Source organism: Clupea harengus, chromosome 7 (assembly GCF_900700415.2).
Source record: "Clupea harengus chromosome 7, Ch_v2.0.2, whole genome shotgun sequence".
Lineage (NCBI taxonomy): Eukaryota > Metazoa > Chordata > Actinopteri > Clupeiformes > Clupeidae > Clupea > Clupea harengus.
Genome location: NC_045158.1, coordinates 8093951 through 8165592, shown reverse-complemented (window position 1 = coordinate 8165592; position 71642 = coordinate 8093951). Strand labels below are relative to the sequence as shown.

The window sequence follows — 71642 nt, the reverse complement described above, 5'->3', positions numbered from 1 at the left end:
CAATCTTATTTCTGACGTCCTTGGTCAACTCTTTGGTCTTGCCCACGGTGGTGAGGTTGAAGGTGTGAAGTATGATTCTTTGGACAGGTTTCTTTTATACACGTCACCAGTTGAGATCAGGTGTACCTTGTTAGGCCTAATGAGGACTAATCTGTGTGCTTCTTGGGCACATAACTGGTCATTGGGAGCCAGAATTCTTGCTGTTTGCTTGGGGGTTCAAATACTTATTTTCTTCATCAAATACAAATAAAGTCATAAATGTTATAAAATGCAGTTTTCTGGATTTGTTTGTTGATATTCTATTTCTCACTGTTAAAATACACCTACCATTACAATTATAGATCACACATTTCTTTGCAAGTGGCAAAAATTGCGAAATCGGCAGAGGTTCAAATACTTATTTTCCCCACTGTAGATGCGTGCCTCTATCAGAAAATGTTAATGTTAACTAATAAGTGGTAAGCAAATGCTTAGGTTCTGAGATGGTGATTTCGTTACTACTCTGTTTTACTCGTAGTGCTGTGAATGGCAGGAAATGCATTGAGATTTTTTTAATTGTCATTGTCAGTTTAAGAAAACCCAAAATGGCCACAGACCCATCTTGAGGTCTGTTCTACTCATTGGTAACCTCCACACAACCACTGCTATCAGAAGTTCCTTTCTGTCCTGTTAGAAGTCATCTTACCGTCACTATAGCAGCAATTTATCTGACAGATATAGGCTTATCAAAGAGCTTAGAGCACTAAAGCTTCGCCTAAGAAGTCAAATGGAGATTTGGCCAGGAAATAGAAGCGTCTGAGAAGGTGCCTGCATGTCGATTAAGTCCTCTCTGAACCTCAGTATCTCTTATTTTCTTTCACACAATGTGGCTCCTTTCTCAGGAAACTGGCTGTAGGTAATGACTTCTGGCTGTTCGTTGGAGCATAATTTAAATCAAACACAGAATGCTAACATGAAGTACAATGTTTCTGATTCTTGACTTCATTGGCTTTGACTTTGCAGTAATGTCAAGAAATTATCTAGTCTAAACCAGCTGCCCACACTGAGGACAAAGATATATATATATAGAGAGAGAAAGATATTTTTTTCTCTTTCTTTCACTAATACTCCTTTATTTATTTCTTCCTCTGCCTGACAGTCCTTCGTCCTGCATGGAGTGTGCCAATGCAGCGTTTTACATTCTAATGTGGAGCAAGGAGTCAGGAGCCTGTCATCATGTAGTCTGTTCAACCCTGTCTGTCCCACAATCTCATTACCTTCATTTCTCCATCGCTGTCTGTTTTTCTATGGCTCTGGCGACCTTCGTGGAGGAAACCAAGTGATTGCTGATTTATGAGAGTCTGCCTTTTTGTTCAGGTTTATAGTACCTGCTAGATGCTGGCACATCAGCTGGAAATGGAAATGTCTTTCGGCGTAATTCCCTGTGATGTAAATAATGAATGGATGTAAATTCATTCAATAAGCAGCTGAAAAATCCCTTGGTATGATGCAATTGCAGGTGCCTGGGAGCTGTGTATGACAACGACATTGATTATATTATTCTTACTGCATTAAACCTTGGGAGTGAATATAATGGGAACTATGTTTTAAAACAGGTTAAAAAAAGGGTTTGTATGGTACAGTGTTTGTATGTCTGCAACCAAATAAGTAAGGGATAATGTATAGAACGCCGGTCATTATCGGGAAAATAAGCCCCGACAGGGCGAACAGCACCCCGACGCGAAGCGGAGGGGTTTTGCTTCGCCCTGAAGGGGCTTATGACCGGCGTTCTATACATTATCCCGCTTATTACACGGCTACTTGCCAAAACGAAAAAATAACTTAACACAGTGTGTCTTTTTATAATATTATTTTAATTACAATTTATTTGTTACCATTCGTGGTGTTAAAAAGCAGAGAAATAGTTCGCCAAAGACGTTGAACATTCTTTAGATCACAGCTGCTCAACTGTCATTTGAAACTCAAGATCAGATCAGCTGACGTCGCTAAGCAACGGAATACACTGAGGTTGATAAATTACCGGACTACTTGCGGAGTGCTACGAAAGACGTGAATCCGAGGCAAAAAGGCCACTTCCCTTGACAGCGGTCAATTATGCATAGCAACGGTCAAATATGGAAAAATAGATGACCACAGAACGTTGGGAAGCCCCATTCAAGTGAATGGAGCATTCTACAGCATTAAGAAGAGCCGTGTAATAAAAAGAAAAAAAGTTAACAACCTTCTGAGTGGATGAATGGAGGACGGTTGGAGCCATTTATGCAGCCTAAACGTCTGAAAATGTCACATTCTCTGCATGAAGACTCTAATGTTAATTCACCTTAGTGGTTTAAGTGAGACTGACAAGTGCTGGGGGGGGGCAGCACAAATGTCCCTATTTGTTTATTCCAGCTTCTATTCCTATATTTCAAAACGTAATGATAACCAAGATGAAGAAATCGGTGCCTTTGACTCAGGGCCGGCTCTAGCCCTTTGGTTGCCCTAGGCGAGATTGAGCTTTGCGCCCCCCCCACACAATACTTAACATCACTGCAGAGACATATATTAACTCAACTGTTTTACTTTGCATAGCAGTTTTTTCACCCACTTATAATTCTACTATTCTACATTGCAGTTCAACAATAAATGTTGCATGGACAACAAACACCAGAATAGTTTCAGAACATTTTCTTTTTTATTATTTTAAATAATGTATTACACACTCAAAGTTAGGATTAAATTAACTCCATAAACTGTGCAAACCCATAAACTGTGCAAAACACTCTTAAGCACCTGTAAGGAAATTTAAGCAAATTATGACCCTCTACACCCTAACTATACCCTCTACAAACAAAAGTGCTTTTATGCCCTGAGTGCTTGATGTGGTCCTGGATGTCCCTTCACCTTCACCTGTATTCAAGCATATTGTATAGCCGAACAAGCGGTGTTTAACATAATAAGTGAAATGATCATGAATGTGGTTGAACTTCTTTAAGAAAACAAGCTATTGTATTTAATACATGCTAACATGTTTCTATTGTACTTTAGTACTACTGGATGTCCCTTCTCCTGCAGCTGTATTTAAACACAGAGTTAATCCATGCTGTTCGTTACACAATTGCATTTGGTCATTTCTATCATCCTACCACATAGCTGCATTGTACAAATACATTTTATCTGACCATGTAACTTGTAGTAGATAAATTACAATTACTGCCACCACTGCTACAAGGCTAAATAATATTAGGCTACTGATTACAATTAGTAGTATTAATGTGATGTGATTATGAAAGTAATAATTGCTAATAATAATAACAATACCAAAAACAGCAACAATAGTACTAGCTGTGTAGGCTACTTACAAAGTTCAGAGGGAGGCGAATCAGGCGTCCTTTCTCCAGCAGGTGCCGGCCTCTGCAAAAAGTGCCTGAGTGCATCTGGCCAATTTAAAACAAAAATAAAAACAAAACAAAACAAAAAACACATATACATTTTAGTATATTCCTGGGGAGGAACTGTACAGAAGGGTGAACACCACCACTATCCCCAAAATGGTTACTGTGTGTGTATGCACCTGCTAGTTGTGAATTCACTAAACAGAACTTATGCCATTTATAATGAATGTAGACAGCAACTGTACTTTTCATAACTAGCATACGTTATCCAGATACGGGTCTTTTGACATTTACATCCATGTAGGTTATCAGTGAAGTTACGTTTGCTAGTAATAGCCTACGTAGCAAATTAGCAAAGTAACAGTCGCTAGCTAGCTATAGCTAGCCTAAGTGACAGCAATGAAACGTCCAATATTAGATGATGCAAAATACTACATTTATTTCGTTTGACACCTTAATGGCTGAGATGAGAAGACTTACCTCTATACTTGGCTTTCTTTTCCTCTTCTTCCTTTCTTCGTTTTCATCCCTGTGCTCCAGATGGTTTAGACCGCTTCTTTTTTGCGAATGTCACGTAGCTGACACGCTCACCCCACCTTGGCAGTGTGCAGGAGCCCTCACGTAACTAACGTAACGTAACTAACGTAACGTAACTTAACGCAACCGCCCCCCCCTTTGGAAATTATCGACAATAACCATCAATTCAATCTAAAAATTAGGTTGACAAGTAAACGTGTAGCTGAAGGGGCGCCCTAGGATGATCATGATTAATAAACATGTTTTAATTTGCTTGTTATTCTAACTATGACTAATGGGAAGTAGGTCTAAGGGCGACACTAGAGAGCGCCCCCAACCCATTTGTCGCCCTAGGCAGTCGCCTAGTTCGCCTATAGCAATCGCCGGCCCTGCTTTGACTGTGGTGCCGGTGCAGGAACCCAGTGAAGGTCATTCTGTGGGCACGATGTTATAAGACCCGGAGCCAAAGGGGAGAGCTGTAACTTCTTTTCTCTCTGATGTCTCCTGTGGCAGTAATTAGCAGCGGTGTCTCAGAATTCCGGTGGCCAGAGAATGGTGCTGATTCACTGCACAGAATCCCATGCTGCGAGACGTGTGTGGGCTGGAGGACTGGGAGAACTTTGTGCCTTCGGTAAGCATCAAGCCATAACTGCCCTTGGTAACACTACTTTCTGCACATAAACAGACTGCATTATGCATCAACAGACAGTGAGTGATTTTGAATAAGAAGGTAACGCCTGTATAAACAATTTGCATAAACATGGTGTATGCTGGCCAGTCATAGCTCCGTCGAGAATATAGAACACAACCTTTTGCTGCTTACTTAATATGTTCCTTTTGGTTGGAGGTGATAGTATTAATTTTATACCATATATCTGAAGACTCAGTCTTAGATATGATCAGTCCAGGAAACAGTTTTAACAATGGTGGCCACCAAGGGACAGACACAGACATTTCACTCCTACAGAGCTCAACCTAAGAATCTTCTTAGCCATTGGAACATTTCAATTATATGTACTCTGAGTATAGGGGTGTCACCCTATTCACGAGGCCCAGGTCCATCAAGGCACTTTGATTTGACCAAGAGGAAGGGAGTGAGACCACTTATCACACCTCACTCCTCACTCAGGTCAAACCATCATAAGTATATTCACCCAGAAATGCTTACATTCTAACCTAAGTCCAAATAAAAGCACAATTACAACTAGATATAAGATGCATTGGATTATTGACTAAGGTATATCATTATTAACTCATTATTAACTCTGAACCTTAAATTCTGATTTAGGAAAGGTAATTGACTTCACGTATGATTTTGCTAATGCAGAAGTGAATGGTGTATAGAAAATGTGTAGGCACGCTTTTAAACGGTGATAATTTATTAACAATGCAACCAATGTTCAATGCCCTCTAAGCACAGGCTCACAAAATGTTAGAATTCAGAAAAGGAACTGCATAGAGCCAAGATGTTCCATTTTTTTCACAGCCAATATTGCAGAAGGAATACAGCAATGTCAACACATGTTAGTCAGACTTATAACTGAGAGTTAATAAACACACAATCCACCTGAACGTTATGGTGACAGGTGAAGGTCTTTTGTTCTGTTACGGGGAGGCACAAGTATTCATGAAACTGTATGCCATTACTGTCCACCAAATTGCTTCAAATGAAAGTGTGTTTTAAAAGATTATGTGTAATTCTCTCTTACATAGATCTTCTCCTGCGCACACGTCCGATGTCCCTGCCCTGCTCTTTGACATCATCCTTGACTAACTCCATTCACTGGATGCACTGACCTCAAAAGGCACTGGTTTTGTATGCATTTAATGATTGCTTTTAATATCTCTGAGCTATTTGGCATTAGTGGGACCTGATATGTATAAAATCTAAGCATTGTCTTTGAACAGGAAGTCGTTTTTGAAAAATGGGGTTATTTTATGGCATAACAAAATTTAAAACCTTAGTTCAATGCACAATGTGTGTCTGTGCACGTGTATATGTGCGTGTGTGTGTGCGTGCATGTGTGTACTGTTTGTGTAATTAACAGTGTCCTAGCTTGTTACTATTGCTAAAACTTGTCAAATTTGTCAAACTACAAACGTTATTAAGTACTAATAATACTAAAATGAAAAAATAAAATAGTTTTTCAACCATAACATTTGATGGAAATTGATATTACCATTAATTTATATACTTACCATCGCATTGCAAGTATGTTCTCCTGTGTGTGTGTGTGTGTGTGTGTGTGTGTGTGTGTGTGTGTGTGTGTGTGTGTGTGTGTGTGTGTGTGTGTGCCATGTGTATTGACAGTCTGGGCACACACCTGGGAAGCCACAACCATGGCCTATGCTAAGTAGGCCTCATGAATGTATGCTCGACACCCCAGGAGACATCCTGCCTGCCTTAGACATCATCTGTCCACCATCTTGCCTTTGTGTGCGTGTTCCGGAACCTTCCGTAGGAAGGTCACCTCCCCTTCCCAACCTTGACCTGTAGAAACATTCCCAATGTTGACCTATCACCCCCAATGTAACCTCCCATGATTGACTGGTATTTAACCTGTAACACTGTGGTGCCTCTTTAGTCTTTTGCCTGCCTCTACCTGATGTTGGAATTGACTCCCTGCAGGAGTACCTTGAAATACACCTCCAGAAATCTTTTATTCGCCTCGTGGTCTTTTGTACAAAAGAGTGTCGGCCTGGTAATTCCCATCACATTTGTTGAGGTTTTGTACCTTTTCCATTTTTGTCTTGGACTCGGCTGTAGAACGTGGTGATTGAAATCAACGCCATCTTGTTTTTAAACTGATTAGTGTTGTTCGTATGCTATCACTAGATGGCTACAAATGAGGACAACAGATCTGAGTTCAACAGAATAAAGTATAAAGTGCAGCAAATCCCAAATGTAATCTCCCCATTTGGGGATGCAGTGGGAACTCACCGGAACCAAGCTGGACCTGCACCTTTCTGTAAATGTGACACTAGAAATGAAACCTGCAGTGAATTGAACAAGTAAGGATAGTACATAAATAACTTTCTAAATTTAGGGGTTCATCCTGATGTGTTCATTCGGAATCTGCCCACAAGAGAGTGACATCCTCCTGAGGAGCCATGGCAGGGGTGCCTAATCCTCCTTCAGGACATCTAACTTCCTACAGAGTTAGGAACAGACTTATTACAATATACCTGAGTCAGCTCATTCACTTTTGGGGGGGGGGGGTTATGAATATCATGGCCGGATGTTTAGAGTAGGTTTTCAACTAAGTAATGAAAGGTTACGAAAAGAGTGTTGGGGCAGTTTTTTCTGACTCTAATTTAGTGCGCAACAAAAGTGGTTGAACAATGTAGATTGAAGGCATAGATAAGTAGATCAGTTTTATAAACCCCAGCATGATGTTACACAGATGTGCTTATATTAAAAATGAATTGAAGACTTAAGAAAGACACACAGACAATGATATGAAAGAATAATGCTTGTATTTCGTGCTGTACTGAAAATGTCAAAACACCTTAGGTATCAGTGGAAATGGTTACACTTTATTTAGGATAGTCCGCCTACATGATGGTTTGTTGAAATTCAAGTTCAGTCTTTCTAATTGTTCACTGAACATCACCTTAACCAAACCCAACCACTAACCTTAACCATGAATTGTAGTTAACAGGCTTTCCACAGATAGTTTGTTTATAATCTGAGCATCTAGATAGTCTATAGGGGAGCATCGAAACAAAGTGTGGGAAATATATCTACAGTGGGGAAAATAAGTATTTGAACCCCTGCCGATTTCGCAAGTTTGACCACTTGCAAAGAAATGTGTGATCTATAATTGTAATAGTAGGTGTATTTTAGTGAGAAACAGAATATCAACAAAAAAAATCCAGAAAACTGCATTTTATAACATTTATGACCTAATTTGCATTTGATGCAGAAAATAAGTATTTGAACCCCTAGCAAAACATGACTTAGTACTTGGTGGAATAACCCTTGTTGGCAAGCACAGACGTCAGACTTTTCTTGTAGTTGGTCACCAGGTTTACACACATCTCAGGAGGGATTTTGGTCCACTCCTCTTTGCAGATCATCTCCAAATCCTTAAGGTTGCGTTTTCAATGGGAGGGAATGAGGGAATGAGGTTCAAGCCCAATATTCCACGTTACATGGCCCCATCCATAGTCCCCTCGATGCAGTGGAGTCGTCCTGTACCCTTGGCAGAGAAACAGCCCCAAAGCATAATGTTTCCACCTCCATGCTTGACGGTGGGGATGGTGTCATATTCAGCATTCTTCCCCCTCCAAACATGGCAAGTCGAGTTGATGCCAAAGAGCTTGATTTTGGTCTCATCTGACCACATCCTGTCTCCCAATCCTCCTTAGAATCATTTAAGTGTTCATTGGCAAACTTCAGACGGCCCTGTACATGTGCTTCCTTGAGCAGGGGGACCTTGCGAGTGCTGCAGTACTTCAAACCATTACGGCGTAGTGTGTTGCCAATGGTTTTCTTGGTGACTGTGGTCCCAGCTGCCTTGAGATCATTCACAAGCTCCCCCTGTGTAGTTCTGGGGTTATTCTGCACCTTTCGGATGATCACCGATACCGCACGAGGGGATATCTTGCATGGAGCCCCAGACCTAGAGCGATTGACAGTTGTTTGGTGTTGCTTCCATTAACGAATAATCGCACCAATAGTTGTCTGCTTCTCACCAAGCTGCTTGCCGATGGTTTTGTAACCCATTCCAGCCTTGTGCAGGTCTACAATCTTATCTCTGACGTCCTTGGTCAACTCTTTGGTCTTGCCCACGGTGGTGAGGTTGAAGGTGTGAAGTATGATTCTTTGGACAGGTTTCTTTTATACACGTCACCAGTTGAGATCAGGTGTACCTTGTTAGGCCTAATGAGGACTAATCTGTGTGCTTCTTGGGCACATAACTGGTCATTTGGAGCCAGAATTCTTGCTGTTTGCTTGGGGGTTCAAATACTTATTTTCTTCATCAAATACAAATAAAGTCATAAATGTTATAAAATGCAGTTTTCTGGATTTGTTTGTTGATATTCTATTTCTCACTGTTAAAATACACCTACCATTACAATTATAGATCACACATTTCTTTGCAAGTGGCCAAACTTGCGAAATCGGCAGGGGTTCAAATACTTATTTTCCCCACTGTATATACTGTAATTCTCTCTCTCTCTCTCTCTCTGTCTCTCTCGCTCTCTGTCTCTCTCTTTCTCTCTCTCTCTCTTTCTGTCTCTCTCTCTCTCTCTCTCACACTCACTCTGTGTGTCTATAGTCTGTATATTATCAAGGTCACCCAAAGTTAAACATGGAGGCAAAGCTGAAAGCAGGCTACAACTCAGACTTTAGTTTGACCTTGACCTTGAATTAGCCCCGGCATGATAGGCATCCAAATACACCTTTATGCTTTTGCCACTCCTCTAATGCAATATGCAGGATAAAATTGTTCAACTATTGAGCATTAGATATTAGGACCACACAAAGTGAAGTGACCTCAGCACTTTTACCAAAATTACTTTAATCTAAATGGCCATGGTACATCAATCAGTTTAGAAGACTCTCATTGGCATTACTTTAAAGTGCATGCAGCTTTTCATCAAATAAGATAATGCCATAGAGTCTCTGTTGTTGCTTTTCAGTGATTCTGATAGATGGCGTACATCCACCTAGGTTTTTTCTGATAGCACACTGAAAAATAGAGAGCAATTTCATGCGTCTATTTCTAAATATGTTACATTAAAGGTTATTTATCGCCAGACACGGAAAAGAAGTTGCTCTTGAAGTATACTCAATGACAAACTGAGTTTTTCCTCAAATATTGAATGTACTTGATGTAATTCTTTGCAATATACAGTATGTGTGCAATGCTAACGTGGCCTGGAAAATCTTAATACTGTATTTGGTGTCAACACTGGTCCCACAAAACAGTCACTGAAGAGGTGGTCCACCAGTTAAACATTCAACATTTACATGCACTGAGCACCACTGTCATCAGTTTGGTTCTCAAATTGTATCCATGAATATAGGATTAGAGCTCTAATCCTTTTACATACTCTTTGATTCGCAATGCTAGTGTGAAGATAGGTTTGTTTAATATGTTCTACTCTTCCTGTCAAGGTCACTAGTGTTTTATTTATTAGACCACTAATCTCCCTTTGCCTTCCTCTGTATAACTTCTGCATTTGGGTGAGTACAAGAACATTTGAAATGCCCCGTATATTACAGATACATATTACATACTGTACATAGAGAAGAGTCTGAAACAGAGCAATCATTGTAGTAGTTGTCACATAACACTCTCTGTGTTTTTAACCGATGTGTCAGTGGTCTTTGTCCAAATCACTGATTTGTAACAAACACAAAAAGAACAATTCTGCCAATTCATTCTTCATTGTTGCAACCTCACACCAAATGATAGATATTTTACACTTTGCTTGTGGGGGTGAGCACAAGCTGATGGCAGCAACTATGTTTTCAGCAACTATATGCCAGGCTGAGGCTAGCCGGGCATATAATGGAGCCCATCCTTATGTAAGAGAGCAGGAAGGACAGAGCATTCACAACCACACTCATCAGAAGTGTGAAAAGTAACACCTGCCTTCCTTCTAGCTGATCAACGATTGTGGCTGTCCAGTATATATATATTTATATATAAATATATATATATATATATATATATATATATATATATATATATATATTTCAGTGGTGGTGGTGAGAAGTGCAACTGGACAAACACAATTTCAAATTGTAAAGACAATTTCCACTACCAACCAAGTAACAAGAAAGGAGAGAATATGGAAATGCAATATTAACCATTTTCCCTTTAAATACTTTACACTTGCCATGTCTAAGTGTCACCATATTTGCGCTGACTGTAATGTAATGAGATGAGCATTACATGTTCTTTAGGGAAGCTCGATACATTATTCACTTTGATGCCATGCACAGCCATGCACTGAGTGTGTGGAGGAATTTGATCACCATGAGAGTGCTGTTGAATTACACCACACTACTGAATTCTTGTTCCATGCTCCCCCCCCCCCCCCCCCATGAACACAGGGTTAAACTTCAAAGTAATAACCACTCTTCAATGGAGAACACTCTGTGCTTAACAATCAGACGTCTCATGGCACTTTATTGCACTTTGTTATTAGAGGGCCGTACAGCAAACCCCTCTTTGATGCAGGCAAAAGAATGAACTGCCATTATTTTATACCGAGAGGCGAGTTCTCAGACATGATGGGCAGATTTTATGATGGAAAACCAAAGGGGGAGATGGAGTCTTAATGCATAGCATGTGTGAATGTGTGAATATTTACCCACCCGATTTACAGTATGTGACAGCCTCTCCCACTAATGTGCCAACATCCTCAGTTGTGTAAATCCGTCATGACAAGGAATTCAAACATTGTCCTTCCAGGATGTTTTTTTTATGTGCACTACATGACCTTTAATTATAACAGCAGTGTTCTTTGGGTAGCACATCATATCATGTTTGGCATCGCGGATAATAATGCTGTCCATCAAACAGAGGTGTCCTGAGGAAACAGTGACCTCTGTGCATTTGTGAAAAGCTCATGTTCTTCCTTTCACTGCTCCCCGTATCCCTGTGCACTCTACTCAGTATCGGCTATGCTCTTCTTGTCAGTCACTTTGGTCTCTATGAGCTTCTATTCCACTAGATCAGGGGTGGGCAATTATTTTCCCCAAGGGGCCACATGAGATAGTGGGACTGTTGTGGAGGGCCGGACCAATAGGCTGAACTCAATTCTGCTCAATATAAGTTGTATCTCTTTATAAAAAAAACATTAAATTGTATGGTTTTGATTAACTGCTACTGGTAAGAGTAGATGTTGCATTTAGGCTATCAAAAAATTTTGGTGCAGGCATAGTAAAAACATTATTTAATCAACATGTAATCAACATTCACCAAAACGATTTTGAAAATGAGCATGTTTTTGCAGTATTAAAGGTGTTCCCAGACGACCAATACACATGGCACACACACACACACACACACACACACACACGAGAGCAAGCTTGCAATGCAATAGTATAAGTATACAAATGAATAGTAACATAAATATTTATCAGCGCAAATGGTCGCAGGCACGCACGAATGTAGGCCTACGGAAATACAAAAAATATCCCGCTTATTATACGGTTACTTGCCAAAATAATAGAAGACATTTCTCCAAAATACCTCTTTTTAATGATTTTGTTGCCGTTTAGTTCTTCACGCAAATGCGAAGCAACCCACCTTCTGACTTCAAGTTTTAATGACTTTCAGTTACGTGAAATGACCGGACTACTTGCGTTGCGGAATGATATGATAGATGTGAATTAAAAGCACAAAACCCGTTGCCAATGACACCAGGCATACATTTTTCGCAGCAGTGAATATAAAGAAATTACAGACCTGCGAACGTTGGGATGGCCCATTCAAATCAACGGAACTTTTTGGAACATTCTGAAGAGCCGTATAATAAGTACAGGTATTTACGTTTGATTCCTAATTTACAATTGACCTCCACGGGCCGCACAGGGACAGCCAACGGGCCGCAAATTGCCCTTGGGCCGCACTTTGCCCAGGTCTGCACTAGATGGAAGTCCCTTGCAACACCTCTTTGCTGAGCTAGAACAGATCAAATATTTATTCTGCTAGCGTTGTCATTCTGGGGAAGATTATGGCTTCAAATCCAGGGGTTAAGTATCTTCGAGATACATTTTGTTTTGCGGGGACAAACTGCTTGACCTGGTGAGGGAAGTGGCAGCTCTGACTCCTGTCATGAATGAGTGACTGTGATAATGAGATCACAGATGAGATCTCCGGCACTAAATCTGATGTCTTTTCCCCGTGGACATGAGCATGACTGAAGAGAAGTCTTTTCGCATCAATTTTAAGGCTGGGAAATGTACAGCCATGGTCGGATTGCACTCTCCCATGTACAGCACGTGTACTCTCATGTCTTAAAATAACCTTGACCAAAATAAGCTTAACCCTGAACTGAACTGGGTTCAAACCGGATTTATTGCTTTAAATGGACTTCAGCGGTCCCTGTGACTTTTTCTTCCCATGCCCATTTCAACAAATTGAAACCATAAATACATGGACAATGCTCCACTAATTTGTGTGTGTGTGTGTGTGTGTGTGTGTGTGTGTGTGTGAGTGTGTGTGTGTGAGAGTGTGTCAATGTGTCAGTGTGTGTGTGTGTGTGTGTGTGTGTGTGTGTGTGTGTTTCTCAATTGTTACCCGCAAGTTGCATCCCACCAGGGTCATAGTATAAACAAATGCATACGAACGTTTCATTTCCCCAATGACGCACAGTTCATTTTCTCACCAGATGACGCAGGTACTGTTTTGATATTTGTCCGATGAGCCTGAGCTGTCCAAGAACCCAATCTGCTCTTTTGTTTTCAAATGAGAGTGTCACTGTGATTCACTGTTCGAAATGCTTATTTAGTTAGTTGGACAAAGCCAAATTTGTGAAACACAGGTGGTCAGCATCATGAGACTGTTGAAGGGATGGCAACTGGTTAAGCACCAGTACCTTGCCAAACCTCTATAGCACACACTTCTTATGGGAGCCTATATCTTAGAATATGTTGTTGTCAAACTGATAGTCTTTCCTGTAGCAGAAGGAAATCTCTCATTGTAATTTAGATTTGCTATCATACAATGCACATTGACTGGATCGCTTGGGTCAGTCATACTGGGAACATGAAGGATTTGGGTCCTTTTTACAAAATTATTTAAGAATGCCACAGCTTCATGTTTGTTTGCTTGTTTCGCTCTGTCTTAGCCTTTAGAGACCGATGAGCACGATCAGCCATTAAGGTAGTTAACATTTTATTGTATTTCTGATCTATTTTAAAGGGAAAGCTCATTTTCCTCAGAGGAACATTGCCAATGATATTTCCTGTCAATTAAAGGGAAAGCAATTTACACAAAGATGCACCAGGGTTGTTGCCCATGCATTTCAACTGACCTGAGGGCAGTGTGCTGTCTGAATGAAAGTTTCATTCAGATTCATTCCCTAAGGTCAGCCTTGACATAGAAGGAGGTGTAAAAAAGAAAAGCAATGGAAGACATTTTCAAAAATATTTGACTGATAATGAAACAAAATGAAAAGGTGACCAAGGTGTCAGGGTGAGTAATCAGAAAGTTGTTCAAAGGACGTCAGTCAGAGTTCAGTATCAAACGCAACCAGGGCATTTGTTTTAGATCCACTGGACACATGCAAGCAATGAAACATGTCTGAAATTAGAAGTGTACTTGAGACTGTAAACTAAGCCCCTTTAAGGCCTGTCAGCCCCTCAGGCGCTAAAATTGTCTTTTCTGGGAGATAAGCTGTATTTGAGCTTCTCAGAAAGATTGCTTAGCAATCAGTAAAGTGAATTACAATTGAAGATGAGGAAATTGTCCTTGAAAAGTACATAGAAGTCTTCATAGTTACCTCATACATGTATCTGTCTTCATAGATATAGGTGACTCTAAACGCTGACACTCACATAAGACACACTGTCAAGCCCTGGACTCTGAAAACGCTCCCAAAACACTCGGAAGGAAGTTTCCATTTCCTCTCCTGGTCAGCCTCCTCTGTAACATCTTGCCAGGGAGGAAATCAAATGGCGTGGAAGAACAGTGCCCTGACAACAGTGTGGATCAGAACCAAATGAGGCCTGACAACACAGAGGTCCAGAGTGACTGCCATAGTGACCAGGTGTGACAGCTGGTGCGCTCCCCTGGAATAATGCACCGGCTCCGGTCTCCACAGTGTCAATTAGTTGCCTTGCTGCTTTTAAACCACCTAACCGGCCGGGGAACATTTTTCCTGACGCACAGGTCAGATCGGTGTTGTGAAGTGAATGGTAGGTGATTAAGTTGCAGTGGGTCAGAATCTGGGATGATTACTCTTGATGAATGATTAGTTAAATATGTCAGCTAACAAGACCACTGATAATGCTGTCCTACTATTTTGACTGACTTCTCTTTATGGAGTTTTTTTCTGTCAACCTCAACCCTGAATCGATCAACCTGAATTGAAAAATGTTGTACAGACTGTTCTCTCACTTGCGTTCTGATTGATCATGATATATCACAGAGTGCAGTATAAAGGCTGATGTGGATCTGTGGAAGCAAGCACTTCTGGTATTACAGAGGAAGGCTGGAATCAATTGCCTTTGGGATCAATTTGCTTGCTTTGGGCTTGGCCCACTGTTTCATTGGCAACGGGCTACACAGAGCTGTGTTCATATACAGCTGCTAGACAAACCCAGATGCTCTGCTCAGTTTGCTCATCGGTTTGCTTACTAGTGAACACACATACTGATAATATGCATACTTTACTTGGTGTACATAAAAGCATCTGCCAAAGGGAATGTAGAAGGTGGTGAGGGAGAAAAATATGTTGCCTATCTCAGAAAAACACTGATGACAATGAATATGTTTGCATCGTACTTTCATCCATGAAATGATGAACGATGAGAAATAAATATGAATAAGCAATGAGGTGGGATGTTGTAATATGTTGTAACTTACCTTGACAATAAAATAAGGAAATCGACAAGTGGCCAGCAAATAGCAGCATATTGAGCAGGTTTGCAACTTAACTTTTTTTGTTTTTCTTGCCACCATAATTGTCACATAAGGTTGAGATATGGTGCAATATGTTTTGGAAATGTCATAATGACATATTCCAAGTAATGTCATCTCTACTTGTAACCTGCAACCTAATGATCTAACATACCACCTGTGCCATGTCTATATTTTAAATTAGCAATGTTCCTTAGTGAAGCCTGCCTACTGCTCCCAGCTCAGTTTTTTCGCTTTAGTCTGGAATAGCTTTTCGCAATGTGGGTGGCTAAGAGGGGGGAGTGGAACCGTTGAAATTAAGCATTTATTAGTTACAACTATAGTGGCAGTGCTAAAACTAGACGTTAAGCTAAGTGTCACAAACAGGAGCAAAGCTGATGTTGCCTTGCCTTAGTATAGCAATCCCATTGTGGTCAATGCCGTTAAAGGCTGGTCGAATGGTTTCAAAATGAACCCAAACTCTTGGAAACAATCCCCAATGGGACAAGGCCAAACCCTATTGACGAAGTGGATATATGTGACAGCTACTTTTTAAGTTGAGTAATTCTTTTCTGAGTGTGAGACACATGCTTTTATGTCCCGTCTTATGTTAGCATGAAAAAAAAAAATCTATTGACTTCAATGGATCGCAGGCCAAAAAAATACACCTGTAGTTGTCAACTCTGTCTTACTATCTGCGACGGGGTAACCAGTGATACAAACTAAATGGGTTCTGGGTTTCATTCTAACATGCTTGCCTAAGTTCGATTTCTTTTTTAAATTGTTCTTGCTGTTGTTGTTGTTTTGTGTCATTACATTTTTGTGAATATTCCTAAGACCCAACAGCTCTGCAATTTACACCTCAATGCTTTCACAGCTAAGGTGACACGGTTTCACATTTGGTCATCTTTATTCATTGCTACTGACTTTACTGAAATGGGAAATGAGAATCAGTTCCTACCAGTCCCTTTAATCAGTGTTATATGTGCATGTAATGCATGTTTTTCTATGCGTGTATATTATGTTATATGTTTATGTATGTATGTATGTATGTATGTATGTATGTATGTACAGTATGTATGTATGTATGTATGTATGATTGTGTAAGATTTGTTTTATTAACCTCAGCTTCTGACAACTGAGTAGGATCATTCATATTTTACTCCTTTGAGGAGGCTTTACTACGCGCTGTTTAATATTTCATCTTAATGGCACTCAGACAGCAGCCGCGATTCGAACAAGCCCTTACCAGCAGTGGCTTTACTGCTAAATATACTCACACACATGATGGAGCAATACTCATTTCATATTGATATAGTTAGAAATGGCTTCCCAGTGCAATTAAAGGCATTTTATTTTGATTCTGTATTCCATTGTGATTTTAGATGAAGACTTTCCAAGGAATCACTGGTGGTGAGACTGTTATCCAGGGAACTATAGGGTAAATACCCTCTGCACAATATAGGAAGAACTGCTTTTTTTCCTGTCAGTGTCTTTACACATACCAACAGTATATTTTGTTGAGACTGGGAAAAAATGCATTTTCCTCCGTTGTCTTATCGCTGTTTTCTCTTGAGGCGCAGGATAAGCGCTTATATACCATACCATTCATGGAAACCTGTTATCTCCTGTTTGACTAAAACATGGCATGTCTTTACACAGGGAACTGTTGCATCATATTTCTCCTTAACACAGTCACGGTACAAAAGTGATGTTGACGTTCAAGCTGATGCCAAATAGCCTTGTGGGTGTGGGTGTGTGGATGTGTGTGGGGGGGGGGTGGATAGCTGAGAGCCTCCTAGACATCTCAGTGGAAGCACGACACTCACCATCTGGATGGTGAAAGAGGGAATTAAGATAACGCTTAATGACCAGCTGTCAGAAGCGCTGTTGCAACTGATAAAGGCAGCGCCGCTGACGCAGAGGTTAAAAATGTCTAGCTGTTAACCCTTTTTGACGGAAACACAATTCCTAGAAATACTGCAAATACAGCATTTCCATTTCACCCCGTTATGTGAGATGGAGGGGAAAAAACATACACTACTTAAGGTTTTCATTCTTTGTCTGTTTTGTCGAAGGAGACTTCATGGTGATAGACCCTTTGTTGTTTTCATGAAAAGCATGCTGTTTCCTGTACCAATTACCCACATTTAGTATATATGTTATTTTCAGTGTTGGATCAAGTTGAACAAATTGTTGTCTCGGTGCCATTGGCTAAAGGCTGTAACCGTGGGTGGACCTTCCTGTTCTGGATCTCACTAGATAAATTGGATTACTTGATGACTGACAGCAAAAGGGACATTTATAGCACCTTCTGGCAGGATAGGAGAATGAGGGTCAAAATCAGAATATATCCTCATTGGCAAAACAGTATATTATGTTAATTATTCCGCAATATGTTAGTGCTGTGGCAGCAGAGTGCTTTCTGTTTATACAGGGGCTTGAGAGAGGTGGGTCGGCCAAAGAGAACACATCCAGCACCCCAGAGCACCTTTAAAAGTCTATCATCCTCTTTGTCCTTTGCTGACCTCTGACGCACCCCTCTGAAATGCCTCTCCATTCCCATTGTAATAAAACAACACTCTCACTGGTTTCCCCTCCAACCCGGGTCCCAATTCAAATCACGCATTTGCAAAGGTTGTTTCTTTGAATGTTTCAGCAGCACTGTTTGTACTGTAAACTGCGTCGGAATTGAGAGGCGGTTTTAAATAGGGCATTTACTCCCTTGGTCGTGCGCTTCGAGGGCAAGCAGCGATGGCAGCCACTCCCCGGGGCAGCATGTGTGGCAGACTCATCTGTTTCTGTCACATTCCCTTTGATGAGCAGCCATCACATGTTCACATCAGCTCCCCTCCTCCAAACCCCCAAACCTTTACCCTCAGTCCCCCCAATGGTGACACACACATTTAGGCGAAAGCCCCGGAAACTGTGCGCTGACATGCAGGCGGGGTTGTGCGTAGGGCAGGGTTGGGGTTTGGGGGTTGGGGGCGGGGGGTGATGGGGCGCCTCCATCCCAACACTCATACCTCGAGCGTAACACCCAGTGACAGAGAGGATACTGGGAGAGGACAGGCAGCTCCTCTGGGGCAGCGCTTGTCTCGGGAATGAATAGGAGATGTCAGCATATTCGTGTTGTGATTATTTTTTCATTTGGGGGTGGGCGTGGGGGAGGGATTTGGGGGGAGCTTGTCCCCCTTTCAGCATTCTTCGCTGCACTCATGCTCTGTAATATACAGCCAACCTCTTCATTTTCTCCTGATGCACAATCCCCACCTCTCCCCCCACCCTTGAGGTTGGCAGAAGAAGGACTAGACAACTGCCATACAACGTCTGAATAAAATATTTTTTGCTGCAAGCAGGTCTAGCATAAAAGGGACTTTTTGGGTCATGGTCTCTTTTAAAAGATGCTGAGGCAGCAGGGCGCTCTGTGGCTTCAGACGGGCCTAATATCCCCTCTGCTCATTGTCATGAGGAAATCTTTAAATGACTACACTAAGATTGGAGATTTCACTGGGGATTTTGTTTTGCTTTTGTTTTTGTATACTATTTCCCTGAGCTTCTCAGTTTCTGTATTATGTATGATGCACAAGGCTCAGTGCTTTATATGGCATTTTATTATGCTGTGCTTAGATTACACTATGCACTAAGAATATATCAGTGTGAGTGAACATAAGACTTATAAGAAATAATTGTCTATCTTGTTTTCAAAACCATCCAGTCTTGCTTCTGCTTACACTATTATAACTAATATTAGTACTAACACTTAAGACGAGAATAAAGAAACAAGTACAAATGAAGAAACTAAGAAAGATACAATAAAAACTTGAATCACTGTGTTTGCTATAATGTATTGATAAAAATGGAGGTAGAAACAGAACAGCATTTTAGACGCAGTTGTTACACCACAAACACAATGCATGTTTTCAGAATGATGAACTTACAGCTCAAGATTAAAACAAATATCATGTATGGCCACTTCCTGCCATAACTCCATAATAGTAGATAGCAATACCTGTTTCACCCATAAAAATGGACAGTTTTACAGCCATACTCTTACCATGTGCTGTAAACATCACTGCACTAATAAAAGTGTTACCACATATTACATAAAGGGCAATGAAACATCAGCTATAAAACACCATGACTCTGCTGCACGGAGAGACCTGGCACATAGCTCCCCCCACCACCCACCTACCACCTCTTCCAGCATGGCAACATTACGTGGTAATGTGTCGAGCCATTTCAAATTTTGTGTGCCAAGCGTGTCTATTTTGATTTTCTCATCTTGTGAGGTAATTGAAAGTATGGCAGGGGGAAAGTGTGAGATTCACTTGGCTTAAACTTCGATTAGCACAGGGAGAACAGATATTCACTTGAATCTGTCCAAATGTAAATCATCCGACTGAGTTTGACGAAATGTATATCTTTGAGTTGCTGTCTCGCGAACAACATCTGAATATATAAGTGACAGGCAGGATGCTGCAGGATAATCCTGCAATTTGTAGACCCAACATTCTAGAATGATTTGATGGGATTTAGAAAGTTAATTTTGTTCCAGTCCTTAAATGATAATGACATACAGGGATACAATGATAGAGGATATAGGCTACTGTAATGGAGTGAATCCTGTTTCATTCATTTTATCTATACAAACAGTTTGAAGCTGATGTCATAATATCAATGTTGTTAAATGTGTGTTGTTTCAAACATTATACTGAAAGGCTACATACATCTGATTCAGTGGCACAAGTTTTGTATACAGCATATAGTGTAATTATATTTACAAACATACACATTTATTTGAAAAAATATATGTACACGCTATGCAAAAACAATATATTGAACTGCCACTTCTCTGTAAATACATTTTGGTTGATGTGCCCACAGCAACTTCATTAAACATTAAAGGTTTGGTGTTAATTAACACCTTCAATAGTTTGGCAAATGACCTGCACCTGAACTCCTTTGTATTTACAGTTTATGGTAAAGAGTCAGAGGCATTCTGTGCATGTGTGTGTGTGTGTGTGTGTGTGTGTGTGTACGTGCCAGTGCATGTTTTTGTGTGGAGCATACGCCACAAAGCCCTGTCATCTCCAATAGACCATCAAAGACAACTTCTGGTTGGCGGCCTCCAAAAATAGACTGTGTGACTCACAGGGACACTGAGGTGATCATTCCGTCTGCGTCGCTCTCCCCACAGAGCCCACGCGGCCTCCCGTTCTTCCGATATCAATCAGCGCCGGTTTACCTTTTCATCCCCAGTTACACAATCCCCCGAGTCTGCCATATTGACTGCTCTTCCCTCTGACTCTTCGACTGGAAAAACAAAACAACAACAAGGACCCGGTCCCCAAAAACCTTGGAGCGAGCTTCCGTTCCCGCCAGGCCAGTGCCTACGCTCTCAGTGCCTCGTGCACGCCCACCGCCGACAGCCGTCTGTTGATGTTGCGGTAGCGACAGCGCAGCAGGTCGCGGTAGGTGGAGCGCAGGTCTCGGTTGAAAAAGGCGTAGATGAAGGGGTTCATGAGCGAGTTGGCGTAGCCCAGCCACAGGAGTGTGCGCTCCAGCCAGATGGGCACGCAGCTGCACTGCACGCCGCAGATGAAGGGCCGTATGGTAGTCAGCATGAAGAAGGGCAACCAGCAGATGCTGAACACGCCCACGATCACGCCCAGCGTGGTGGCCGCCTTCTGCTCGCGCTTGAAGATGGAGATGTTGTGCCGCTGGTGGGTCAGCAGCCGCGACAGCACAGCGCACTCCTCGACCATGCCGGATGCCGGCCCCTTCAGGCCCTGCATCTTGAGTGCCTCGCTGCCCACCGCCACCGTGGGCAGCTCCTCGCGGTGCGAGAAATTTATGGAGCGGTGCTTGGCGCCGCTCTTGCGCGCCGCCTTGAAGATCTTGTAGTACATGACGAGCATCACTAGCATGGGGATGTAGAAGGCCAGGGCCGTGGAATAGATGGTGTAGCCCACGTCCTGGCTGATCAGGCAGACGCCGGCTGTGTGGATGTTCTTGGCCCAGCCACAGAACGGCGGCAGGGTGATGGATGCCGACGCCAACCACACGCCCAGGATCATCTTGGCCATCAGCTGGCCGTTCTGACGGGCCGGGTAGGTCAAGGGTCGGGTGATGCCCAGATATCTGTGACAAGAGAAAACCACATGACTCAGTAAAGGCCTCATTAACGTTTTGTGATATCGGAGGAGGTGAAAAGTTCAAGTTCAGGAAATCTGCATACATAAACTGTGCCAGCTGCTATCATTGTGTAGTCAACCATTCCTGGCTCCACAGGTGTATAATTGACTCCAGATGGTTGAGAAAACACCAAAACAAACATGGGAAGATGGCTTTACTACTTCTGAGACTGAACCAACGAGAGAAACACGCCTCCCTTTTTGTGATAGCACTTAAAAACCCATCTGAGAACTGTCTGAAGTTTGAGTTCTAATGGCTGCTTTGCTTTTTTTCTGCTGACCTCAAAATGTGCAGAGCATCCAGCCATATTACTCAAGTATCTCCTGTTGTTCACATCAAAGGTTTGTGCAACAGAGAGTTAGCTGAAGGGGCAGCCTTGTCAGCCAGCTGTCAGGTTAAGTGCAACCTCCTGTGATTCTATAAGGAGATGTGACTTCTTTCACTGTGGGAGATGATATGGTGGTTGAAGAGACAGCCCTACTAAAAACAACTCATGGCTTTACTGTAAATGAGAATATATTTGGACCTCGAGTCTAGCAGTCACATGTACTTTTTTTTAAGGTAAATGTTTTTTTTTTCCTCTTTAAGAATAAGTGAGGTTGGTTGTCAACCATGTTCTGAAGAGAAACAAGAACAGCGAAACCTGTGGTGAAATGCTAAAGGCAATGGTAGGTATAGTAACCAGACTAAGGAAGTATTATTCTCAGCAAGATTTGTCTGTGTAGCGTTTACCTAGAGTTTAGATGTAAATGTTTTTACTGGGAAGATATACTGTATGAGTCACCTTCATGAAACACATGCCCAACCAAATACATGGTGTACGTGTGACATAATTATAGACATATTCACACAAGACACTCAGCACCTGTAAATATTTCTCCAAATATGATCCAAATCCTTCACCTGTTATCTTTTTCTACAGTTCTGTTTTCATCCAATAAACATCTTCTCTAATGCCTCTAAGCATTTAAATGCCCTAAATGCAGATGCTTGTTACATAGCGACCCAAATGCTTCATACGATCTTCTGAAAATACAGAGAGTGGGTTCAACTCACTTCTACCATAGGTGTCAGCCTCTAACACTCTCCACCATCCTGTCCCTGTAGGCCATGATATGGTCTCTATCTCACAGCGTCCTCCCAGGCCTAATGGAGAAGCCATTTTGACATCAACTAGACACCAGCAGCAAAGTGAACTTTTTCTAACCCAAGCACCACTCAGTTTCTGTCACAGGGCATTTGTGGACCTTATTCACCCGGAGACGCCTTGCTATGGAAACCCGGTGAAATGTTTAAGTGTCTGATGCACTGGAACAGACGGAGAGTGAGTCTATGAAAGCAGAGCAGAGCCATAAACGGGTGAACACACAAGTTTGGCTGCGGCTGTGTAGTCTAATGGACAGGTATATTTTCTCTCTCCCTCTCCCTCTCTCTCTCTCTCTCTCACTCTCTCTTTCCCTCCCTCCCTCTCTCTCTCCCATCTCCCTCAGAACATTTTCATGTTTCTTCTTCTGGCCTCCTCTCACTTCAAATCTATGGCGTCGCCTTGTGCTGCCTTTGTTTGTGCACCTCCCCTCGGTACAGGCTGAGGTTAAGAGCGGCGAGCAGCGGGGGATAGTATTGACTCAGATCTCCACCGTCTCCACACATACATCTCCTTCACATAAACTCAGCGTGTGAGTCATCCTTAAGTGGCTCGGCTTGGTCGGAGTGATTTTGACTGCGTGCCCCCATCCCCCACCCCACCCCTTCCAACAACACCTATTTGTGCACCTCTGCTCCATCATAGACATCTCTGGTGCGACATAGACAACCTGCACACACACACACACACGCCATTTTCCCCTCCCCCCAATGTGTGTGGATCATTCACGCCCAGTGACACCAGTAAGTTTTATTTAGGGGTCTGATGGAAATTCCTCGATAGCGAATTCCCCTGACGTCTGATGGATATGGACTCGGCTACATGCTCACGGGACTGTGAATGACCCCTTGCATATAACATATGTGATAAAGTGGCCAGCCTGGGCTTATTTTTGGCACAGACGTCTGTGTAGACAGCTAGGTTTGTGCACTCACAGGCTGTGCTGAAAAGTGCTATCTTGTGGTTCAAGATAAAACCTTTAACCTACTCTCGAGAGAACTGAAAATGATCCATAAAGGGAATTAAAAATAGAATAAGGAGCCGAGGCCAAAAGTGCACCCTGAAGTTTATGGTTTCTGTGTGTATATGTGAGCAAGAGAGTGTGTTTGTGTGTGTGTGTGTGTGTGTGTGTGTGTGTGTGTGTGTGTGTGTGTGTGCGTGTGGTTTACAATTTTAGCAAAGAGCACCATGTTCCCATCTCATATTGTAGCTCTGAACCGCTGCATTAAGTGCAGTCAGACTTGCCTTATAGCAGCAAGGGTGAGAATAAGGCTTCCTCATCAGCCTCAGCATACCAGAACTGCACAAATCGCACTGCAACAGGTCCATATTATTTACCCTCACAATATAGGTTAGTCAAGTCAACCCTTAATGGTGCAATGCATGTCTATCAGATATCCTTCCATCTGTCCTTAAGAGAGATATATAAATATAGGTTATCCCCTGATCCCTTAACTAATACACTGAAAGCATTTACAGTATAACTGAGCATAACGCAATACCAAAATACATTTTACAAATTAGTGCACCAATGGACAGTATTACACTAACACAAAATCACAATGGTTATAAAAGATTTCCTTAATAGATGTTTTGAAGTACGCAGAACAAACTATTCCATGTGTTGGACTACCAAACACATGTTTATTAGCTATAGAAGACAGGTATGATAATAACTGATACATTTGACATAATTAAACAGCTAGCTATGTGTATTGTGGGACTGTAATCCTTAATCCAATCATAAGTTTGACCATTATTATATATTATTGTTAAAATATCATCTTGTTCTAATCCAGGCAAGCATTTAGCATCTTAAATATACAACTCTTAATCAAAAGTAGCCAGGCACCTTTTCTTAACAGCTTACTTTGGTTTACTGAAAGGAAGTTGTGGTCAAATAGAAGGTCAAGTGAAGTGTTACTTTTCCAAAGGTGTTTCATTTTGTACAAACCTGACAGATTAGATTAGGTTGCCAGATGTCTACTGTCTGCCATTTGATAGCTTTATTCAGTAAGACATTACTCTCGTCCCTCTCCTAGTGTTTGCCCTACAGGTGGGCTACTCAAGCAGCCATTCTACCACAGTAGATGGAGTGATAACTGCTGTTCGTGTCAAATCATGTTGAGGCTTGCATGTGTCAACACATAAAGGGGAAGCTAAGTAAAAGCCAATTTGCTCAAAGTTCAATCATGTAAATAAATATGCACAGATAAGAGAAAGACAAAATTAAATCAATGGTCACAAACTTTTTTTTTTTAAGTTAAAGGATGCACGTTTCTAATGGTTACTACTATATCATCAGCAGACCTGACAGCTCGCTAGTCTAACCCTGATCCTGAATGCTGGATGTCTATGTAATGTAGTCGCACATGCATGCTGCAACATCCTCAAGCTTAATACACACACACCAAAGTCCTGTAAAGCACTGCCAAGAAATGTATGTCTGCCGTGTCTCTGTGTAATTGACTATGAAAATAAACTCCCTGAGGTAATTGCATTCTAAATTCAATTCAAATCCAAGCAGATTTGTTTATCAAGGGATATTCAGGCAATATTCTGGTACCTGTTTATCTACGCTACCAGTTTGCGCCATTATTTGGATATGCCTGCAATAACGTTGTACAGAGAGACATATGATGGAAAGAGCATATGTATAATACAAATATTCTTAATCTCTTCATATTTCTAACTTGATTTTCTTGATCTGATTATCTAATTATTTGAACATGGGTTGCTCGGAAGGATAACAGTGCCTGTGAAAGAATCCCAAAGGGAATCATCAAGGGTTCACATGGACATTGTTTCCTGTTTTGAACACTGCCAGTCCATGTGTGTAGCTAGGGGTTCCAGCCTTTCAGACTTGAGGTATTATGTCTGAAATGGAAGTGGCAGGAATACAAAAACATAGGTTGTGTCAAAGGTTTGACCCCTGACCACTCAGCATCTTTTGTGGCCTGAGGCATTCCATTCTGCAAAGTCGACTTTCAAGTAACCTTTTCTCTGGTGCCCAGATTATGGAAACTGTTCACCTGATGCACAGTTTTATGTCTGTCTGTTTTTTGTCTGTCATGCCAACACTGCAAATGGTGTGAATTTTTACTAATAAAGTATCACAGCTTCACCACCAAAGTGTCTGGTAGGATTTCCACCCAGTATATATATATATATTCTTAGACACTTTGATGCAAACATAAGTAACAAACAAGCCTCTATGAAGAGCTTGATAATTCGCTGCAGGAGGGTCTAACAGCAATCATACTGTGCTGAACTGCATTTACTAAAATGACTGTCCATGGTACAACTAGAAACACACATTAGTGTCCACCAGAGCTCTTTTTCTTCAGCTGAATGAACTGACTGACTGTGGCATCAACAGTTTAAAAAAAAAACAAAGACCATCCCTTTTCAGAATCTCTTAAAAAAAACGGTGGCAAATATTTGGCAGCATTCTCCTCTGGGAAGCTATGTGTATTTGCTGTGAAGAGCTTGGCTTTGTTTTTAATAACATCACATGGATTAACGAGAAGGCCATTTGTAAAACAATTTTTGAAAAATGTGACGATGGGATCAAGGAAATGGCATGAGGTGCAAGTCAACACAGAAGCAGAGCCGCTAAATGTCACGTTTACAGTGAAGGATCATCTGGCTGATGAGGAGCATCATTTACATGTTTGCATGGTTCAACAGGATGGGGAAAAGATGGATTAGTGTGATGATCCTTGCCCAGGGAGATAACAAAGCTGTCTGTCTCCCCAACTTTGAAAGCTGAAATGGCAGTAGTCCCTGCTTTTAATCTCAGGTGGTGTGAGCAAGACAAAAAGGGAAAAATAGAAAACTCTCCCTTATTTACAACATCCCCCAAAAGAATACTCAATCTTTCACTTAAATAGGTGTATGTGCAATAAAGACTAAGGGCCACGAAACTGTGTGTGTGGTGTATACTTGTTGTATGAATTTTTGAGGCGGGATTAACACTGATGTAGGTTAATACGTGCTTGAGGGTAAGGTAATGGGATGACGAGATAACATGTAAGACAGGAAGTGCATGTTTTCCAGTATCTGTGTATGTGTAATATGTAAGACTTTTTTAATAAAAATGTTTTATTTTTTTGGGCTGAACAATGAATGCAAAGCATTCAGCACAAACAGGGAGAGGCAGGTGGCATCTATCACTTCTGGCAATGATCCTCCATTTGTTGTGTGGATTAATCAAATATTGCCACAAAACAAAATTTGCATTAGTGCATAAAAGGACTAACCTACACTTAAAAAATTATTACAAATATTTTAAATCCAACGTGCAAATGTCACTATTAGGATATACATCAACACCAATCTCACTAGAATATTTGTACGGATATTCTCAACAAGCCATCAAACCAGATCACTGCAGGAATACATTGTCGTAAAAAAATCTTAGTTCTACTGAGTAGAGTATTAAGTACAGCGGTCCAGCAAGACCAGAATGCTAAAGGTCGCTCAAAACATCTATATTGAACATCTTACCAGGCAAATTACATTCTAAATGTCCCCGTGTCTGACAATGTAATTGTTCACCCAAACATACGCCTCCATCCACCATGGGGGAAAATAAATGAGAACAGCATACCTGGGTCACACACTCACCCCAGCTCGACCTGCCCACATCTTTCACCTTCTCCTCAGCACAGTAAACCCGTCCACGGGGACATCTAATTGTAGCAAAAATAGGTGACTTCCTGTGAACCTTGTAATCCTACAGCATCCATTATGAAGGACAGCAAAAATATGAAACATGAAGACAAATGCTCAAGCTACCTTTTTTACTAATGGCTTTTGATGAGTTGAAAAATTGCAGTTGCAGGTGGAAAACTAACAAATGATCCGAAAGCAGCCTAAATGTTTGAAGTTCAGTCTTATTTCATTGTCAAATTATGTGAACTGACTGATAATTACAACTGATTATACAACTGCCCCCCCCCCCCCCCACACACACACACACTTCTTTCTTTCTTGCATCAGCAATACCAAATCTCTAACTGTTTGCAAACTGGTTACCAGCATAATTTTCCTGCATTAACACAGATTTCCTAATCCAGGCTAAATCACTTCAATCCAGTTCCTCTTGAGCTCGACCTGTCTACTGGCTCAGAGGGAGCAATCCCGGACCGACACGGCGCTTAGCCTCAGACATGCTGGGTCACCCAAATCCCAGGTGTGCCTCGCTACAGAGTGAACTCTTTCCAGCCGTCCATCTGGTGCTACAATAAAAAAAAGGTGCACAGTGTCACTGTACCAATACGCTTTCGCAGTGACATAGATAAGTACAGCGATGAACACACAGGCCTGACTGAGAGACCCTGTGGTACCCTGGGAAACCTTTTTTCCGCAGTTCATTTAGAGTCAGGCAGTCAAGAGGGTTTCTTTCTCATTTGCAATTTTAATGTGATCTTTCTAAATCCCAGATGACTACTTATACCGAGCATTTTCTCTTTTTTATATATATTTCCCTTTTAAGTAGAGTCGAGTGTGGGGGGGGGGGTCACTCATTCCAAATGTGGTCCATGCCTCTCCATCTGATTCCATTATTCATACTGGCTTTTCACACATTACACATAAACCACATCACACACAGGTAAAGGATTTTGCATATGTACTTTTTTGTTGGTGATCTATAAACAATCACAAATATATCATCCTCTTTGATTCTGGAGACACTATAAATGAAAATAGCATTTGCCAAGATGATGCCCACATTATAACACATGGGATCAAACAAATCCTTAAGCAAAGGCAAAGGAACTCAGAGATCAACAACTATTTGCATTTTCTATCAACTCCAGACCCTGGTCAAATATCCTCATTTAATCTCACAAACTCCTTTCTCTGCACATGCCATACCCTGAGAGCTGTTGTAAAATATTCATCTCTTTCAAAAGCTAATGTCTCACAGAGGAGAACATCCTCTTCAGGCAGGCCCACTTTCAAAGGTCTTTTTTAGCTCCAGGAAGGTTTTGTGCTCTTGAGGCAGTCTTGGCCAAACTGACCAGCATGGTCATCCATTTGTCTGCCACGTTAATTTGGGTATGCTTATTTACAGAGGTTCAGTCGCTTTCACTGTCAAATGTGTTGTGTGGCCTCATGGTCCCAACTTTGCAATTGACAGCTGAACTCCCTCACCGTGTTTGGTGCGCAATTAAAGGCCATTTTGGAAATGTGAAGTATTTATCTGTGCTCAATTCAGCAAAGGTCTACCTTTCAAAAGGAATGCCTGGGGAATGGTGATATTGACTTTGCATGCAGTGCCTCGTCTCAGACAAGGTTATGTTTGCCATGGTTGGACTGGTAAGACAGCCATAAAGGTTACATTGGGACAATATTTTAAGAGCAAATGATCACTGAGGAAGCGATGTGTGAAACATAAACTCCTCATGACAATGTTCACAAAGGTTTGCATAGCAACTGAATCCAACAAAAACATTTGACATAGGGTGTGATGAGTTTCTCAGAATACTGCATTCAAAATAACTGTATGCCAAATAATACCTCCATCATTATTACTGACAGGTGAATACAATATAGTCTGTTCCAGGGCTTCATCGGTTATCTTAAAAACAACATCCTTGATATTGTCAGCCATTAGGGGGAGCTGTATGTCTGCCAAAAAGAAACACACATATTTTGTTTGTTCTGCATCCATAAACATGTCACCAGACACTTCAAACAACTAAGTGGGAAAATGTGTTATTTCTATAGTACGCAACTGATTGTAGAAATAAATAGAAACTCTGAAAAAATATGCATGCATATGTATGATTGTGCCGAGTTGAAAGTTGCACGAGTTGTAAGATACAATAAAAAGGATGTCAAATTAAGAACTAATTTATTATGAATTAATTTCACTGTTAATGTGTGCGTGTGTGTGTGTGTGTGTGTGTTAAGGGGAAGAATGACAGATCCAGAATAAAAAGGATCCTTTTCCATTAATGTTTATGACTCTTGGGGAGGGTTGACAGCTGTTATCGAACTGCCACATTTAAATGCTGTGAATTTCAGAGTCAAACTCTACCAAATGTTCGTATTAAATCGTATTCAGAGTGTTCAAGGCGATTCACATCAGTCTGACTTTGAGGGCGCCTCCATCAGTTTAGTGCTGAATAAATTCCACTAATGAGGCATTATGAGGAAGACAGGAGGAAAGATAATCTGATCATGGTTTCCCACTATCAGGGTCTGTCTTCATTGAGGCGACTGAAGAGAACACTCTGATTGATCACTTGAATTTATTTCATTCAGCTTTGTTGGCAAAAACATTTAACATTGTGTCTTCCTACCCTTGAAATCGGGAAGGTTATCAGAGCAGTCGCACTAAAGTCAATATTGGTGAATTATTATTTAGGCCAGGCCCACATGTATTCTTCACCCCAACAAAGATGGTAATTTTCAGCTACATTTACCAGCAGATATGTCAATAGAGGTTTCCAAAAAAAGGGTCCCTCTGAAGACTTAATTTTGCATTGTTAAAATAGTAGCCTTTTACATCTTTTGTATCTTATGCAGTCACTTTATCTTTTAACCGGTAAGTATTAATGTATGATTACAAATGGTGGGAAGCAGGCTGTGTGAACCTCATCAGGGGGAGCAGTGTAACTAACTGCATAGCAACTGCATAACTTCACATCTAATGCAGTTTTAGTCATTTAGCACTGTACACACTGTGAAAGCTTATAGTGTTCATTGCTCACTCCCAAAAGTCTCTCATATCACTGAAGTTGCTTTGTAAATTATGTAATGTAAATTAATAAAACAATTACATTTCCCTCGATCATCATTCCAAGTCCTTAAGACTATTCATCTTCCGTACAAAGTCATATTCCTGTATCCTATGCCATTATTTTCACATGGGGGCTACACATTAGCAGATCACTGAAAGGTAATACATGATGAAGTCAAACTCACCTGTCCACGCTGATCACACACAAAGTCATTATAGAAGCCGTACAACACATAACATCCATTCCGATAAAAATGTTGCAAAACACCTCGCCAAAAAGCCACTTGCCTCCTGTAAGGTCTGTTACTATAACAAAGGGCATAACTACCAGTGCCACTGAGAGGTCCGCTACCGCCAGAGATACCAAAAGATAGTTTGACGGCTGGCGCAGTTTCTTCACTACACACACGGCAATCACCACTAGAGTGTTTCCCATCACAGTAACCGCGGTGATCATAGCTAACATTGTCCCAATGAATATTTTCTCCGCGGTGTCAAAATCAAGTAATTGCTCTCCGCACGATTTGTTCTGCATGGTGGAGAGGTTTCCCGTCGTGGCAGCGTTGTAGCTTGGGTGTACGGTGTTGCTGAGAACTTCTGAATCATTCTCCCTGCTTTTAAAAGTGAGATCTACACCTGAAAAATTGAACATCACGGCACCGAACCTCCAGTGGTGTTGAAAGGGACACCTCGCCAACTATGCGTCCCTCTGGAGCGCATGGTTCACTCTGGCATCTTTGTAAAAAAAAAAATCCGTTCTCGACTTTCCTGTACAAAAAAGAGTTTCTGCAGCTTTGGGTAAAAACACACTGAAGTATAAGATCACTCTCCCGTGCTGTGCAGTGAGTAATGAGAGTAAAGAGAGAGACAATGCTTCATTCTTGTGATAGCTTCGCTTCGGTGGTGGTGACGTCCGGAGCACCGTGCAAAAAGGGAAAGGCAGAAGAACATCACGCGGTAGGCTACTGTTTGAGCAGCCTAAATTAAAAAAGGAAAACCCCGCTTTCCACGCATTACGACGTTAAATGACATAGGACTTGTCATATTGTCTGTGTGAAAAAAATTCTAGTTTGGACTATGGAAATAAAAACTTGGTGGGGGGGGGGGACGGACTCCAAATGCCAGGCGCTCAATTTTTGTATCGCACTTCTCAACCACTATTCTCGTCGTGATCAATCTTTCAGGCTGTGAAGCTGTGCAAAGGATTTGGCCTCAGACTTCGAGACATCTATTTGTCAGAGGAGTTTAACAGAAATTTGAATATCCTTCTCCCCGTGTTGATCTCGTTACTGCTTTTTAGCTTTGTAAAATAATAAAAATAAAAAAACATTAGTTTCCTGGCTAATTGATAGTTACTTATTGACCATTTCAGCAGTTTCCCAGTCAAATGTGTCCACATTTTATGTGGAAACAGATGGGGGAGTAACCAGGTTGCATGAACCTGGGAACCTTGTCTGTGGAACAGCCGTGCTGTGTTACCCTCAGGGTTCTGATGACCACACTTCCCAGCACACTGCAGCTGTCATTCCTCAGTGTGTGCCGGCATCAGCAGTTCTCACTGGTCATTACCCTCTGTCCAACTTGATGGACTGATCGGTATTGATGTTTGTCACTGCAGATTAGCCCATATCCTTTCTGATGGTCGTGGTTACAGGCATTCATCCCCAACGTCAAACTGGCAAGTGGCAGTCCCAGTGGCGATTTTAGCCTGAAATTTCTAGAGGGGCAATTTTGTATGACGTCATGTCACCATCATAAAAGCAAAGTAGCAGAACTCATTAACTCTTATGATGTGAATATCAACTTATACTACGCATGCAACATGCAGCGAATAGCATAACTGAAACAAATAACTGCAACAAATCATGCTGCCAAATGAACAAAACTTTGTAAAAAGTTGATGCCCTTGCAGATTTTATTGATACATAACATGTTGGCTTATATACAGAAATTATTTCAGGCTGCAATTTGAAACACAGGGGTTATCTCATTATAGTTTGTCCATAAAAGTCTTGTCACACATCCATCAGCTCCAAAAAAAGAAAAGAAAAAAAAGCTCAACCAATGCAGCTTATATAGTGAACGGCGCACTGTCCAAAACATGTCCAAAGCAACACATCAGCTCAAATGTGAATTCGCCAATCCAGTTTACAGTGATTGGCGCACTGTAAATGTCCAAGCAAACGTCAACTTAAAAAAAAGGTTTGACTCACCGATGCAGATCACTTGAAAAGGAAGTTGGTCTATATTATTCATTGTAGGCTAAATTAAAAAAACTTCCAAAATAGTAGAAAACTAGCAGTAGACTGGCGTAGATCTGTCTTATTTATTTTTTCTTGGTCACGGGGTCAGGGTACAGGTTTTTTTTGCAGGCTACGGACACCTGTTGCTAGGCAGAATTCAAGGGGCACAATTAAGACTGTCCCTTCACCCAATGTAAACTTTGGGATGTGTCAAATCACGCTCACACGTTGTCTCCATAGCAATGGTCTTAGGATTGCCGCGCTGCCCCACAGAGCAGAGGGACAGCAGAGAGCAGCATTTCACAGAGCAAGCACACACACAGAAACACACACGAATCAAATTACTCCAAAACAGCACTATAATGCTTGTGAGTCTAGTTTATTCACACACACACACACACACACACACACACACACACACACATTCACAATTGAATCACTACTTTGCATATTTAATAAAGTAAGATATATTTTGCCACAAAGCACAGATGTATTGAGCTTTCTGCACCACAGCGGCATCTTGATCTGGTGGGGCAGTGCCCACGTGCCCCTAATGTAGAAACGCCACTGGGCAGTCCTATCTGGATGTACACACTATATGTGCTTGATGTAGGCTACATGCTGCCCATACACACGTATACATTTTTGAAACTGTGGTGCTTGCAGTTTAAGCTTTTGCCACTCATAAGGTGGCCTTTGACTGTGTATGAAGTTGCTATTTCAGAGGTGGAGAAATTTGTGTTTATGTTACCCGCGAGAGCTTCTCTCTCACAATGCAGGTCGATTTTTTCAACCGCGAAATGACGGCCTCCTGCCGCTAGCAAGCAGTGTTTCCATATTGACGTTTAACTAAAGTGGTTTTCCAACAAGTGATTGAGTTGAAAAAGATCGACAAGTAATCCCAAAATGTCCAAGAAGAAAAACATTTATAAAGAGGGAATGCAATTTAATAAAAGATGGGAATACATGTTTGGGCTTCAAGGGAAAAAACTGGTGTGTCTTCTGTGTTGAGGCAGTGCTGGTGATGAAGGAATACAATTTACGACGTCATTTTGCCAACAAAACACTTAGCCAAGTATGCTAAATTTAACCTTCAAGAAAAACCTAAAATTGTCCAAGAATTAAAAGGCAGACTGCAATCGCAGCAGAATATTTTTTTTTACAAAAGCTGCAGCCAAAAATGATGCAGCTGTGAAAACTAGTTTGGTTGTAGATGAAGAAATCGCCCCATCTTCCAAGTGTTTTTTCAGAGGGTGCATTTTTGAAGCAGTGCATGCTAAAGGTATGTGAGCAGGTGTGCCCCGACCAGATACAGACTTTAAAAAATGTCAGTTCGTCAAGAAACACTATTGCAGACCTTGTTAAGGTAACTAGCAGGCAATCTAACAACACAACTAGCCGAAGAGGCGAGCAGTTATGTGGCTTTTTCATTAGCTGTTGATGAAAGCACAGACAATGTAATCAGTGTGTTTACAGGTGTATGTGTTCATACAGCCAAATGTTTACTCTAATCAAAACCTTTCATTAGTTGGTTGTATGTCCTCTGCAAGGCTGTCTGCAGCCATTTGTTTTTGTAAAATGCCACATCTGTCACACATGTTCTTAACAGCTCACAATTATTTGATGTACCATAGACAAAAAAGCGTTGAACAAAGTTAATGTAATAACTTCTGTTTCATATTTGTCTTTGTTATTCACTTTAAAAATTTGATCTTTGATAGAGTAATGCAGGTTTCTTAACCCTAAATCAAAATAATTTATGTTATAATAACAGAGAAATGTGCTTACATATATATTTTTTACATTTATATAAATGCATGTACAATATTTTTTACACTTGAATGAACAATAATTAAATTCAGAAACAGTTATTTAACTATATGTTAGGGAGTAGTTACATTTCTACAGTCTTACAGTTACAACCGGCCCTTTGAGGGCAACCATAATGCTGATGTGGCCAAAAATTAGTTTGACACCTCTGGTCTTACAGTGACAACCGGCCCTTTGAGGGCAACCATAATGCTGATGTGGCCCAGGGTGAAAATGAGTTTGACGCCTCTGGTCTAAGGCTCCAGCGTTGGCACAGCCTAAGGCAAGAACACTGCTCCAGTGGTGAAAACAGGGATATTAGGGATATTATTGGGCAGGTACAGAGTGGAAGAGCAGGGTTTGGGTTATGTTACAGTTGGAAAACATGGGGAAGGCTATGTTGCTGGAGAGGAGACAGATGGTAAACATCTTTGTTTGCGAGCAATAAGAGGAAACTAGACAAGTAGCAGGAGCTTCTCAAGTAAAGCATAGACAATGGATGAACTGGCAATGTGGAGAAAAGCAAGATCAGCTGGAGAGAATTATGGGCTATGGATGCTAAACGCATTCAATTAATTGTTGGAGCCTTGTAGGATGTCCTCTCAACTCCGCAGAATTTCAGTAAGGGGGTGGGGGGAAACAGAATCCGCATGTTGTGTTTGGGTGTTGGCTCATTAAAACATTCTGTATGGTTTAAAAACTAGCTTGACCAGTGTCGCTACATGTGGAGACATAATCTGGTTTTAAAATGTCTCTTTGTCAGATAATAGCAGTGACAATGCAATTTCTTTTGTGCAAGAGAGGTAGAAAAGTGGACACAACGCATGTACAGTACTGCGAAATGGGGCAAAGTGTCGGTTTAGAGACTGGTGGCGGAAGGCAACTTCAAGTTCCTATCCTATTATATAGCATATCCTATCATATTTAACCTGTCTAACACTTTTTATTTCCTACCCTCATTGTAATCTTCAGCATAAAGCAGGAATCATGTGAAGAGTGGGGCCACAGGCCCGATAGCTGTCATCATTCTGCTCATTTGATCTGTTTCACTCCCTCATTACTCAGCGTGAATCATGCAAATATAACACAAACCACAGTTTTTAACAGTCATTTTTTACACTTGATACCATGTACATTTCACATGGTGGGCTTTACCAACACACACTTGAGCACATCAGCTAACCTTTGGTGGAAAATGCACTACAACCACCAAAACACTTCATACTTGACCCAAAAGTGACTCAAGCTGCCATAACTATAGCATATGCTCTCTCCCATTAAACCACGTTATCACTCAATGTACAATGAACTAGAAAACACAAATAACTTGAAGCATTGCTAAATGCATATGTTATGTGTGGCTGTACCCTCTATTTGTGCATAGTTTAGTGTTGCATTGCAAAAGAAAAGAAAAACATATGACATATTACAGTTCATATTGTAGTACAAAACAAATGCAGTAAAATATAAAATTCAGCTATATGCTTCAAGACAGCCCTGTGCTAAATTTGCTGTGGAATACCATAGTACTAAGAAAAGTGTGCTGACGTGTTTAATTCCCAGTACAGTAAGTGAAACAGCAACACATGAGTCTACCACTAGAAGTGTCCTGCTGATTCTTGTGTCCTCTGAATTTAGCATGGAATTTTTATGAACTTTACGTTTACAGGACTGCAACATTCTCCTTTGCCTTGAATCTTTAGCACATCTTATTCAAACCTAAAATTCCCCATAATCCACAAATATTTCAAGGCTAGCAGTTGTCATGACACCAAGAACAAACTTTTTTGATCTGTTGTTTGGCCTGTCACAGTACTGTAGATGCCACTTTTGAGTGTGGTAAATTTACCATGTATGATAAATGGTGTCAGTGGTACAATGGTCAGTGTTGGTGTCTAACAAGTAACTGACCTGATTGTAAGTCACTTTGGATAGTGTTGTAGTTGCTTTTTTGAACATTGACTGAGATAGGTATCCATGAATTTCAGAAAAACGTGGTAATTGAATGCATTTTGTATCAAAGCAATGCAAAAGTATCCACAATTTAGTTCACATAGTCTACTGATATGGTTAATGTGTTAAGTGTTTTGAAAAAGTGGAAATGGTATTGAGACAAGTGTGAAAATGATTTTGAAAAAGTGGAAATGGTATTGAGACAAGTGTGAAAATGATTTTGAAAAAGTGGAAATGGTATTGAGACAAGTGTGAAAATGATTTAAAAAAACCTGCAATTTGTGACTTACTGTGGCCATAGCTAGTGTTTCATTGTTAAAGGCTCTAGTAATACAGAGTTTGCAACAAGTAACATTCACACAGGATTTATGCTGAGTCCTGACATTACTAAAATACATTATAATAAATAGTGTGACTTATTACAAATGTGTTAATCCCTTTGTTTTGTCTTCTGGGGCACATGGAAACACAAATCGCTTGGTGAATTTTTTCAGTTATTCACGGGTTAAATTATGTTGGTTTACTGTCCACATTCATTGGATTAATTGCGGTCTGATTGAAACATTTTTGTTTGAAACGTTCCAATAGTATGCCTGTAGCTAATAAGAAAGGATACAAATTATAGTGATTTTTGGATCAGCTCATAGCGCCAGGAGCACAGCACAGTGATAATTGGTAAATCAAAGTTATCAAGAAGGGAGATGGGCCATAATATAATTTCTTTCAGGAATGGACTATGTGACTTCCTTCCACAGCTTTACCCTTATGTCTTACAATGTCTTTCTCAACCCTCCATCACATTAGTCTATAGTTGTAGGCGTTTTTCACATTAAAGTGCTTCCTGTTTGTGTGTCAAGTCAACACCAAACTCACAGGTTTTGTTGTTTGACTGTTAGGCACATCTAGTCTAAAGAGCTCTTCTCTACTGATTTCCAAACTGCGTCTTGGCAAAAACTGAGCTGAGATATAGTCTAGCAGTGCCAAAGAAGGAGAATGTAACTGTAGTCATAAATCTCCAGTCTCCTATGCTGTCTGATGTGTACACTGGATGCCAAGATTTTTGAGTCAGTGGTAAAACTGATACATTATATATAGATAAAAAAGATAGGGTTATCTAAATACTTTTGTAATTTAACAATACACTATGTCATGTGTGGTGTGCTTAAAAAAAAACTGTAGGCCTAAGCAATATATCAACATTGTTTAAATAATAATAATAATTTACTTAAATGTTGTAGAAATGAATATATTCTTTCATAAACGTTTAACGTTAAAGATGACAAGAAATCCTTAATTATTCCGCTATCTGTACATTGGAGACACATTTTTGTGTGAACCAATAGCATTTTCCTGGGCGTTTAACTGACAGCAGTCTGATTGTTGCTGAGCATGTTTATCAGATTTCGGGTCTTCATAGGTGTGTAACAGGCGTTGGTGCATGAAACAGAGCGACAAGGTGGTGTAAGTGTTCAGTTATGAATGTACCTTGTCAGTTTGTGTCCTGAATTTGACATATGGAAAATACAGTGTACCTTGCTGCCTATTTTAAATTGACTGTGAGACCTATTTTCACTGACATATTCGGCAAATAATTGAGTGCACCTGACCGCACATCAGTTGACTACTGACACGTGCGTTTCTCTTCCAACTGTTTAGGAAAGTTAAACTGCATGTTGGCATTAGAAACACCATATTCTAATATTTTGAAATTGTGCCATTAAATGTATCCTAGATAGCAATACAGACGTCGTGTTTCCCAATTTGTATAACATCGTAGCTAGGATATATAAGATGTCTAACTAGCATGTTCATTTCATGGAAGGCGGCATACCTAGCCAGCTGTGTGTGTTGAACATGTGAAGCAGCTAATTAGCTAACTAAAAAGTCAGCTAAGTAATATGCAAAGGAAATCTTAAATTACTTGTGATGGTAATTAGACTGTTCATTTATATATGGGTAGTTGATGTGTTTGTCTATTATATGAGCCTGGAATGTTGAGAAGTATGTCTGGAAATAAAAATGTTCCAGGTTTTGAAGTTACCTCCAGAGCCCGTCTCTGAGTCCCCTATTAGAAATTCTCTGCTGCAATAGCTAGCTAACTTAGCTCTCGTGTGCGACAATAAACTGGTATGTAGAACTAATAGACTTATTAACAGAACTAATTACGTACTGTACAATTCATTACATCCAGTTTTCTTTTTTTGTGAACTTACGTTATGTGCAGGTTTAACATTATCTTTCTCTGCAGGTGTGGTCAGCAGTAAACATTACTGGAAGACATGGATCCGAATAAACCACAATTTCCTGGAGCCCCAGGTGCAATCTGCACGCCAGATGAAGCTCTCATTGGACGTGGTCGCAGTTTGTTACTGCCATTGGGGAATGCAAGTTTTGGGAGAGGCAGGGGCTTCGAGCTCTTGGCTAATGTACCAGGTGGTGAGTTTGGCAGAGGTTTGGCTTACCCAGACATTGAACCCTCTGTTGGGCTTGCAAGAGGCCTGCCTTTGCCCTCAGATGATGGAGGGTTTGGTCGTGCTCGAGGGCTTTTTCTGTCAGCAGTTCAACCATCAGTAGGGCTTGGCAGAGGGGCACTCCTTCCCATGGAATCTAGTGTGACGCCACCTCCCCTGGGTCAGCCCACTAAACCAGACTTGCCTCAAGGCATGCCATCACTACAAGCAGAAGAAGAGGAAGTGGCCAAGAAAAGCCAGGATCAGGTACATTTTAAAGATTGCCTCATTATTGTAATAAATCATTCATGTAATTCATTAGCTGAATATCCCACTGGTCCTGACTAATATCACAAATGGTAATTGACTGAAGGTCGCAATGACAACTCCAGGCTCCTCCCTGGTGTCCATGTTCAGAGGCATGGGCATTGAGTCTTCCAGGACCACCTGGGGAAGAGGGATTATGCCTGGGGGTGAGTAGAACCAATTGTGAATGGACAGTCTTAGATTTTAATGAGATGAGTTTGTTCTGTTATCAAAGGTTTTTGGTGAAATGCCAAATAATTGACTTGTAGGTACCGTTGGCATTTCTCTTTGAGTATTGGCATTTGCTTAAAAACCGAATGATTGTCCACTTACAGAGCAAACTGTCTAAAGTGTCACTTTGTAGGATGTAGTGATGGATGTAGTAGTCATGGCTGCTTAAAGTTGAAAGACACCGCCCTCCCATTCCAAATTGTTGTGTCTCTAGTGAGCAGAGGTGCAGGAGGAGATTTCGGAGTAGAACCTGTGAAACCCCAAGTGGGTGTAGGCGGCGCCATCGGTTCCAGGGGAGATGGACTACCGAATGAGCTGATGGGACGTGGTGGCAGGTACACTGATATACTCACAGAAGTTCAACAACAGTAACTGCACTAACTGAAAGACTAGTAGTCAAATGGTGTTTCCTGAGACAAAGGCTAATTTGGCCTTAGTAAGGTTCCAACAGTGGTGCTGTCATGGTAAAAAGTGACCGGGTGCCAAAAAGAGCCCGGGTGATGTAATATTGGCTTTCGAACGACTCTTGAGTGACAGTTGCTATACCAACGTTAGCATTACGTCACCCGGGCTCTTTTTGGAAGTCAGACTACCTCAATAACGCGATTTACCCCAGAGCATCTCGCATTATACTTCGCTACCTGAGACCAGCTTGCCTGTATTTTACCTGCAATAAACCAAGCAAAACAACCATGTGCTTGATGTTTGACTGTGTGAGGAAAGTTGTTGACTCACGAGTTTGTTATAGTGTCAAAGTAAGTACATTTCAACCAGTTTCGCCGCTAGCATCTCGTTAGCGATTAGCAATTCCTCTGTTAGCTGGGGCACATTATTTTGCTTAGTGTATAGCTAGCAAGCTACTATGAACTCTCCCAAGTCTTTCTAAATAGGCCTATATCAACAAATAATGGTAGATCTTAAATTATTTAAGATGTTAGCAAATGAACTGGTTGGCTTGCTAAAAAGGTAGATGAACACGCACTGTATATTATTTAAGATGTTAGCAAATTAACTGGCTGGCCTGCTAAAAAGGTAGATGAACAAGCACCGTATATTATTTAAGATGTTAGCAAATTAACTGGCTGGCTTGATAAAACGGTAGATAAACAAGCACCGTATATCAGTATATTTTCTCCTTTTTATAAAAACGAATTTCTACTCTAAACAATTTCAATTGAAATGCAAATGATGATGTAAACGGCTAAAATGGAACACTTTATTTACCGGGTAAAAATGTGTTTAGCCACAATATATGGCGATTCAAAAAGTAGTATTGACTGCAAATGTTGATGTACAGGATACCGGCAGGTGTAGTTCAAACGGAATACTTAATAGTTTTAGACACAATATTAAGTGACTAACAGGTAGCTGATGGCTGTCGAACGACTCTTGAGACTGACCAAAAAGTGCCCGGGTTACGTAGTGTCCGGGTTACGTAATGCTAGCGTTGGTATAGCAACTGTCACTCAAGAGTCGTTCGAAAGCCAATATTACATCACCCGGGCTCTTTTTGGCACCCGGTCACTTTTTACCATGACAGTGCCCCTTCCCTGCCTATGCAGTTAATGAGTCATTATGGAAAATGAAAACAATTTTTTGGTGTAATGTAATGTGTCATTGCGACACCATTTTGGTAGGAAGGTAGGTATGCATTTCTAGTATCCCATAATGAAGAAGTAAATTATGAATTGGTGTATCCTACGCTACACAAACTAAGGACCACACAGATAGTTTTTTTTGTGGTTTTCTCCCACCTAGGTGGCATCTATTAAATATTAAAATGCCTATCTGTCAGGATATGTTGTTGTGTCAAAAAAGAGGTGCTTAAACCCTGTCAGTTAAGGCATGTTTCATTTGTCTTCCTCATTAGCGCGTATAGTTCATCCTAAATTAAGATTTGGTAATGTTCTCTTTTCGTAATTACTTATTTTGATATCAAATCAGAATGGACTCCGAAAAGAATGATCACCATCTCATCAGCTTCCATTCATCATATTAATATTTTCTTCTATTGTAATTATTTTTCTTTCCTTTCTTTTTTTTTATGCAGTTTATTCATGCAAAACATTTCCTTGCGTAAGAGCATCACATAAGTACACTGGGCACAATACACTGTGAATTCTACCAAGAGAAAAGAAAAGCATTCCCCACATCCCATGATATATACGGTTGTTTTTCAGTTGTCCTCTGTATAATTTGTCCACTGACAATTTCACCAGGCTCATAAATGTGATCTGTACTGATATGATGCTTTGCTCTCAAACTTTGTTCATGTATGAAAAATAATCTAGCTTCCACAGCACAGGATTATTGACCAGAACAAAACGTGTATTTGTAATGCTTTCATCAACTGTGGTGGATATGGGTATTATAAGGGTAGGGGAGTTTTTTTTTCGGAATGTGAACATCCCAAATTTAGAGCACAGAAGTTTAAAGATAGCACTAGAGTTTTAATGAAGAAGTGTAAAATACTATTATTAATTATTTGTGGATGTGTGTGTGTGTGTGTGTGTGTGTGTGTGTGTGTGTGTGTGTAAAACTAAAACGTGTGTAAAATGTTTGTAAAAATGTTTTAGCTGGCTGGGGCGAGGGCTCGGAGCAGGCAGAGCAACCATTCCTGTTGTGGGAATCGGGAGAGGGTCCACTTTGCCGTTCATGCTCCCCCCCGGCCCAGCGGCCATCGCTGCCGGCCTCAGCCCCCCCATGACTGCATCGCCACCCAAAGAACCCCCAGTGCCAACGGAGGCTTCTCCACCAAAAGGACCTTTACAGATGGAGGCCACACGGTAGGTGCCCTCTCCTAACAAAGGACATTCGCTCTAGACACGGTTGTGAAAAATTGGTTCACACTTTTAGACGAGTCTTCTGTCATTGCACAGAGAGCCACTGCTGAAGGTCGGAACTAAGGGTAATCCTCTAACTGTTGGTTCGAATCACATCCCAATTCGGTGCAAGAATGAAGCCGTGTACCAGTATCATGTAACCTTCACGTGAGTTTGCGTTTTGTTTTTCCTTGATTCAGTTAGCATTACATCAGTTCTTCAGATTTGTTCAACCATAAATTGAAATACTCAAAATGGAGCTGTATAAAAATCTATACCATATTCTACAGCCCAAATGTTGAATCCATTGGAATGAGATTCGGCATGATGAAAGAACACCGCTCCACTACTGGGGATGTGATTGCATTTGATGGATCAATCCTCTATCTCCCCCTTCGCCTCAACGAGGTTGGAATTGTCTCAGTATTACACAACTCCATTGTGGGTTTTAATGTGTTTTTCACCCAAAGGAGAAGTTTTCACCTTGACATTACCTCGATCTTTTTTGCCTCCCCGGTAATTCTACGTATCCTCTGCAGGTGGTGCACCTGCAAAGTGAGAGAAAGACAGACAACCAAGAGATCAAGATTAAGATCCAGATGACCAAGATCATTCCCCCTAACTCTGATCTTTGTCTCCCCTTCTACAATGTTGTGCTGAGGAGGTAAGGCAGAATTCGCAGACACAGATCTTAGTTTTATTCTTCACTGAAGATGAGCACCCGCCGCCCCCCCCCCCCCCCCACCAAACCCCTCAGACAGCGTTTCGGAGAACCTCAGCGGGGTGTGTGACTCCGAATCCACCCTATTGCTGTCTGCAGCTGGCTAATCTTCTCTTTGTTCTCCAAGTGAAGTTGAGTGCATTGTGCACTCTTGATTGCCTCGAGCCAAAAACATGCTCTCTTTCTGAGTGGTCTCAGCTGTATCACAAAAAGCAAAGCAGAATTAAGATGTCTGTTTTCTATGACTCTTAAAAAGCCCATTCTGAAAAAGGTCAAGTCAAATATGGTTTTGCTTTGAAATCCGTGCAGTCGGTGAGTTCAGTCATGATACCTTTTTTTTGTGTGAAGGGTAATGAAAATCTTGGGATTGAAATTGGTCGGGCGAAATCATTATGACCCCACCGTTGCTGTTATTCTTGGAAAGCATAGGTATGTAATATTTTTTTATCTCACATTTCAGTTTAACACGAGTTGAGCTTAAGCTGGAGTTGACCCAGGGTTGTGTTTTGTTGTAGACTTCAGGTGTGGCCTGGATATGCCACCTGCATCAAACACACTGACGGAGGCCTGTATCTGTCTGTGGACGTGACCCACAAAGTGCTGCGGAATGACTCTGTTCTGGATGTCATGTAAGTTCAACCAATTGATAATTGCTTTGGTTGGTGAAATTGCTTTGGTTTGGTTGCCCTGACACTGAACCCAAGGAGGGGCTTGACAGCAGGAGTATTTTACTTGTATTTGTGCTTGAAAATGCAACAGTCAGGATTCAGGGATGGATGGAAGGCAAACTCATCAGTGGATAGTTTCTGACATGCATTTTAGGGATGGGCCGGGAAATCTCCTTGCACTAGATGTCGCCTTGGCTAAACGTATCTGCTTGAGAGAATAAGATAATTAATGTTACTACTGTTCTATTCAAGGCATGCCATCCACCAGCAGAGCAGAGAGAGTTTCCAGGAGGAGTGCACCAAAGAGCTCGTCGGCAGCATCATCATCACCCGCTACAACAACCGCACCTATCGCATTGATGACATTGAGTGGTCAAAGTCCCCAAGAGACACCTTCACCCTGGAGGATGGTACCCAGACCACTTTCAAGGACTACTACAGGTGAATCTGCTGTAGTGTGGCCAGTGCAATGCTGTTTTATTCTTTTCTGAGTCAACTCTCAAAAGTAACAACTTTTTTTTTTCTCCATTCTGTTTTGGTTTTATATAGCAAAAACTACGGCATTACCATCAAAGAACAAGACCAGCCTCTCCTTGTGAATCGCCCAAAAGAGAGGTCAAAGCCACAGGGAAAGGTCATGGATTTCCAGAAATGTCTTCTGCCTGACGCAGTTCACTTACATTGTTTACGCAAGATTGCATTAGCGTCGTAAACAAATGCTTCTTGGATAGCCTGTCTATGACCATGTGAATCCCTGATGGTCAGCTCTGCCTCGAAGGCTTATGCGTTCAGCAGGAGCTAGTCCACCATCTGACTTGAGTAATTATCTCACTTCTCGAGTCAAGCAGATTTAACTGATTTGTTCAATCATGCAACACACTGTTTTTAGTTTGCTCAAACACCTGCAGGACATGTGGACTTTTGGCAACCATTTAGATAGAACAGGTTTATTCCGTTATCTGTAGAAACAGTGCCACTCGGTGGCTGAAGATTATACTGTAGGTGAAACCTTAGTATCAATGAACAGGGTGTTTATGATAAATTGCACTGAGTAGTGCAATTTATTTCTGAAATACTGTGAAGGGTGTTGAGCCTTGTTAAATGTGCTTCCTACAGGTTATAACAGGAGAGATCCTTCTGTTGCCGGAGTTGGCCTTCATGACTGGAATTCCAGACAAGATGAGGAAGGATTTTCATGTCATGAAGGTTAACATTTTTGCTCAGCACTTTAGCCTGCTATCAGTGGAGCAGCAGCAGTACAAACGTACTGTCTCTTCCTTGTTTTTCACACCCTTACCCCTTCACTTTTATTCGTTTTTTTGCCTCTCTTTAATTTTTTTGTATTATTCATCTATGTGTTATTGCACTGTTGATCAGGACCTGACGCAGCACATTAATGTGGGTGGTGAGCAGCACACCCAGTCCCTCAAGCAGCTGCTCATGAAGATGAACACCATTCCAGAAGCCCAGACGGAGCTGGCCCGCTGGGGCCTGGAGATCACTACTGACATCCTCATGGTTAGAGTGAACACTCATCTATTGGGCCCTTGTCTACTACAATTCCTTTTGTAATGGAAAATCATTTCTCAGCTGTGGGGTTTGTGTCAGGTGTCTGGTCTGAAGTATGAAAGTGTGATCATTCATATTCAAGAAGGAGGGTAAAGACCTAGAACATGTGTCAGTGGAAACTCTTGTAATTTTGTGTAATTGGGGAAACAGTTTTCTTCACTAAAAGGTCAAGTATTGACTAAAGCTTCAGTAGGATGCAGCATAGTAACTGTAGGGCAGCTATTCAGGAAAAAAAATCTAAATATAAGTATCAATTTTGACTTTCATGTCTCTGTAAGACTCAAGCGAGGACTCTGCCCCAAGAGACCATCTGTCTGCAGAGGGCCTCCTTTGTACCGTCCGCTGATGCTAGCTGGTCCAGAGAGGTGGTCAGAGAGGCCTCTATCAGCTGTGTAAGTACAAAGTCATGTAATTGATCTTAACCGACTTTCTGTCAGTTGAGTTAACTTCCTCAAACAATGTATTTGCTTGTTTAACAAAGAGCTAAGCTACCATTGGTCCATGGGTGTAAGGGCAATTTCCAAAATGTAGGTGGGTAAGCCTGGAAATTGGGTAAACATTGACATCCCCATGAATGGTGAACCAGTGGATCAGTTTTACTTTTACTTCAATTATTTTTTCAATCCAGAATTTTTCACTATCTATGGTGGACAAATGGAACAGAATGGGGACTCGTAATTTTTTTTTTGATGGTTTACCTTTTGATTATGCCTTGTTCTGCTTCAAAAGTTAAACTCATTTTGTTTGATTACATTTGCCAATTCACTGTAGCATACTTGGCTTGTGACGATTCTTCTGTATGAAATGAATGAATGCCCCTTCACTTTTATTCGTTTTTTTGCCTCTCTTTAATTTTTTTGTACTTCCACATCTCTGTGTCAATGACTGTCAGGTTCCCCTGAACTGCTGGGCCATCTTCTACCCGCGGCGCGCTGCTAGTCAGGTTGAAGAGCTGGTAAACGCCTTTGGGAAGGTGGCAGGGCCTATAGGCCTCAGGCTGTCCCGGCCCACGCACGTGGAGCTCAGGGATGACCGCACTGACACGTACATCAAAAGCATCCACTCCCAACTCACCAGTGATGTAAGCGAATGAGTACTGTCTGTACACACATCAGCTGTACCTGTACATAGTTTTGAAAGGTTTATGTATTATCAGTGTTTTGATGAAAGTAATGGATATGTTGTTTGATTAGGCTCTGGCCAGAAGTCTTTTATTTATTTTTTTCATGGTCGCTTATTTTATGTTCCCATATTTTGCATTCAGCCTAATATACAGCTGGTGATTTGCATTATAACGGGCAACAAGGATGACCTCTACAGTGCCATCAAGAAACTGTGCTGTGTGCAGAGCCCAGTGCCCTCTCAGGTGCAGTAGTCATATGGCAACACATTGTTGTACTCAATGTTGAACCAATATTAATTTAGCTAGTTGTGGTCTTAGATTGAACCATTGGATTGAGTTTGTGTTAATGGTGTAGTCACTAATTATTATATAGGTAGAAGTTATTCATTGTGTTGAAAGTGATTAGATTAATAGATAGTTCTCGTCAGTGACATTGAGATCACATCAACGCAAACCAAGCAGTCTAGACTTATTTAATCAAACCTTCTGAGCCCAGTAGGGAGCCACACCCCCGGGTCGTTAGCGACATCACTGATGAAATCAATTGAAATGCAGTATCTTTTCTAACCTCATTGAAAATGTTGGCATTGTGTTGCATTTCAAATGGACGTGTCGTCTAGTAATCAAAAGAGAAAGTAGTAGAAGACATCACCAGACTCTCTTCAGCTGCTCACCTCTAGACTATAATCCAAGGGATAACTGAAATAGGAAAACATAGTAGAGGTTATCTTTTTCAGCAATACCAAATTTGACAAATAAAACAAAATAAGACTGCAGAATTAATTTCACACTACAGTGAACCTATTTTAAGTTTGAAAGTAACAGCATTCCGTTCCTTTATTTATAAAAGGCCATCAATGTGCGAACCATCTCGCAGCCTCAAAAACTGAGGAGTATCGCTCAAAAAATCCTACTCCAGATGAACGCCAAGCTGGGAGGAGAGCTGTGGTCTGTTAATGTCCCATTGGTAAGCATTTGTTAACAGACTTATAAAAGAAAACAAACAAAAAAAATGGTCATCATCCATAGAATAAGAGGATATTACAAAATTGAGCACTGGCTATGTAGATGTCAGATGTAGATGAATTTATAAACATATAACTGCGCAGATGTTTTGTGAGTATTCAAACATAAAAGCATTTCTGATACTATCATTATTATTGCACATTTTCTAGAAACAGCTTATGGTGATTGGAGTCGATGTTCATCACGACACCAGCAAGAAATACCGGTCTGTCATGGGATTTGTGGCCAGTCTGAACAGGTATGAAAAAAATCATTATTGTGGAACTTTTGAGCAGTCTAATGGCAAAAACGGCCGTTTGGTTCATCCACTATCCGCTCTGGACTATCTCTTTCCAGCACACTGACCAGATGGTATTCACGAGTGATCTTCCAGATGCCAAATGAAGAGATCATCAGTGGGTTCAGATCATGCCTGCTGGGAGCCCTGCAAAAATATCATGAGGTGAGTTTACATTCAACAATACTTATGACTAATCTCTGTGATCTGTGACCTGCAATTATCGAACATCAAAAGGTGCTGTCCTTCTCACTGTGGGTGGAAAATCTTGGAAAATCTTGAAAGAGATTGAAAGTATCTCATCCATCTCATGCGTTTAGGGTAATGATTTGTGTAATCTCTTGGTATTTTTTTGTTTCTCTTTTTCTATAAACAGCAAAACCGCAGCTTCCCAGAGAAGATTGTGATCTATCGGGATGGTGTCTCCGAGGGTCAGCTGAAGACTGTGGAGCTGTTTGAGATCCCACAGATTCTCAAGTGCTTTGAGACATATCAAGACTATGAGCCCAAGCTGGTCTTCATTGTGGTTCAGAAGCGAGTCAGCACCACCCTGTACTCCTTCTCGGGCGACCGTGTTGGGGCACCTCCTCCTGGTACAGTCCTGGATCACACAGTCACCAACAGAGACTTGTGAGTTCCTAATTTTTTCGACCTGATGAGGCGGTATTGCAGAAACAGATCTATTTTTGGCATTACCGATTCATTTTTATTAATACACAGTCAAGACAATGAGTTGCATATACATGAGTACTGTTGTTCCCTTTGAACTAGTAAAGAATCACAGTTGTACCACTTTTAAGGCCAACAACCCATGACTTACTTGTCATGGATATAATTTAGACCAGCTTATCAATTGTTTGGTTCCTTGGCAGGAGCTATCTTTACCAAGACAGGTTCAAGAAATATTTTTAAATGAGCAGTGTCACTTCTGTTAGCTGCCAACATATGTCCAACAAAAGGCAAAATAGTTCATGTTGTACAGGCTTAAAAGCCAATTGATATATTTTCAGATTTATTTCAACCAACTTTAAACATCCCTTTGCTGTTTTTGCCATATCTGCTGTAATTAATATATAACCTTAAACAAGGGACTTTGGTGTGGAATATAATTGGCCAGATGTATGTGATCAGAAACTTTCACCAAAATATGCATTGCAGTGTTTTGTAAACCTAGTTGGAGGATTATTTGGCCCCAAGCACTGTTGCCTAGTGACAGTAAAGAGCTGGTGTTAGTAGCTGCAATGCTAATGTCTCATCATCTATAAATACCATTGTTGCACATGGTGACTCACAATCAAAAGTTGCCATGAGATTGAGAAGCAGCAACTTACAGCCCCTCATCACTATTCACTGCCACCTACTGTGGACAACGTTGCTCACAACCTGAGCCCCTATGGTGTTTTACTGTTATTTTTGCTCTATAGTGTATAGCGGTCCATAATTTATTCCCTATGCAAAATAGGTGTTTCTCTTTCCTGATTTTCTTCCCCCTAATGTTTCTAGGGTGGATTTCTACCTGATGGCTCACAGCATTCGCCAAGGTTGTGGCCTCCCTACCCACTACATCTCTCTGTACAACACAGCCAACCTCACTCCAGACCACTTGCAAAGGTATTCAATGCCTGAATGTAGAGGTAGAGATGTTGGATACCTCACATCAATGTTGTCTTACTAAAGCAGTGTTTCCCAAACTGGGACGTAGGGGGTACGCAGGGGAAAAATGTGATTTGCATTTTCAAAGTGAAACAGCACATTACATTTTCAAACTGACCTATAAATAGACATGACATCTTAAATAGTCTGAATAGCCCAGTCGCAATGCCAAAAATACACTCATGTATACGTTGTATTGTTCAGCAAAATAATTACACTGCCAAAAATAGCTACAGGTAGGTTAGTCAAAACATAGGCACAACGGTTAGCTCCCTCAGAATTCCACTCACTGATGCCCTGTGCTCTGAAGCGGGAGCTCATTCCGGTTGCTGCACGAAAATGGATAAATGGTTAAAAAGAGTTAATCCCCGGCCCAGAGAGAGACCAACCGCTACTACTACAGTGGGGAAAATAAGTATTTGAACCCCTGCCGATTTCGCAAGTTTGGCCACTTGCAAAGAAATGTGTGATCTATAATTGTAATAGTAGGTGTATTTAAACAGTGATAAACAGAATATCAACAAAAAAAATCCAGAAAACTGCATTTTATAACATTCATGACTTAATTTGCATTTGATGCAAAAAATAAGTATTTGAACCCCTAGCAAAACATGACTTAGTACTTGGTGGAATAACCCTTGTTGGCAAGCACAGATGTCAGACTTTTCTTGTAGTTGGTCACCAGGTTTACACACATCTCAGGAGGGATTTTGGTCCACTCCTCTTTGCAGATTCTCTCCAAATATTTAAGGTTGCGTTTTCAATGGGAGGGAATGAGGTTCAAGCCCAATATTCCACGTTACATGGCCCCATCCATAGTCCCCTCGATGCAGTGGAGTCGTCCTGTACCCTTGGCAGAGAAACAGCCCCAAAGCATAATGTTTCCACCTCCATGCTCGACGGTGGGGATGGTGTTCTTAGGGTCATATTCAGCATTCTTCCCCCTCCAAACGTGGCAAGTCGAGTTGATGCCAAGGAGCTTGATTTTGGTCTCATCTGACCACATCCTGTCTCCCAGTCCTCCTCAGAATCATTCAAGTGTTCATTGGCAAACTTCAGACGGCCCTCTACATGTGCTTCCTTGAGCAGGGGGACCTTGCGAGTGCTGCAGTACTTCAAACCATTACGGCGTAGTGTGTTGCCAATGGTTTTCTTGGTGACTGTGGTCCCAGCTGCCTTGAGATCATTCACAAGCTCCCCCTGTGTAGTTCTGGGGTTATTCTGCACCTTTCGGATGATCACCGATACCGCACGAGGGGATATCTTGCAATGGAGCCCCAGACCTAGAGTTGTTTGGTGTTGCTTCCATTAACGAATAATCGCACCAATAGTTGTCTGCTTCTCACCAAGCTGCTTGCCGATGGTTTTGTTACCCATTCCAGCTTTGTGCAGGTCTACAATCTTATCTCTGACGTCCTTGGTCAACTCTTTGGTCTTGCCCATGGTGGTGAGGTTGAAGGTGTGAAGTATGATTCTTTGGACAGGTTTCTTTTATACACTTCACCAGTTGAGATCAGGTGTACCTTGTTAGGCCTAATGAGGACTAATCTGTGTTCTTCTTGGGCACATAACTGGTCATTGGGAGCCAGAATTCTTGCTGTTTGCTTGGGGGTTCAAATACTTATTTTCTGCATCAAATACAAATAAAGTCATAAATGTTATAAAATGCAGTTTTCTGGATTTGTTTGTTGATATTCTATTTCTCACTGTTAAAATACACCTACCATTACAATTATAGATCACACATTTCTTTGCAAGTGGCCAAACTTGCAAAATCGGCAGGGGTTCAAATACTTATTTTCCCCACTGTAGTAGAAGGCCTACAATCGAGGATGCACCTGCCGGCGACAGCAACCCAGGTTGCTCTTCTAAGTCTACCTCGGATCAGGATGTTAGCAGCAGTACAGTTGTTGCTAGCCAAGCTACTAGCTTTTTTTGTGTGCAAATCAACTCTGTTTGACAGACATTGTCAAATGCGACATAACAACGCACCTCAAGACTTTGATGCCCTATTCCACGACATACTTATGTGAGATTGGGTTTTCAGTCTGACGAGCATGAAAACAAAATACAGGCACAGACTGTGTGGAAAACGATTTAAGACTTTCTCAAATTCAGCCAGGCATTGCAGAGTTATGTGCATCCTCTCAAGCACACCCTTCTCATTAACCTGTGGTGAGTGTGTGTGTGTTTGGGGGGGGCTTACAAACGTAGTACGTAGCTGGAGATTGAATGTCTGAAGGGGTACGGGACTGTAAAAAGTTTGAGAAACACCGTACTTAAAGGATGTATATTCCTAGTGCGCATTTAAATTATAAATGGACAAATGCAATTACATCATCACAACACCTAGTACCAGCATTCTATTGATTTGACCTTTGACCACTATCTTTGGGATTCTTCACAGGCTGACCTTCAAGATGTGCCACATGTACTGGAACTGGCCTGGCACCATTCGTGTGCCTGCACCGTGCAAGTACGCACACAAACTGGCGTTCCTCACTGGTCAGTCCCTCCACTCCGAGCCTTCCATTAACCTTGCTGACAAACTCTATTTCCTGTGAGCACTTATGTGTGCAACACTAATTTTAGTGTTGTTTCACGGTTGTGTCAGGATTGTCAAATGTACGACGTGAGCACCACAGGTGTTGAAAATTATGTATGTTTTAAGTTTGCATTTTTATGAAAATGATTAATCAGAAGCAGTAATGTTCGTTTACTGAACTCATAAGATCCTCAGTTTAGTTTAACCTTTTTTTCTAAATCTATTCTTTTATCAGATTTGTCTCAACAGGCTTAAACCAGTTATGTGTGGGTTTATCTGTTGAATGTTGGCTGTTCAGGTCCAAATAAAAGATTTGTAGAAATGCTCTGAAGATGTTTGAAGAGATTTTTTGACCAGTAGCATAATTGAAAGTTCTGCCATTAGGTGGCAGCAATACAATGAGGACGATGGGTGAAAAAAAAAAAAAAAAACGGGTCATGGAATTTTCATGGTGGCAAAAATGTGTTTCTGCTAAATTTGTATTGGTTTTCTGAACACCATATTTCCATGTCAGACTTGATCATTGAAATGACAAAATGTGCAGGAAAGATTAGGCATGTAAAAGCTTAAACATATGTAGCTCACCCCCTTACAAGTCCCAGTCCCATAGCTAACAACAGGGGAACGCCTCGGTCCGGGTGGCCATATGAGCACCTGGTGCCAAGAGAGCAGGTCTTTGAGAAGATGGTTAACAAGACGTTGACGATGTCAGTCGGGGTCGGAACAGGTTAACGAGTTGGGTCACAACAAATAAGATCAGAGTGATGTCTAAATGGGAAAGGTCCATCTCACAAAAGTGGGGACACACATATACATACACATAGAGGTTATGTAAGATTTGGTAAGATTTAAGAAACATCTGACCTGGAGGAAATATGCTGACTGCCAAAATGCATAGGCTACACAGCTCCTAACAATCCCAAAGTGAGCAGGGTTGCTCCACAAATTGAAATATGCTGCCCAAATGGTCTCAGATGAGTAACATATGACCTTCCAGTTGTTTCAAACAGTTTGAATGAATGCATACCTTGTGGTACACTAAATAAAAACAGTTAACGGGATACTAATGAAAACAAATCGGCCAACTCTGGCAGTATATGTACTCCCATTGCCATTCACTGTCGTGTGTTTGTCTGAAAGGGGGCGGAGCCGTTCCGTGTTCCACGTTCGTAGCTTCTGAATGGATGGATCACGGAGCTACACATTTGGTCGCATTTGAAGGACTGCTCAAAGCTGTCGGCTCTGTTAATTTGGCTAGCCACGGACGTCGTGGCACATTGTTAGAACGAGCGCTTGCAATTCTATCGGCTTTAAATCATTCAACTTCCAGCTGAATCAAATACGCATCTTCAGCACAGACAGTGAAAAGAGGTCTACAGTGGGTAAGTAACGTTACAGAACGTGGCAGGCCAGCTGGGATTTCAGACAAGCTTTACTTAGCTGCTAGCTACCCAGGTAACAACGCCACTCAGGTGGTCAGTGGTTTGGATGTTTTGACACATATAGCTTAATAATGCATCTAGCAGAGGCGAGTACCTCTTTAAAACACTGTGCAAATTGCAGTGGATTTGTTGTCTGAACATAATGTAGTACCGGACAAGTAGACGATAGGGTTAGGTTAGCCAAAGCTAGCTTGGTATGCTGAGTATCTCTAACTTTGTTAGCTAGCTCACGTTAGCTTGTCAATGTTGATGGGTGATTTGCATGTAATTGTTGCATTAAAATGGTGGTTGCTTATACAGCTATTGTTCAAACGTGCACTAACGACATCCGCTAAATAGCAAAGATTAATCGTCGCAGTTACACTTGCATGCTGGATGGATGCTGTGACGTTGGCTGTGGGACTTTGCTTGCTGTAAAGCTTCGCAAAATGATAACAACAGTCTCAAGTATCTACCGGTACTGTCACTCGTCGTTGTGTTTCATCAGCATACATTTATCTTGATTATCTTGGCTATTGTATGAATTCTGAAGAGGTGATATGCTTTATTCAACTCTACACAGCCTCAACTCGGTAGCTAAAGTTCTTTTGCCGAGTGGTATGGTTTTCCTTCCCGTAGGGGTAAGTTATTGCAAAATCTCGAGCATCTAGCCAATTGCAGTCTCTACACTTAGTCATTTATTATACCGTTGTTACTTTATAGTAGGTAGGACACGCCGTATCAGAACTAATGTTAGAACATTAGCAGTTAGAAGTGAAGAGTATGCTGATGCATCTAAATGTTACTGTATGTTCTGTAGTTACAATGTAACTCAGTTAAATGAACGGGCCGGGACGTTGCTCAACACGGGTAACAGTTAATCGGTGGAACATAATGGATAAGGTTTGCATTTGGGTCTTATATTTGTAAGTTTTGTTCAGCATGACCCACTTAGCAGTGAACTGAAAAAATGTTGATACACGTCGGATAAGCAACGTCCCTTTTTCATTTACTTATTTGTTTCAGTGGATTCCAAGCGTGTTACGAACGGACCCCTAAAGACGACTGAGATTTTTTTTTCTCTTACATATTGCGCATGTCCTTTGCAGTACCCGTTGGCTTCTCTCACAGCAGCCTTTCCTTACAGAAGTTCAGCACTCCTTCGTTTACCTCACCCGTGTGGAGCAGATTGAAGGTTGTGGAGGACGGGTGGTTAGAATGCTGCGTTGTCACTTTTCGGCACCTGGATATAAGTGTCATCCTTTTGTGCTGATTTCGCCAGCATATAGTTAGGAAAGCAAGTGTGCTTCCTGTTGGCAACTACATTCCGGTTGTTAGCTAATCTTGACCCAACTACTTAGTGCCAGTGTACCTTGCCTGCCTTTAAGTGTTCAGCCTGGTCAGAATGAAGAAGTTTCCCCCTCCAGTTCCAAACTCCATTGTCAACCATTGTAGTCTCTGTGGTCAGACTCATTTCTATGTAGGTTGTTAAATGTGGATAACCTTGTTTAACTGTAGGGTTGTCATGTTGAGGAAATAATGGTCTTTTGGTTTGTTTAGTGCTTTCACTCAGTTCTTCAGCCTGCCTGATCAGCAATAAAAAGTGATGAGTACAAGGGAAACTTCCTGAGAGTCCTTTTCTCTCCTGCATTTTCCTTGTCAGGGGAGAGGTTACTGACAAGCGATGGGGCTATTGATGGCATCATGATGCAATCACTCACTCTTATGTTCTGAGTGTGACTGAGGCAAATTCCCTGTGTGTGTTTGTGTGTGAGAGATAATGTGTGCGAGAGATAAGCTCATATGGAATCTTGAGTGCTTAGCAGAGATAGGAGTGGATAGTCGCCGGATATGCCACGTGTGTGGGATTGTTATGTGACTGTGAGGAGAAGCTTGAAGTTCTCTCCTGATGTCGGCACTCATTTCTGTAATTGCACAACACCCGCCACATTCCTTACTGTGTGTGCTAAAATGGTCCTCTGTTGTCAAGCTAATGAAACCTGATGTCAAGCCAAACAAATCATGTTTAAATTTGTCATCCGCCGATCCTAAAATATATGGCACTCTTGTCACCACGTGAGGAAAACCTGTTTTGTATCTTGTCTCTAGTAGCTTATGTTTTAATTGCACATTACTGAGGTTTCTGTGAGTCATATAACTGAAGCAAATCTGCTGTGACACAATTTAATGCTATCCAGTTTTTATTTGTTTGTTGGAATCACACTGAGAAGCTGTTGCTCCTTGACGGGGTAGGGCTACCAATCTGGCTAAGCCTAGTCTTATCATTGGTCAGACATAGCCATGGACAGTAAGAGGCCGTGCAGCCTTGCTGGTGTGACCCTGCGTTTATCATTATTAGAGCCCATATTCCCAGCCTGGTATTGATACACGCGAAGGCTACTGTTTAAGTTCACTTAGTTTATATTTAATCCCAGGATGGGTAGTCATTTGCCCATCTGAAGGATGTGCCATGAAAGATTGATGCCCACAGGGTTTCAGCTTACGTTGGAGACATAGACTAAAGCAGCCTTCAGACCCAGCAGTGAGAATCGGCTGAAGCTCTGTAGGACAGGATAACCTGAATGTGAGCTGATGATGTATGTCTGCTCCTTTCTCTGACTACATAAACGGGGATGGTGTCACATGATGTCACATATAAAATGATACAGCTAATGTAATTCAGTGTTGTGTTTGATAGATGGGCTTAGTTGGTTATCTGATCTCCCAGCTATCCTGAAATGTCTTATGTCTTCTCCTTTTCTCCACAGATGACCTGGCTCTGAAGTGTTTGGCGTTCCACCGTCTTTGTTGCTCGAGTTCCCTATCCCGCCCAGCTCTCTCACGGCTCTTAGGCCCACCTGAGGAGTTTTCCGTACAGGCCAGCCTAAGTTGGGTTAGGTGAGTGCCTCCTGAATGAATGGGAACCTTGAGTCTTTTAGTTTACCTTTCCTTCCCCTCTCCATCCCCCCTCCATCTGGAGCATAAATGTAGTCTCATAATTTCCCCTTTAACTCACGTTTCCCCCTTCTTCCCCACTCGGCCTGTCTGAAAGAGTGTTTGTTTGTGAGCGCTTGTCTGCGGTGAAGTCCTAATCGCTAGGTCTGTGCCAGCACAATCTCTGTTCTGTGTTCAAGCTCACTCACTGGAGGAGAGTGAGAAGGGTAATTGTCAGGCTGACTAACTTTGACAGTGTCCCTGTTTCCCCCCCCCCTTCCTCTCCCTTCCCCTCCTCAGGCAGTGCTGTTAGGAGTCATGGTCCAGAGGCCTGGAGATGGCGGTTCCCAGCTGACAGTGACGCGGGCTGTTTTGGCCCTGCTGTTTGTGCTGCTCGCGTCCGGCAGGCTCGCGGCGGGTGACGGCGGCCAGCTCTCGGCGCTGCAGGACCTGTTGACGCGCTATGGCGACAACGCCACGATCTCTGTGCCCCAGCTGCGCACGCTGCTGGCCCGGCTGAGCGCGGGGCAGGGGGAGAACGCCTCAGACACTCAGCCCCCCCGGGCCAACTCTTCCAGAGTGAGTCATGTCTCCTGCTCTCTCACACTCACACACACACACACACACACACACACACACACACACACACACACACACACACACACACACACACACACACACACACACACTGTTACAGCTGGAGCTCACCTGAGGTTTTTAGAGCAGATAAAGCCCAAGACAATTTGTATGTTACCTACATTTATACTGAATTCTTGACTGGCCAGTATGTGCTACTATTTGATGATGTTGCGATGTGAGAACATTTGAAACACTACTACAATGCTGCAACCAGTGTACAAGACCAACTGTTGACCCATGAGATGAAAACTAGGCAAATTATATTAGTGACTGAAGAGGGAGCAGCCCATAGATATACGTATATATAAAAAAGAGAAGCCTTCTTTAGTGAGGTGTCCCTGATTATGTCACTTCATGGCTGGCATCATCCTATCTCTTGAGGAAGAAATTAGGTGCTGTAGCAAGGCCACAGTTGTTCATTGGTTCTGATAAGTTTGTGTGGTCTGCATTTGATTCTGTTGTGGCTTCCCTTTCAGTCTACTAAATCAACTCGACTCTCCTTATCGTATACTGACTGGCAAATTATTTTATTGTCTAGACCCAAGATAAGCCTTATTGCTTGGTTAAGAGCTGGCAGACTTTTAAGTCCTGAAGCTGGCGCTTATCATTACAGCCCTCATTTTGTAATTGATGAACTGAGGAGATCTCTCTGTCAAGAGACAAAAAATGTTTTGAGTCATTTTGTTAGATTGCTTTCCTTTCAAAACCAGCTCTCTCTCTCCTTTCTCCCTCTCTCCTCTCTTTCTCTGTGTCAGTGTTTGACGGCGGACACGCTGGCGGTGCACAGCATTAGTGAGCAGTCTCGGCTGGACGGCGTCGGGCTGCAGCAGATCTGTCCCACCATGCTGCAGCAGCTGGAGATGCGCACCTGCACAGCCAGCCAGGACCAGCTGGCCGACGCCGAGCCCATTCTCAGGCCCACCGACGGCGAAGGTACAGCAGCGCGTCACAGTGCGCAGAGACTCTCTTAATTTCTTATCTGAGTTCAGAACGCTCTCAGACTGAGTGGGAATGGTAGTGTAGAATTGAATGACTGTCTAAACACTGAATTACAGTTCATGTGGTTCATCTAGAGTTTGGGGCGGGTGGGTGGGGCTGTCTTAGGATCAGGATAATTTAAACAAAGTTTAACTTATTCATGGAAGTGTAGGAAATATTAACTCTCTCCCGATGCTCCTCCATTTGATGAAGTAAGGTATTAAACATTCGGTGTCTGTTAAGCCCAAACTTGGCTTCTCTCCAACCTGTCCTTAAATCTCCTTGAGCTCAGTTAGTCAAGGCATAATAACAGGCCCATGTGCCCCATCTATCTGCACTGTCTAACACTGTCCCTTTGTCTTTCTTGTAAGTGGCCAGTTTGTTTGACTCTTATGTTAACTAGACAAACAGTCCTACATGTAGTTGAAAGGCAAATAGATACTAGAGTTTATTTTTCAAATCATTTATCCTCATCCTCAGTCTGTGGATGCGCCGCTCTGTCATGTGGCTCGGAACTGCACACACGAATATGCTAAACCTCATTTGAAAAGCTTTTACCCTTGCACATGACCTCAGTAACTCAGCTGGATTGATCTTCGCAAAACAGCGGTGTGTTTCTTGGCTGGGTTCTCTCGATTGTGTCCGGTGTTCTCGCTCCGTTCTTTTTCATTAAGCCCTAATGAGAGCGCCACAGCGCACCGCCAGCTCCCCCGCTCTCTCTCTCCCCCGCCAGGGCCGAGCGAAGAAGGCGGGAGACTTGTCGCAATGTCACCCCGGAGCGCCGCTGTACGAGCCGCAGTGTCGGTGTGCAGTCAAGTGAAATGGGGGGTGTCCTGCTGCCCTCAGCGCTCTTGAAATCCATCCCCAATCCCTATGCAGATGCTTCTTTTTTTTTTTTTTTAGTTAGTACGAGAAATGTTATTGAATCTCTCCACAGTATTGTGTATCCAGTCTTCAGACCTTCAAACATCTCCTCAGGTTCTAGGTGTCAGCAGAATTGTGCAGAACTTTTTTCTTATCATATGCCTTTCCCCCCTTCTTTTTTTTCTTTTTTTTTTACAGGTTTGACTTTTACCTATACTCAATGTCCCTGTGGTCATATTACGTTGATCTTCATTAATATTTAAATGCCCTCTGCTCCCCTTCCCCTTTGCCTCAGCTATTGCCGGATTGGATGGTGTATTGGAAACCAGTGCACTGCGAGTTCTGACCTTCTGTCTCTCTCTAGGTACAGTGGGTGTAATATGTAAAAGGGGCGCGTTAATGAGACTCCAAGCGGGAACCTTGTCCTGAAGGGAAGAGGTGAAAGCGTGCTGACTCGCAGTGTCTTCGAGGAAAAGCGCAGCTCTGTTAACAGCGCAGTCAGTTTTTCAGTTTGTCATTACATCTGCTCACAGGTCACATTGAAAGACACCTGACATAACTGTGACTTCCACACCACTTCTGCAGTGAGACAGAGAAAGCTTTGTCTTCCTACAGGGTGTGATGAGACTGCACCTGATATTTGCCTTTTGTATGAATGTGTGTGGGTGGGTGTATTTCTTTTTCCCCTTGGCATTTTGCCCCTTAGCTTTGCTGAAAATAGTGTGGCAGAGGTGAAGAGGACGGCGCCAGCTGCTGGAGCAGTGTTGCATGTTGCTTTTATCTGTAGGCGCTATCAGCTACTGTCTGTTAACAAGCTCATTTCTGCTCTGTGTCTGTCTGTGTATGTGTGTGTGTTGGTAACAGTGTTGGGCTACTCTGTGCTCAGCGTGACGCTGGTTAGTGCCTTTTCTCTCTCCGCTGTGTTTGTGGTGCCCCTGATGAAGACGCGCTTCATGAACAGGGTGCTGGTGTTTTTCATCTCCCTCTCCATCGGGACGCTCTACTCCACCGCAGTCCTGCAGCTCCTGCCAGAGGTGCAGTACACACCTCTCTCCCTCACACCAGAGTCCACCAAACAGCCATCACGCCAGATCTCCTGGCCGTCGTTGTCTTTGCACCAGAATCGGCCAAATACGGTCAAATTACCAGTTTCACTCAAAAGATCTTTCACTCTGACTGTTGGTGTGCTTCCTTTTCTGTAGGGAGTGACAAATGATCTCAGACATCCTTCTATCTCACTCTCCTCTCATTCTCTCTCTCTCTCTCTCTCTCTCTACACCGGAATAAGCTCAAGGCCACTGCATTCCCTCTCTATCTCTTTCTTTCTTAAAACCAAATAGACCTCTTGATGCCCCCCCCCCCCCCCCCCCCTCACACACACACACACACCCTCCTGGTCTTTCCTCAGGTCCTTTTCTTCCTCAGGGACTGACGTGCCCCTGTCTGATTCAGTGGATCTGTCGGTGATGTCTTCATCTGCATGTGTGATTAACAACTCCTCTGTATTCCTCCTGGGTAAAAAGGGCCATCGATCATGTCAACCCTTCACCTTGACAAAAGGGCCAGCTGTGTTGCAGTTGCCCAGCCAGGTCCTCTCTCACTCCACTGAATTCAGGCTGGTCCTGCTCTGTTCTGTTCTCCCCTTAAAGCCCTCATCATCCCCCATGGGCACATTGTACTCTGTGCAGTCTGTTAAAAAGCTTCTTTACCATCCAAACAATGACAAAAAGAGCTTTTTTTTTATTGTTTACTTGCTAATTACAGTGGAGCCTGTGGGGGCTTTCCTGTTTCCTGTGTGAGCCAGCTATTATGAGATGGCCCCAGGGTGTTTTAGAGGAAGTGAAGTGGCAAACACACACAAACACCATGGTATGTGATGGTTTCAGCTTACCTGCCCGGGTTCTGCCCCGTTATCTCACCGACACGGTTGAGCGGCTGGGAGCGAGAAGATGGATATCAGTGACCTATCAGGGAGCCATGCTCAGTCCGGCGTGCCTATTCACCCGTGAGCCTTTTTTTGATGTTGAATAGGTCAGCACTGCTGGGTGCGTGTTCATGCTGGGCGGCCACAGGGCGGCCACAGGGCACACTGAGCAGCCTCTTTGGCTGGAAACACTCACTAGAGAGACTCGAAAGAGACATGGCTTGGGCAGATGAAGGGTGCTAAACACGAGAACATGAGATTCACGTGCACATTGCATGTGTGCTGTGCCCGCCGTTGGAGGATTTGCTTTCAGCACGGGCAGGCCAGCGGTCTTCTTGCATGCTGAAAGCAGAAATGAGCATGATGCCGGCAGTTCTTTGAGCTTTGTGATTGGTTGAATAGTTTCTGGGGGAAATGGAAAAACCTGAAGTTGTCTGACCGCTCGTCATGCCCATTCACAGTTCTACAGGAAGCCTCTCGCATTTCTCTCTAACGTTTGCCTTTGGGTTGGTTGGTTTGTTTGGGCCTCAATCAAGGGACTGTGCCACCTCTAATTTATCCTAATCCTTCTCCCTCACCACCCAAAAGAAGAGTCTGATTGTGAATAAAATCCCATTATGACCTTTTTTAAATCCTTTTCAATTAATCTCACAGGTTATCTGGTTACTAATTTTTTTCCTCTGAAAGATTTCTTTTTCAATGGATCTTTATTTCCCAATATTTTAAATCCCTTTTTTTTCTTTTTTTTTTGTAATTCTTTCCCTCCCTTTCTCCTCCTCTCTGTCGTGACTGCCGTGGGTGTTGGTACCAGTGTGGGGTTATGGCTTCCTGTGTGTGACGGTCATCTCCCTGAGCTCACTGGCGGGGGCCTGCGTGGTGCCCTTTATGAGGAAAACCTTTTACAAGCGCCTCCTCCTCTACTGCATAGCCTTGGCCATTGGCACACTCTACTCCAACGCCCTGTTCCAACTCATCCCAGAGGTAGTGGGGGGACCAGGGGGGTGGGGGTGTGTGTGTGGGGTGGGAGGGGGGCTTGTTCAGCCACTTCTCAGCCTCAGCGACTCTCCGGAAAGGCCCAGCCAAGAGAAAATGAAATTTGCTCTATCAAAAATTCTCTCAAAAAGTTGAAATTCTTTATCGAATTTCTTTTCTTTTCTTTTTTCTCCCAATCAATGCAATTTAATCGACCAAATCAAAGTCTGGCGATTTGTACAGCTCTGGGAACATTGGCCCTTGGAGGACTGTGATAGCTGGTGACTGGGGAAGCTCTGAGGCACTGTCTTTGTTTTTAAGATGGCACCTACTATTCATCACTGATATATAACCACTCAGCTCTTTATGCATATTACATGTAAACAAAGACCCAGTAAAACAGTACAGCATTCCTCTAGTGCACACATTTATTGTTTAACCTGCTTGGACACTTAAGCTGAACTTTAGGTCCAGGTTATTTAGATTGGTACTGGTTAGAGATTGACTGTATTTGTAACTTAGTAAGATTGATAGTTGACTGTCATAGAAGCTTGAAACCTGGCTGCCATAGTTTTGAAATAATCTACATCTTAACGTATTCTCAGAGGATATACAATTACAATGTATACAAATGTAAAAAGAGCAGTTTGGAATTGTTTCAAAGTGACTGATTTTGTGCTTCATTTGCAGGCCTTTGGTTTTGACCCCATGGAGGACTACTACGTGTCCAAGTCCGCTGTGGTGTTCGCAGGCTTCTATCTCTTCTTCTTCACTGAGAAGATTTTGAAGATGATACTGAAGCCAAAGAGCGGGGTGAGCGTCAGCAGACATTTTTTTTATCGGCCCCACTGGGCACTGTGTCCTAGTATCCCATTGGACAGCTGCCTTGGCATTCAGAGCATGTTCTGTTTCTGCACAACATTGGGTAATTTATGACACTGGGAAGAAAATGTGAGTGTAAAGTCTTCACACATGGGATAGGCGGGGCCACATCTGTCTATCCGGGGTGTCGGCTCTGGAAAAACAACCGCTCATCCACATGTCATTCAGATGCACAGCAGCAGCAAAAGTGTGTGTGTGTGTGTGCCTATGGGCTTGGCTTGGTGTGTCATGCGTGACAGTACTTATTGTCTCAAAAGCCCGAGGGTAAATTGTTTTCAATGTTCTCTTCCTTGATGTCACCTGTAGATAATAGATGTGTGTAACACCCATGTGCTTGGCTTGGTGTATGTGGCAGTGCAACAAGGTAAAAGGTCATACTCTGTGAAATCAGACTGAGAATGTTTGCCATAGTTACAGAAACAACATTTGTTCTGTGTCCTGTCCTGTTCTGTGTCCTGTAGCAGTGTGTGTGTGGGGGGAGGTGTAATTGAAATAGAACATGTGTTGCCTTAGCAATAAGATTCATATTGGATTCTATCCACACATTCTTCTGAACTATGACGTGCCATTTCTCCCTGAACTTCTCCGATAATTGGTTAATTTTTTTGGTACTAATGTCTGTAGTAGTCAGACACAGGCTTTGCATTGAAATATGTACTGTGGCACTGCAGTCTTGGTGACCTGTGCCCTTTTCTCCCCCTCAGGGCAAGGGTCACGGCCACAGCCACTACCCGGTGGAGTGCTACACCTCTAACAGAGACATGGAGGACGGCTTGACGGAGAAGCTGCAGAACGGCGAGGCGGGGCTCTCCCTGCCCAGGGTGGACGCCGAGCTCAAGGGAATCGGGGAGGACGACAAGATTCTCAGCACGCGGCAGACTTTACAGGTGAGGTGCCAGTCACCAGTCTGCAGATGGCACCGTGGCACCGTGCCAGTGTGTTGGGAGGGGAGGCAGGAGAGGCTAATGAGGGTGGCATGATCTCTGTTTGACCCCAATCAAACATGGATGTGCTCCTCTCTGTTTCAACCTCTTTTTGTTCTTGGCTGTGCTAATTGGGTGAAGCTGTGCAGAATGTGCATGTAGTAGCCTGCTTCTGAGTTGGCGTTCCAGTGTATAAAAAAAAAAAAAAAGGAAGGATGAGCGTTGATGGTGACTAGGCCCGGCGTGGGACTAACTGTAGTTAAAGAGGAGAGGGTGGATCAGTTGGGGTCTGATGTCTGTTTAAAGGCGTAAGCAGAAGCCTTGAGCCCAGGCGGGGCAGGCCAGACCGTGTGGGGGTGGGGGGTTACTGGAGAGGAGCTTAGGGTGAACACCCCCCTTGCTTATCCCAACAGCATCTGTTACATTTCACCACCACAACCGTTCACTTAAGAGGTCCCTTCAGTAGATAGCGATATGTAATTAAAGGTAGCATGGAAAAAGTGAGTTGTATTGAGGGGATATTGAAATGCAGATAATGTTTCAATATGTAAATTCCTAAATTAAATGGGTGTTGGGTTAGTTTTATTTTGATTACAAATCATACATATTTTAGTATTGGAATGTTAAAAAAAAAAAAAAGAATCATTTTTGATACATCAGTCTCAAATGATAATGTTTTATGCATAGTGTAAATTTCATATGGAGTTAGGGAAGCGCCTATCTAACTATAAGAAAGTACACCTAAAACCTGACATGGTCAATCTGTGTTCTGCTCTGAAGGACACCCAGAGTGCTGGAGGGGGGGGTGGTAGTCACGGACGCGGCGGCTGCTACTGGCTAAAGGGCACGGCCTACTCGGACATCGGCACGCTGGCCTGGATGATCACGCTCAGCGACGGCCTGCACAACTTCATCGATGGCCTGGCCATCGGTGCCTCCTTCACCTCCTCCGTCTTCCAGGGTGTCAGCACCTCCGTGGCCATCCTGTGTGAGGAGTTTCCCCATGAACTCGGTAAGATGTGTGTGTGTGAATAAATAAATAAGCACTAAACTCAATCGTGTGGATATAGCCATAGTGGAATAGAATGGACACATCTACATTCTGCAACAGTACCTCCACCTCTGCATGGATGAAGTTAGGTCTGCTTTTACTGGACCGGTGTTCGCTTTTCAAATTGCAATGGCAGGGGCTACAATAGGCATTGCTTGAAGGCAGTCCCTTGGAAGAACAGTTGCGTACACAGTGATGTTTTCTACTAATGCCTCCCCGTTGTTCCCCATCCCATGTACAGGTGACTTTGTGATTCTCCTAAATGCGGGCATGAGCATCCAGCAGGCGCTCTTCTTCAACTTCCTGTCAGCATGCTGTTGTTACCTGGGCATGGGCTTTGGTATTCTGGCTGGCAGCAGCTTCTCGCCTAACTGGATCTTTGCGCTAGCCGGCGGCATGTTCCTCTACATCGCCTTGGCTGACATGGTGAGCTCACAGTTAAATAAGCTGACCTGGGGTTAGAGGGCTTAAGACAAGTCGAGGTCAAATCTCATATATGCAGATATGCCAGGTTTAGTTGATTTAAGTTTTTAAGGTCCCAGGTCAGAGAACCAGATTTGTTTGCAGGGGCAGTTGGCAAAATCCTATTTTGGTTTGAAAGCTACATTTTAAAACATCCGCAAGTGCCAGCCAAACACATATTTTGACCAAAGCATGTCGACATTTCATTAAGACCCAGAATAACCGTGTAAACTAGTGGACCAGGTGTATGAGTTGTCTCCTTTTAGTATTCCATTTTGTTTTTAAACGTAGGCACAATACAAGCTGTTTTACAATCGAGTGCTTCATCTTTCGCTGGCTCACCACCACATTCTCAGGCATGTCCTCTCCCTCTCTCTCTCCCACTAGTTCCCCGAGATGAACGAGGTGAGTCGTGAGGAAGAAGAGGCCGGAGGCAGCGGCGCGTTGGTCACCTTCGCCATCCAAAACGCTGGGCTGCTCACTGGCTTCGCCATCATGCTGCTCCTCACCATGTACTCAGGCCAGATCCAGCTAGGGTAGCCTCACGCACCGCACCGCACCCACCCCCTTACCACCTAAAATGGACTGGGGACACTCCCCACTCCCACCCCTCCCCACTACTGACCTGTTCCAAAGGGCTCAGAGGAAGTCCCTGGAAGACCCTCTCCCTCTCCATCTCAGGCCCTGCCTTGCCAGAATCCCCCACCCTCCATTTTTGGAGCTACTCATGGCAACTTCTGAAGGGACCCAAACGATAAAGAATATGCATAAGTACTTAACTGATATAAGTACATCCTCTGATACTCATCACCCAAGGTATTTCTTCTCCTCATCATCATTCGCCCTCAGTGAACCTGCCTTCCACCGCCTGAGACAAATCTGGTCTCATCTGTCGTTTTGATCCAAAAAGAAGAGATGATATCATGAACATGCTGTAGTCAAGGGCAACCGCACTGAGGATCTGTGTCCTAGCTTCAGTTCTCACCTAGCGAGAACTACGTGACTTTGTGATTCTTCTCAATGGAGCAGTTGTCCTTGATTCAAGGTAATATTACTTGTGCAATTTCTTCTTTCTTTTCTTCTTCCAAATCAGCTTCACGGGAGACTGGGTTGGATGGCCGAGGAGTACGTTTAGCCTTATGACCAGAGAATGGGAGAATTGACCAGGGCGGCATTAAAGAAAGATGGTTCTCTTACGGGGTAGCAGGGTGAATGTGAACCAGTTCCTCATGTCGGCTAAAAGCTGACAATCATAGACCATTCTACGATTTCTACTTGGATATTCAACATGATTCTCTGCACAGCGTAATTCCACTTCCCAAAATTCTGGGCCCTGTAGGTATTTGCATGTGCAGATAGTGTGTTTGATAGAAAGTTTTATTTTTCGAAACAAGTAAGACACCCATGGTTGTACATCTTAAGGCACAAAGACCAAATATGAGCCTGTATCTTTTTTTTTTCTTTTTTTTTCTTGCCAGTCTTTACCTCTGTGTCTACCCAAACCTCTTCATGTAGGTTAGATGTGGTAGGACTACTGTTCATTTCAGCCATGCGTGCCCCTGATCAAATCTTGGTCAGGCTTCTAATCATTACAAAAAAAAAAAAAAAAAACCTGCAAGTTTAAATGCTGCTGTGAGCATAACCAAACTTTATGGTCTTTTTTTTGTTTGTTTCTCATGTAGTGTCCTTTGTGCACTGGTGAAAGTCAAGTTCTCTAGGTCTGTCTGTGTGTGTGTGTGTGGTGAGGTTTGTAGCGGAAAGGTGCTGGTTTATCGCCATTTTTGTATGAGAGGTTATGTATATTTTTACCCATGGTATGTGCTTGGGGCTTTTTCATCTCGTCAGTATCATGTTAAATGAGCTCCAAAGTTGAACCATTTTGAAGTGGGACAAAAAGCCATTCCCTGGAACATTTGCAGCTTCGTGCATAAGGTGTTTTTTTTTTTTGGTTTGTTTGTTCGTCCGTCCCCCCCATAAACTGCCTTGTCGTCCATTATCCAGAACATTGCTATGTCGGTATCAGCAGGCGTCAACAGACTGACCGCAATATTATATCAAATTAACTCCTATACTCCTTTCTGACTCATAGCCTAGTTATATTTACTGAAAGTGAAACTGATGCAAAACTGAGCTGATATTCCTATCAGAATATTCACACCTTCAGTTTTGTACTGTACCTGGAAAATCACAGTCTATGTTAATGGAGTAGATCGTCATTTCACAATCACTAACACCTTTTAACTGTCACTTCAGTACGCCATACTGAAAACGATGGCTTTTTGATGTAATAGGTACATTATGTGTTTAGGTTAAAACGAAGATCTCACCCCGGCCAATTATTAATATCAGACTACTTCTTTGAAACACTTAAATGGATCACTGTGATGGTTCTTTTTAAACGCTATCCGAAGCTAGCGTAACACGTGGCAGCCTAAATCACACCAGCTGGGTGAAAACAATGAAAATTCTTGGATCCCGGACCTACTAACAAACACCCAGTGTAGTGGCTGGTACTCTTAGAGACAGACGCAAATAAGTGGAGTTCTGTGGTATTGTAGGCTGTGTATAGCTAAGGCTTGTAGCAGCTACCACTCTTCACATTCAGGCATCATCAGTGACATTTATGAATAGTTTGGACCACATTCAAGAACTACAAATAGTGATAATTATAGTACACTTTGAGATTGTGTTGTTAGTCTTTTTCCTGCAAGCCAAAGAAAGAAAGAGAATTTTGGCTATTTGTTAGTGTTTGCCACCTAAATCAGGTCAATCTAAATTTGTCTTTGAATATTCCCCTTGTGTTGATTTAAACGCATTTAGAGATCAATTTCAGTCAATTTAGAACTGACATGCCTAGGACTTAACTGGTCTATTAAGGAATCAAGCCATGTGCATTGATGGGGTTCAATTCCTATAGACTGACATGCACATATTGTACTGTTACATTCAGTTTTTGAGGTTATTCTAGTATGTTGATTGTACTGTTTTTGAATTGATATGCACTGATTTTCTTTTTTTTTTTTTTTTTAAGATTATGGATTATTTTTCAGCCTTTGTTTTATAAGTATTAGATGTTAGCAAGCAGTACACATGATACCAGTGAGAACTTCCCCTCTCCATTTTACTCCATATTAAAAGACCATTTTTGTTGATCATGAGTGCTTAAGCCTAATGCCAGTGACTGTCCCCCTGCTGGTTGACCAAGAGCAGAATATTTCACAGTGATGGGCGAAAACTGCAGTTATATCAAAATGAGACTAATGCTTCAGTCCTTTTCATTCTTTGCATCCCATTTTTTCTCTCTCAATGTGCTAACTATCATGAAAATGCACCAAGGTAATTGTGTAATGGTGGAGACTATTAGGATTTGGATGGGTTTTATTTTTTTCTTCGTTTTTTCCCCCATTATGGATTGCTGTCATCCATATTTTTTTTCATTTAAGATTATGAACTCATGTTTCATACTGCATAATATACAAGTGTATACAAAAAGTGAGGTTAAAATGTTTTCAATAAACACTGTAATCACAAAATGTAAGCAGAAGAACAGCACAATATTCTAATCTATACTCGTCCTGAATGGGTTTGCTAGTAGGGGCTGGTTTGAATTCCACTGTTCTACTTGTAGAAATAAAACTGTTTTCTTTTTTCTGTTATGCAATTGCATTGTCTAAACAGAACAAAATGGTCTGATTTCTGGTTGTGCAGGTTACTGTGTAACATTTGCTCATTATGAATGGCCGTTGGTGTGATTGTTGCATCCATGTAGTGTTTCTGGGTCAGTTTGGGGGAGAGTGTCTCAGGTGAATTTCATTCCAGTCCCCTTGAACGAGTTTGTACAGTGAACCATAACTGTGTCTCTTGCACAGTGCAAGGTTGTCGTATGAGACGCTTTCACACCATTGTTCTAACTGGCAGGCTTTTAACAGTGTCTCATATTGGAGATATAGGGGAAAATAAGCTGATATAATCTTATTTGTGAAATAAAATGGAAATATTTGTAAAATAAAAACTTGCTTGTCTGGTTTTCTATTGAAAGCTTCCATAATGTCATTTTTTTGTCGTACATGTTTCTGGTTAATATAGGCTAGTACTTTTTGGTTGAAAAGACTTCACAGGAAGTTGTAACAGATTCACTGTTATAGACTTCTGCTAGTGCTTAGCTGTTAGGGAACAAAACAAATAGGAGCACGTAAATACTGAACTGCACATGATTAGCCTGGCTCCACATCAAAGACCTACGGCATCAGTGCGTTATACTGCCTGTCAAGATCCTCACAGACGCAGGTACAGAAAATGAAGTGAGTGATTTTTTTTTAGGCTTTCTGAAGGTGGCAGGACGTGTGCTCCAGTGTCAAGTAAAATGTGAAATAAAGTGGTTCACTCCCTGTGGGCCACTGGCTGCACAGGACTTTTGAGAGGAGGCTCCACGGTCTCACATGGGGGAGGGGGGTCTGGCCTGGAGGAAATATTATTAGGCACACAGACAAACTCACTGGAATGAGGAGGGATGGAGAATCGAGGTCCTGGGTTCACTACTGAGCATCATCATCATGGTGAATCTGGAATCACCGCATTTACACCTGAAGTGAATTCAGTTTACGTCTCAATCTATGGTACATTCTCTACATGTTAGATAAAAGTGATATATGTCTGTGTTTTTTTTTGTTCAGGCAAGTCCTATCCAAATAAAATGCTTTTGCACAGAAGCTCGTACAGCAGGGCAGTCTAACCCACATTTCACTCGTACACTCGAACTGTGTGTAAAACAAGAAAAGCTGGCTCCTCCTTATGTAAATTGTTCTGGACTTAAATTATTTAACCATTTTATGCAGATAATGTACCCTTCATAATTTGATACAACCCTGCATCAAGAGACGTGTCCTGCTGTGTTTGTGTACAGTTCCAAATCCCCAGAAGAGGTGGCTTGACTTACTTATTGACCTGGTTTAGATTCAAAGCACCTAAAGCCACAACATGCCTTTTATTCCTGGTCACAGCACATTGAAGCAGCAATCAATGTTTCATTTTAAAAGAAAGGCTACCTCATGGCCCAGAACTCATGTAGACTGATGCACGCATAGTCCTGATACTTACGATTGTTTTGATATGTGCTCTACATTTTAAAATATATAACATGGTGGCTGTTGTTTTGAATGTCTGGGCCAGATAAAAGCCTAGGCATATCAGAACGGGGAAAATATGCAATAATACGCTGATAAGAGGCAGACAGGTAGACTAAGTAGACCATTTTGTCATTTGTGTTAAACTATTCTGCAGTTTGTGAAAGTATGCTCTGTATTCACTGTGGTTCATTTACCATGTTTAGAGAGATACAAGAAATGCATTAAAGATAAAGGTTGTGAGCAGGATGTTGTTCTATGCAACTGCTGACAAGAGTCAACAATTTATTTGGCAAATGGCTAGAAATTAGCTGTGAAATGTCAAGAGCGGTTGATATCTTTGACAGCATTGCTGCACAATGATGTCTTCTCATCTGGAGACATTTAAGAGGCATTGACACTTGTGGACTACATGTGAAATGCCTTCATATGGTGGGAACCGAAGACACATCTGCAGTTTGCATCTGATTTGGGTGCAATAGGAAGTGTGCTAAGAGGAAGGATTAGGACCATTGATGGGGGGAGGGGGCAGAGATTGAGCTAAAAAAAAAGTTGTTACCCATGTTCAGCTGTGCAACAGAAAGAGAAAGTGAAAAAACAAGCTACTTTGTACTGTGAGGTCTGTGTTCATCTTCTCCACAATGCCCTGGGAGGAAGCCAATCATGACACCCACTGAAGATCATGATTAGATCTGTATTGAGGGTGTGAAGATTGCACGGCTTGCAGCAATTTTCCCCTCTCTCTCTCTCTCTTTTTCCTCTCACTTTATTTCTCCCTCTTCCGCTCAGCTCTCAGCCGTGCATCAGCTCACAGATTTAGGGAACTACCTTCTCAGTGTTGCATGGTCCCCAGCATGCATCTTGGCTAAGGTGGGCCCCTATGTTGTGAATTAAACTCTGAATCAAACGCGGATAGGCCTGCAAAAGCATCTCTCTCTTTCTCTCTCACACACACACACACACACACACACACACACACACACACACACACACACACAGCCCACCACAGCACGGATCTGCTGGGAATTCAACTATGCTGCTTTTCTGTGATCTTGCTAACCAGCTAAATCCAACCTCGCAGCCCCCCTTTTTTCTTGCCACTTCACGAGAAATGAGCTAGAACAGCAGAGGACACACCCAAGCTCTGATTGACTTTGCACATTCCACAGTCTCTGCCTGATGGAGGATGGGAATGGCACTCTGATTAATAGCGGTGCCAGTATGTTATCAAACCCGAGTGGCCCCCGAGTGGCCCCCGAGTGGCCGCCCCCTGCTGTCACATTTAGGCTAGCGAGCAGTGAGCCTCTCCTTTTGTCTGAAACTCAAACTAGCTGTGACCTCTAGCCTCTCAAGACGTAGAATCAAAACATGAACTTACACTCAAACAAGCACTTGTTAAACAACACACACACACACACACACACACACACACACACACACACACACACACACACACACACACCTCAAGGAGATCCAAATCCAGCATAAACCCACACA

At 42.2% G+C, this 71642-nt stretch overlaps 3 protein-coding genes across 9 annotated transcripts; 2 read left to right on the top strand and 1 right to left on the bottom strand.

Moving 5' to 3' along the window:
• Positions 1-20301: 20301 nt before the first annotated feature.
• On the bottom strand, positions 20302-39145 carry htr7c (5-hydroxytryptamine (serotonin) receptor 7c). Of its 2 annotated transcripts, none has more exons than XM_042708235.1 (2): positions 39044-39145; positions 20302-21622 (listed from the first exon to the last, which is right to left on the bottom strand). In XM_042708235.1, the coding sequence occupies exons 1-2, from the start codon at positions 39049-39051 to the stop codon at positions 20872-20874; spliced, it is 759 nt and encodes a 252-aa protein (XP_042564169.1). In that variant the 5' UTR covers positions 39052-39145; the 3' UTR covers positions 20302-20871. The 2 variants fall into 2 exon arrangements, with proteins under 2 accessions (XP_042564169.1, XP_042564168.1); XM_042708234.1 differs by lacking the exon at positions 39044-39145 and adding an exon at positions 38795-38916.
• Positions 37942-52872, top strand: piwil2 (piwi-like RNA-mediated gene silencing 2). Of its 4 annotated transcripts, none has more exons than XM_031570366.2 (23): positions 37942-38042; positions 38830-39298; positions 39405-39504; positions 39783-39903; positions 42145-42354; positions 42448-42558; positions 42681-42798; positions 42930-43054; positions 43460-43540; positions 43627-43740; positions 44032-44220; positions 44329-44413; positions 44896-44985; positions 45157-45297; positions 45627-45740; positions 46241-46429; positions 46613-46714; positions 47322-47438; positions 47647-47735; positions 47834-47939; positions 48151-48404; positions 49278-49385; positions 51835-52871. In XM_031570366.2, exons 2-23 carry the CDS (start codon positions 38861-38863, stop codon positions 51989-51991), a joined length of 3159 nt encoding a protein of 1052 aa, XP_031426226.1. In that variant the 5' UTR covers positions 37942-38042; positions 38830-38860; the 3' UTR covers positions 51992-52871. The 4 variants fall into 4 exon arrangements, with proteins under 4 accessions (XP_031426226.1, XP_031426227.1, XP_031426228.1 ...); XM_031570367.2 differs by having other exon boundaries at positions 37945-38037; positions 51835-52872; XM_031570368.2 differs by lacking the exon at positions 37942-38042 and adding an exon at positions 38405-38510 and having other exon boundaries at positions 51835-52872.
• A 263-nt stretch (positions 52873-53135) lies between these two features.
• Positions 53136-69034, top strand: slc39a14 (solute carrier family 39 member 14). 3 transcript variants are annotated; one of them, XM_031570365.2, is made up of 10 exons: positions 53136-53354; positions 56162-56291; positions 56628-56906; positions 57722-57899; positions 59673-59842; positions 62395-62517; positions 63291-63473; positions 64290-64521; positions 64802-64986; positions 65410-69034. In XM_031570365.2, exons 3-10 carry the CDS (start codon positions 56646-56648, stop codon positions 65560-65562), a joined length of 1485 nt encoding a protein of 494 aa, XP_031426225.1. In that variant the 5' UTR covers positions 53136-53354; positions 56162-56291; positions 56628-56645; the 3' UTR covers positions 65563-69034. The 3 variants fall into 3 exon arrangements, with proteins under 3 accessions (XP_031426225.1, XP_012671400.1, XP_031426223.1); XM_012815946.3 differs by lacking the exon at positions 59673-59842 and adding an exon at positions 61544-61713 and having other exon boundaries at positions 53137-53354; XM_031570363.1 differs by lacking the exons at positions 53136-53354; positions 59673-59842 and adding exons at positions 53370-53427; positions 61544-61713.
• The last annotated feature ends 2608 nt before the right edge of the window (positions 69035-71642 follow it).

Coding starts and splice junctions, on each gene's coding strand:
- htr7c (XM_042708234.1), bottom strand. CDS start 38,814: ATGTTAAACCTGCACATAAC. Junction 21,623..38,794: donor ATGTTAAACCTGCACATAAC/GTAAGTTCACAA, acceptor CTCTTGTCACAG/ATATCTGGGCATCACCCGAC.
- piwil2 (XM_031570367.2), top strand. CDS start 38,861: ATGGATCCGAATAAACCACAATTTCCTGGAGCCCCAGGTGCAATCTGC. Junction 43,741..44,031: donor GACTCTGTTCTGGATGTCAT/GTAAGTTCAACC, acceptor GTTCTATTCAAG/GCATGCCATCCACCAGCAGA. Junction 48,405..49,277: donor ACAGTCACCAACAGAGACTT/GTGAGTTCCTAA, acceptor TAATGTTTCTAG/GGTGGATTTCTACCTGATGG.
- slc39a14 (XM_031570365.2), top strand. CDS start 56,646: ATGGTCCAGAGGCCTGGAGATGGCGGTTCCCAGCTGACAGTGACGCGG. Junction 57,900..59,672: donor CAGGCCCACCGACGGCGAAG/GTACAGCAGCGC, acceptor TGTTGGTAACAG/TGTTGGGCTACTCTGTGCTC. Junction 59,843..62,394: donor TCCTGCAGCTCCTGCCAGAG/GTGCAGTACACA, acceptor CTTCATTTGCAG/GCCTTTGGTTTTGACCCCAT.